We start from the raw sequence: 60,948 nt of genomic DNA, 5'->3' as shown, positions 1-60,948 counted from the left end.
TACATCAGACGCCTTCATCCTTCAATTATAATCATCTGCTATTCATAAATATCAGTTAATTCAGTTGCAAAAAGAAAGTATACGCTTGAATTATAACATGTCATTCAAAAAGTAGATGAAGAACAAGGCCATGTGCATAACCTTGCTAACCTCCAACACTTTCTTGATTACTATGGTTTGGACATTGTTAAAGGTGGACCATCTAAGCAGGCGAGACATGACAGTATTGCCGATCCTACTAGCTGCCTTTTTTTCCAATGCTGGTATAGTTTCATATGCCCACACTTGTGAGCACATGTATAAATGAAAGATATATTATTACAAGAACAAACTCGAACTTGGGACTACATCACACACTTTGTTTGAAATATTACCTGGAGAACAATGGGAAATCCTGTCAAGTTATACTTCAACCTGTACTTTAGATTCTTCCTTCCCTTAGCATTACACGTACCGACCTCGTTCTTCAGAGTTGTTTGAAGGCCCTTAATCGTGTGTTCCCAAATTCGTGTTCCTCAGTCGATGTTGTTGAAGTAATCCAAGTGCTCCACCTCACCAAATAGTTCCTTTTCAATGTTACAGTTCTTCTTCGCTTTGCCCATCATGGCCAGCTCTGCATACAGTACCAACGACACCTTCACTCAATCATCATCATTCGCAAACACAGGCTTCTTATAAATCTCCTCTAGAGTGGAAATCTTCATTCGATCGAACGTCCCAGCAAAGTACTTCTCTACTAGATAGCCCGTCGACTCCTTCTGTGCAACCGTAACATGGGTCCGCCACAGTCCGATGATTAGCATAAACTCATTCTTCGAGAATGTAACGTTGGACCCCTTTATGTTAAAGGTGATTACATCTAGCCTCACATCCACTACATCCTTCAACAGGAAATAGTGCACCAACCCACTATAGAAGACAAAGTCCACATCCACAAACAGACCAAACACCGTGCGCCTGAACTTCTCCAACTGAGCATGGGTCAGATTATTCTTTACAATCAAATTAGCATTGTTTCATTGAGCTAGGCTGGTTTCCTATCCAGTAAAACACTCATCCTCATTTATCTTCAAAACTGGTTCCACAGTAAATTCTACAAAAAAAAAAAAAAATCATTTCATTACGTGTGAGCTTGACAACAATGCAATGACAAAGGAATCCAAATTACAATTCAATTACCATTTCTATGTGAATGTCGGAATCGACCCACTATCTACTAATTATCGATGTTGTTATGTATAGAGTGAGTCAATATCGATAAGGTATCAACACTTCCACAATGTCGGCGACGACATTTCTCCTATTAGCGGTTCTCTCTACAAACTAGATATCGATAACTTTAAAACGATAGTAAAGTTATCGTTATTGTTATCATCTATTTGAAGACAAATATAGACGTCAAACCGATCGATATACACAATCGACGACCCTACCATAAATCAATTGTAGAATCACAACTACATGGAAGACAAATCCATGCTATAACAACAAGATTACTACTGTCTACGAGAATGAACTTGGTGTGACATGCAGTGAGGGTACCATTACATATTACAACATTAGAACAAACAAAAGGCATAATCCCTAAACTAAAATCATATCGCGGAGAAGGGTAAACAAGCGGTGAAGGCAGCATTACATATTACAACATAACACAAGTTCAGACATTGTTAGACATTGCAAAATCGAAGAACTACAACTTGTGGTACAGTGCATGTGTAAGTAGAAGTATAGAGTATCTCGAGGATTCCAAATAATTACAGCAAAATTGAAAATAGGTTGACAAACAAATGAAACGCGGTTCCTTTACCTACGATGACGACTGATTAGTTGTGGGATTGGATACCAGTGAATTGAAGAATCAGATGAATGTTGGAAATTGGATGCTGGTGAAATAAAGAGTCGGATGTCGAGACGTTACGAGTTCGAAAATAGAGTGAATTCGAGTTCGATGGTATAAAATGGTGGAATACAAATTAGGGGAGGGATACTATAGTAATTTAACACAATAAAAGCAGTGGACGTAATTTGGGCAACCATGTGACTTAAGCAAGGGTTAGAATAACATGTTTTGTATTGTCGTGTCATATTTCATTGACGTCGATTAATTAAGGTCGTCTACCGCAATTTCCTCTTTAAATATCTATTTGGTAGCGATTTTAGGCTTGTTTGGTGAAGTTCTCGTTTCTTTTTGCTCGTTTCAAAATTTAGTAAGAAATTTAAGCATTTTGCAATTATTTATATTTGTTGTTTCTCATTTTCTAGAAACATTCTCAATATTGTTTAGAAATTTTGAAAATAACAAAAATAAATTATTTGTTTGTTGTTTCGGTTTCCAATTTGCTCCGAAATATAAATAAAAATATTGTTTTATCATATGTGAATCCATAGGTATTGGTGATAGGATGTTCATCCCGCAACGGAGAAGGAAATCTTGTTCTTGAATTTTTTTGAAAAACAAAATCATACAATTGAAAAGAAAAAATACGGGGGAAGAAATTAACTTACATTTGAGGACCTTTGTTCAAGATTATCCCTTAATCAATCTATTTCACTACATTTTAGAGGAGAAATGCAGGGAAAACTCGGTTGTTTAAATTGCACAACCTTTATGCAAAACCAACCATGATGTGGAGGTTACTCCATGTAAAAAAAAAAAAAAGAAACTGTCCATTGAATTTTTTTAAATTAAATTAATATTATATTATATTATATATATATATATATATATATATATATATATATATATATATAAATTACTAAAATAAATAAGGGGCAACTTGAGATATGGCAAAAAAAGTTAGGAAAATAAGCAAAATAGCAACAAGGTTTGAGTTTTTCAACTATAGCATTTTTTTGCAAAAAAATGGAGGCCCACGTTCTAAATTACAAGTATACCCTGCATGCCCGAACAACAGTAAATTACTTCTGATTGACTTCTGATATACTAATGATTGACAGATATACTCCTGATATATATGTGATATATATTTGATATACATATAGTATGAAATTGATTTACTTCTGATATTACTATGATATCTACTACTATAGGTGACATATAATTGATTGACTTCTGATATACTATTGATTTACTTATGATATAACTATGATTGACAAATATACTCCTGATATATATATGATATATGTTTGATATACATATGATATGAAATTGATTTACTTCTGATATAACTATGATATCTACTACTATAGGTGATATAGAACTGATTAACTTCTGATATACTATTGATTTACTTCTGATATAACTATGATTAACAGATATACTCTTGATATATATGTGATATACGTTTGATATACATATGATATAAAATTTATTTACTTCTGATATAACTGTGATATCTACCAATTATTTCAAACATATTACCTCTAATATGTTTTCTGATATACTACTAATATATGAAATAAAATTTTTTCAGATAAATGTCCCAAGCTTTTACCTAAAGATTATACAAGAATGAAACTTACGCTTTTTTAGACTGTTGGAACTTATGCTTTTGGAACTTATGCTTCTTCTTTTATAGAATTTTAAGAATGACATTGTTAGTCTACTTTTGGTTTATGCTACTAGTTCGTTTTGATATTTAAACCTTTAAGTTTTTGGTTGAAGGACTTTGCTGCTGATTTGATGTTGATGTTGATATCCAAGAATGATGTTTAAACCTAATAAGAATGACATTGTTGCTGATTTCGTTTTGATATTTAAAACTTTAAATAAAATTTAATTGTACTACTGATATATGTATGGTGTATACTTGATATATCACTAGTATATTATTGATATACAAAAAACCCTAAGTTTCTATTTACCTCTGATTTCTAATTGATTGCTCATTCATCTCCTTCCCTTTGATTTCTCATTCACAGTAAGTCACGTTCCTTTCAAGTTTTCTTTCTCATTTTCAATAAGTATCAAAAAATTTTCTCATTTTCCATGCATGCCAATACCTACTGATTTCTAATTGATAAAGAAAAATACAAGACAAAGGGTTAAAGTAGGTAAAATAATGATTTACTATTATACAACTGATATAGAACTGATTGACTTCTGATATACTATTGATTTCCTTATGATATACTAATGTTGTCAGTTATACTCCTGATATATGTGTGATATATGTTTGATATATAATAACGAAAAGAAATTGGGAAAGTTTACGCGCGATAACTGAAAAGGGTAATTTGGGAATACTGAAAATTTTAAAATCAGGATTTTCAAAAAAATGCAATATCTGAAAATATAAAAAAACGTGCTATTTTGTTAAATATAGAAAACTTATATGTTACCTATTACAAATCCCCAATAAATAATTAACATTTAATTATTTATTACCAAAATAGAATCATATTCTAAAGCATTTCTGTCGTATAACCTATAGTTGTAATGTAAATCTTATGCACATTATTTTTAACCTATAGTTTTAATATGAATAATATTCATATTAATTTTTATTTGAATCTCATTCAAATAATTTCTCTCATAATATATAGTTTTAATAAACTATATATGATAATGTATCAATATACATAATCGCTTGAGTAATTTGAACATTTCAAATGCTTCCGAAGAAACTTGATTCTCATTTTACCCATTGTGAGTTAGCAAGGGGACCATGGACCTACAGATCATAAGCTTCAACGATATGAGATTAATTGGTCAAACTCATTAACTGAGTTAATTAACATTCATTAACTACGGGTCACTCCACTAAAGACCCGCAGTTTCACTCTTCTCACTGCATAATGTTTTCGTATCCACAGATATACGACCATTAATGGCAAGTTAATCCTTCACGAGTGCTCGTAACTCAAGCTAGGTCAAATTATTGTTTTACCCCTGAGTTTCATCTTAGTCCTTAAATACCACTGATCGTCTAATGAACAACCCGATTATGGTCTGACCAATAACTGGGTGTCCCTCTCGGACCAATGAGAGAGTGGGCCCCTTGTTCAAGTTTCGGAGTCAGCATTTAAGATAACACTCATTTACTCCCTAAAGTCAGGGAGAAGTGAATTTCATCTTGTGATGTTATGTTCCTAGTTGCCCACTCGATCTCATCCCCAAAATGGTAGGAATCTTGAGTTAGCGACTCGGGCCACTCTCACCCATACAGATAAAAGAACGATCCCCCACAGGCAGGACTTCATAACTCACTCAGGATTGAGAATGAGTTGCCTGACCATCCTATGAAATAGCAATCTATTAGTCAACAACGTTACATCTAAAGATTGACTATTTAGCAGTTTAGTCTTATACAAACTCATTGTATAGGATACCCCCACTCGCATGTCTCCACAGGAACGACACGGATCGGGTCATCTGTAACATTTACAAAGTGGGCTTTATCCATAGTGTTGTCAGGATAAGGTACCCAACCTTATCCATATACTATAAACCTTTTAGGTTATTCCCATTACATTATCCACTTGTATATCGAGGGTATATCAAATATATACCTAATATATATACTGTCCCGATTACATGATAATAACCTTTGGATGTTTAGTTTATTGGATTTAGACAATGCTATGTTATTAAACTCAAAAACAAATTGATTGCATATGAAACCACAACTTTATTGAATATAATTTGTTTTTACATAATTACAAACTAAGAGTTAGGGCAACACACCCAACACTTGGGGCCACACAATTCTATTTTTCTTTATTAAACAGAGGAAACAAAAACAAGAAACATGAACGTTACCAAATGAACATAAATATTTCTTATTTCTTGTTTCTTGTTTTCTTAAATAAACATATATGCATTTGGTAACCATTTTATTATTATTATTATTGAAAGAAAAATAAAAACATGTTTGGTAACCATTTATTGTTTGCGGTTCTCTAATTTTTTAAGGAAATTTTGTAGATGTAAATTATTTTTTAGTTAAATATTAAAAATTTTATGTTATAATTATTTTTAATATATTTATTATGCATTTTATAAGTCAAAAATGATCAAATAATGCGCTTATTTGTGTTTTGGAAAGAAATAGAAATTAAACGATAAGAAGAAACAACAAACATGTAACAGATTTGATACATACTGATAGTTATTGAATGAAGTATTATAACAGAAAAAATCCACTAATTAATTTGATTCAAATACCACGACTATCTAACGGTGAAACTTGATTTCGTTGTTTCTAAATTTTCTATACAATTTGAAAATATTTATTAAAAATAATAAACGAGAAACAATAATAGTTACTAAATGCTTTTGTTTTTAAAAAGCTTAAAATAAGGTCAAATGTTGTTACTTAGATTGATTTTTTTCTTGTATCTTGTTATCTACTTTTTAAAAATTTTTCGAAATTTAAATCAAATTTTGAAAGCTAAAAAAAAAAGGAACATTTTTAAACTCTTTTTTGTTTTGTTAAATATGACATACTTTAGACGTGTTTTTAAAAAAGGTGGAAAACACATCCAAGAACTTAAAACAAAATAAAAATGATTTTCTAAAAATTAAATGTGTTGGGGAAGAAAACAACCTTGCCACGTGGAGAACGGAGGAAAGTAGATCGAAAGATTAGGTCTTTTGTGATGAGTACCTTTAGTGGAACCAACCTTCCACACTTAGCCGCAAATGCCTCAAAGACACTCTTCTGCAACGAAGGGATGACTCAAGTTCGACCATAGGCACCTAATAGCCGGACCTTCGAGACGACATGAATGGTTCCTGTCAAACCCCCAATTTATAAATATAGGGTCTCACTTCTGCATCAGATATCAATGATGGGATCGAATCTCGCAGTGGAAGCGTATGAACGCGTGTACTTAGATCTTGTGTTAGAACTGGAACGAAGAAAAGACATAAGCATGAAAAAAATAAGTTAGTGAAACATACCTTTGAAAACACCTCTTCAAATTAGACCAAAAAGTCTTCTTCGCTATCCTCTGGACGTTAAAAACTCGGCTTGTGGGAACTGTCTTATAATTGAGAGGAAAATTGAGAGATCAAGAGTGAGATTTTCACGTTAGAGTTTTAGAAACTCAATAAACCGAGGACCGGAGACTAAAAGAAAAGGGGAATAACCTCCCTTTTATAGGGAAGGAGAAGTGCGGGGGAAGTGACCACTTCTCCACTTCATGGTTGGAACTGGGAAAACCTGCGGTGGAAAGTGGGAGGTTTTTTCTCCCATTTTTTCGTTTTCTTTTATTTTAATTTAATTAATTTTTTAATTAAATTAATAATTAATTAGATTTAATTTAATTAATTACAAAGATAATTATTAATTTAATTTAATTAAATCTAATTTAATTTAACCAAATTAACATATCCCATTAATTTAATTAAATCACATTTAATCAATTAAACTTAAATTAATCAACCATCATCATAATCAAATACTAATATCCATCTCTCTCATATTTTTTAATCCAATTCAAAATTAACTTTATATTATAATATATCCACATACATTATGTTAATTGCATCTCATACAATTAACTTTAATTAACGTTAACAAATTTGAACAATTCAAATTATTTTCAACACTAAATGTTCTTAACTATCCCTTATGAGCTAGCAAGAGGACGTAATTGACCTACAGATCGGAAGCTCCAACGATACGAGATAATTGATTAAACTATTAACCATATTAATCAACATTCGTTAACTGTCGATCACTCCACTAAAGACCCACAGTTGCACTATTCTCACTGTAGAATATTTTGCGTCCATGAATTTTGACCATTACAGCAAGTCAATCCTTCACGAGTGTTCGTAACCACAACTGGGTCAAATAACCGTTACCCCTATGTTACATCTTGGACCTTAAGTACCGCTAATGCTCAAATGAACAACTCGGTTATGGTCCGACCATTAACCGGAAGTCCTTCTCGGTCCAGTTAGAGAGTGAGGCCCCTTGTTCAAGTCCCGAAGTTAGCACTTAAGCAACACTCATCTACTTACCCTAAAGTCGGGAATGAGTGTCATCTTATATAGTTATGTTCCCAGCTCCCCACTTGGTCTCGTCACCAAAATGATAGGAATGTTGAGTTGGCGACTGGGGCTACTCTCACCCATACAAATCAAAGGACAAGCCCTAACAGACAGAAGTCCATAACTCACTCGGGATTGAGATCGAGTTACCTGGTCATCCTATTCAAATATTAATCTATTAGCTAATGGTGTTACAACTAAAGATCAATTATTTCGCGGTCCGATCTTATAAAAACTCATTGTATAGAATGTCCCCACTCGCATGTCTCCACATGAACGACCTGGATCAAGTCATTTGTAACTATTACAAAGTGGGCCGTATCCATAGTGTTACTAGAATAAGGTACGCAACCTTATCCATATACTAGGTTATTACTGGAATATTATTCACCTGTATATTGAATATATACTGTATATATATATACAATGTATATCAAATATATACGTTGTATATTAAATATATACTGTATATCTGTTATATACTGTTCCAGTTACATGACATAACCTCTGATGTTAGTTTATTGGATTTGGGTTAATGCAATTCAAAGAGAAACATAAATAACTTTATTGAATGAAAATTTGTTTTATGTTTACAAACCACGAGTTTAGGGCATAAAACCCAACAATCACATTTCAGCTCAAAGTCCATACTAATGTCGAACTTCAACTGACTTGAGCTTTAGAGTATTCATCTCATTCGTGCTGATTTTTCCTAGCCAAGTGCTCAAGCTCTTCCAGTTGGCATACCTTGACCAAGTTTGACCTTGACCGATTTTGTAGCATAAACATCTGCTCCATCTGTGCAGAATGACATCTTAAGTCATTCATACCGTCAAAGCTATGACACACACAAACTCTATTGCTTCAAGTTATCCTAGCTATCAGAATGGCAAGAGGGCCAAAACTTGTACTCAAGAATAGCAAGAAGTGGGAACTCCTGAGCTGCAGTGAATCTAGTAGCACAAAATGGAGATCCACCCCGCAAGTCTATAAGGACTAACTTGCCACCAATTCCTACTTGTCAACCCAGTAGCTCGAATCGAGGCTGATAGGGTTACGAAGAAGACTGGGCGAAAACCTGGTTGCATAGTAAATTTAATGTGCTTGCTGTTGTGCTAGCGGAAATATACGAGATGCATGCACACGCAGATGATGACAATGGAGTAGACATACTTAAACCTTGCTTAAGTAGAGAGGTCAGTCCCTACTGGCTCTCAAGCCTGGGAGCAAAGGAATAACGATCAACTCCTCGTTGTGAGGAAGTAAACAATGGAGAAAACCGTACCTGCCTAGTTAAAGATATTGTTGGTAACTCTCACCTCAAGCGTAGCCAAGGTTTCTATGGCTGAATAGGCCATGATGACAATGTAAGTCGACCCAACGAAGACTTACGTAACTTAATATTAAAAAAAGACTAGATGCACGATCTCTAATGTGCAAGGTTTTTTAAGATAGTCAAGGGTAGACCTTAGAGACAAACTCAATAACAAGACGCAATCTAAGTTATCTGAGGTCGAACACAAGGTCACGTGACAAGGGCGAATTTTGACCTTTTAAAAAGTAAGATTGATACTGAGGTTGCAGCTCTAAAGAAGAAGTACGAGAGCAAGTCTGATCAAGCTCTCGAAGATGGAGAACCTAAAGAATCTCCATTTGTCAAGGAAGTCTTTGATGCCCTAATTCTACGAAGGTTAAGACTTCGACCCTCAAACCTTCTGTAACGCCCCGCGTTCTCTGACTCGTTTATTTTAAGAGATAAATAGTGTCTTTGGATTTTTCCTTAAGCTGATAACTTTAATTCTTGGATTTTATAATTTTGAAATTCTAATTTTTGGCTAAATTAGAATTAAGTTTAATTTCATTGGATTAAGATAATTTAAGTTCTCGACCTGTATAGGAGATTTTTTTAGTTAAATATTAAAGTCACGGGTTTTAGGATTTTTTTTCCTAAATTCTACTTTTTCTGTGGATTATTATTCTTGGGTTTTAGAGTTTCAGATAACTATTTTATTTCGGGTTGTTGTGGGTTTTATTTGATTTCTAAAGTATAATTATTGGGCTTATTGTTTTGGGCCATTGTGTTATTTAGTTGGGCCTTCTTTAAGAATAAGGGATTGGGCTTTTAGTATTTAAAACAAAAGGAATGTAAATTAAAACAAAAAATAAAGGAAAGGAAACCCTAAGCTACCCCACATCTCTTTCTTCTCCATTTGTTTCAGCCGCCCCCCCCCCTTTGTTTTCTCCGGCGATGTAGCGGCAGCGATCGGCGTCACTGGCAATGGCAGCGGACGGCGTCACCGACAACAGTGTTTTTGGTAGTGTTTTTCTTCATTCCGGCGATATTCGACCCTTACACACACCTATCCAAACTAGATCTAAGCTACCCACATATAAGTGAAATCGTTTTGTGGTAGCGGACAGCAAAACAAAGTCGTTGGAAGTCGTTTCGACGAGTTCCTCTGCTGCAAAACGTGGACAGCAGCAGTTTTGTGGTGTTTGGTGCTTAACCACACCCGTTCGAAGCCCGATTTACGTTACCCATCCTTGCTCGAGTTAGATAAGAGTTACCCACACCTAAACGAAGTCGTTTTGTAGTAACGGATAGCAAAACGAAGTCGTTGGAAGTTGTTTTGATGCGTTCCTCTGCTGCAAAACGTGGACAGCAGTAGCTTCATGGTGTTTGGTCCTTATCCACACCCGTTAGAAGCCCGATTTACGTTACCCACCCTTGCTCGAGTTAGATAAGAGTTACCCACACCTAAGCGAAGTCGTTTTGTAGTAACGGATAGCAAAACGAAGTCGTTGGAAGTTGTTTCGACGCATTCCTCTGCTACAAAACGTGGACAGCAGCAGTTTCGTGGTGTTTGGCACTTACCCACACGCGTTTGAAACCCGATCTACGTTACCCACCCTTGCTCGAGTTAGATATGAGTTACTCACACTCAGACGAAATCGTTTTTGTGGTAATGGACCTTTCGAACCCTCCTTATAACTGATTTTTATGACTGGAACTGTCTTCTTGACATGCTGTTTTTTTATTTGAATGCCTAGGTGCCGAATCAACCGAAGAATTAGGAACATTGAGAGTGTGTAAGTAGTTCTTACTTGGGGGATGTTTGTTGTATGAATATGTATGAATTGTTTGGTGCTTTCGGTGTGTTTATTATTTATTAATATGTAAGTTGATTGTGTCTTAGTGAATATTGGCTAATGATTATAACTAGTTGAATGAAATAATGTTGGTTCTGGTTGTTTATAATTGATTTGCTTTGCGTTGTTGGATTTGATGCTTAGTGGGATTTCTGAAAGCAACATGGATTATGAATGGTTTTATCGTTGTATGGTTGTGTTCATAAAAGCATACTGAAATAATATGGGAGAAATCTGTTGTGTTGCGCATGCATGTAGACCTGTCATCTCATTTTTAGCTTACTGTTTTTGGTTCTGGAAGCATGCTGGTTTTATTGTGAGTTGAGTGCTGCATGGGTCATGGCCTAGAAAGTATGTAGTAGGACTCTGGTGAGAGTTTCAGGATGTAATACAGTAAATGGAGAACTAACAGGGCCAAAAAGGCTGGCACGTCACTAGTTGGGTATCGAGGCTCCAGGTGCAAAGGTCGGGGATCAATACCCCAACTTGGTAGAGATGTGTGTCGAGGCTCCGGGTACAAAGGGTCGGGGGTCGGCACGGTGATTCTATTTTGTTGAATTAGTATTGGGTCTTGATGTGGTGGCGGTCAAGGAACAATACGTTGAGTAGTCGTCAATACCTTGGGGATAAATGTCAAGGGTCGATGCACAGTTTGAAGCCTTGGGGATAAATGGCAAGGTCGAACGCCAAACCTCTCTAGATGAGTGTCGGGCCTTGAGGATAAATGGCAAGGGCCGATACGATTCGAGGAGTTAGACTTGGAGGACTAATATAATGTGATGCACAGTTTGAAACCTTGGGGATAAATGGCAAGGTCGAACGCCAAGCCTCTGTAGATGAGTGTCGGGCCTTGGGGATAAATGGCAAGGGCCGAACCGATTCGAGGAGTTAGACTTGGAGGACTAATATAATGTGATGCACAGTTTGAAGCCTTGGGGATAAATGGCAAGGTCGAACTCCAAGCCTCTGTAGATGAGTGTGAGGCCTTGGGGATAAATGGCAAGGGCCAATACGATTCGAGGAGTTATACTTGGAGGACTAACATAGTGTGATAGGTTAGGAGTTGCTTGGAGGCTAAGGACCATTACTTTTGGTAGTAGTTGAGGCCTTGGGGATAAATGTCAATGTCCAACGTCGAGCACCGTGGAGAAGTGTGGATGCCTTGGCTATGCGAGGTCAGAGGTCGATTCGACTTGAAGGAGTAAGTCTTGGAGGAACTAGGAAAGAGAACTAGTGAGTTTAGATGTAAGAATGAGTTTGACATGCATGGTGCATGTTAAGTTAAATTTATGCATAAACTGCTTCTTTTACTATGTTTCTTTTTACTTAAAGCTTGAAGTTATTGATAAGCATGATGTGTGGATTCTTTGCATAGCATGCTGTTTGTGCGTGACCCTTCAAGTATGTAATGCTTACTGGGTACCGTGGGTGTACTCACCCCTTATTTTTCTCACTAGACTTTGTAGGTAACAGGGTTACTCTTTGGAATGGTGGTGGCGAGGAGGAGGCTTAATCGGAAAGACCATTAGCTGTGTTGCGTGTATTTAATTCTTTTAGTTAGGATAGTTGCAGTTATTTCATCTTCTAGTTGAGTTGTTAGTGGTTGGTTTTGTTTAGTTTTATGGTTTAAAGGATGTTTATGGTGGTCAATTCATTATTCTTTTTAGAACATTAATTCTGTTAGCTTCTTGAACTCTAGGACTGTAATCTTCTTAGGATACTTATGAATACATTTGTTTAAGTTGATCGAACTTGAGTTAGCTTTTGCTTCGTTGCCATTCGAGATGTTAATTTTCATTTAGTGGATGGTTTATGATTAGTAAAAGTTTCCTTGAGGAGTTTGGATAATGTGAAGTTGGTAATTAAATGGATTATCTGTAAAGGATTTGAGTTTCTCTTAAATCTTTAGTGTTGTTGTTTTGATTGTTCAAGCTCTCGTGAGTATTGAATCAGAGTAGCGCAGAAGAAGCATGATAGTTTTATTGTTTAGTCTTGTTGTGAAGATAATTCTCTTGTTTAAGTGAAAATTTTAGGTAGTCTTAGTAACGGTCCCCGTTTGGAAATGTTGAGAATTCTGGGGCGTTACAGTTGGTATCAGAGCGGAGATGGTCCTGTAGACTGGCCTAGAACCTAGGTCGTTTAGGGTTGTGGTCTTTCTTGGTCTCATCTCCATCACCAGGTATGTTGACTTGTTACCTCATTGTTGTTTAACTTATAGACTCAGTTCCCTTTTATGTTCAATTTATTTGCTCATGTTTGAAATATTTGTTTTATGTTATAATACTTAGGTTGTTACCCTTGCTTAAAGGTTAGTACTTTTATTTGTAATTGGTTAGTAGCTTAGTTAAATAATCTTAGTATACTTCTTCCAGTCAATGGCATCTCACAAAGTTAAGAGTCAAACAACCACGCATGTGATTCCTGAAGATGATGCAGAGCACCATGTTGAGCTTTCTATTCGCTCGAGCATACCTCGAGGGTTGATCTCATTAGAAGGTTTGCTAGTATCGATTGGTATGACTCGTCAAGGCGACACCCAAGTTCGAGTCGATAGTCTAGCTTTCGTTCTCTACATCGATGAACGTTTTAACGAGGAGACAGAGTTCATACATCTTACACAAGGAAACACGACAGTGGCTCAGTACGAAAGGAAGTTTGCAGAATTGTCAAACTTTGTTCCAAAATTGGTTGGTACTAAAGCTAAAAGGATAAAGCGTTTTATCAACAGTCTCTGTGGGGAAATTAGAGGACTAGTTGCAATTATGGAACCAACCACTTACACCGCAGCTCTCGAGAGTGCCCTATTTCTTGATGAGAATATTCCAAGAGATAGCCAAGTTGACCAAGAGATGGGCACCTCACATAAAGTTAAAAGGAAGTTTTCATCGTCCTCTTTAAGCCAAACTTTTAGGGCCCCTCAACAACAAATATGGACACGAGACACTCCCTCATTGTGTTCCTTCTGTCTGAATCATCATACTGGGCCGTGTTGGGAGAAAAAGAGGATATGCTTTAAGTGCAAGAAGGTTGGCCATTACGTTAGAGAATGTTCGATGAATAGTTTGAACACCCGGACCACAATACGTAAGACGCTTCCAGTGGCACTAGTGCAAAGTAATGGACAAAAGGAAGACGTCCTTGCACTCACTCAGGAAGAAGTAAAAGATGTGGATGTTATGGTAGCAGATACTCTTTCACTAAGTTTTATCTCTTTTAAGTGCTTGTTGGGACTCTACCATTTCCCTTGGATTTGTCGTTGCATGAGTTATTTTAGTCTGCTGAGTTTTGCTTGTGTATTTTGGTGGCTCAAGGTGAGTCATTTCCTTGTTCCCTACTTGTTGTTGGCGAGTGAACATAGAGTTTGAAGTTGTTGGTTTAGTTGTTGTTTCTTACTCAAGTAATGGAAGTGGAAAAAGTTCTCCAATGTTATTTGAACCTATAAGAGCTTAAGAATTTCATCCAAGGTCTAAGGAAGACTTGATGACCCACGAAAGGAACTAGATGTTGAGTCATCCCTTGTTCCCCATGCCTGTGTTGGTAAGCTAGTTAAAGTTGGAATCATTAGGTTGTTCGCTATAGATCCTCACATCGTTCGGCTCGATGATAGTTGTCATATAATTGTGATGGTAGGAAAAGCTCTTTAGATGCTGAAGAAAAAAAAAAGAGAAATGACGACCGTCACTTGATTGGACAGCAAGTTAGCTTAGGTAGGTGAAGCTTCTGCTTTGACTGAGACCTATTAAGATCTAGGTTAGAGAAACCAAAACCTTAAGCAGCAAAAGGTCGTCTTAGTAAAGTTGTTGCAAGGAAGCAACTAAGGAGTAAGAAGATATTGGTAAAGCGACAAGGATCGCTTGACTAGTCAACTTTCAAAGACGAAAGTTCTTAAGGTGGGTAGTCTATAATGCCCTAGAGTTTAGAGTTGTGCTATCGGTCAACTTTCGAGGGCGAAAGTTTTTTTAAGGTGGGTTGTATGTAACGCCCCGCGTTCTCTGACTCGTATATTTTAAGAAATAAATAGTATCTTTGGATTTTTCCCTAAGCTGATAACTGTAATTCTTGGATTTTATAATTTTGAAATTCTAATTTTTGGCTCAATTAGAATTAAGTTTAATTTCATTGGATTAAGATAATTTAAGTTCTCGACCTGTATAGGAGATTTTTTTAGTTAAATCTTAAATTCACGGGTTTTAGGATTTTTTTTCCTAAATTCTACTTGTTCTGTGGATTATTATTCTTGGGTTTTACAGTTTCAGTTAACTATTTTATTTCAGGTTGTTGTGGGTTTTATTTGATTTCTAAAGTATAATTATTGGGCTTATTGTTTTGGGCCATTATGTTATTTAGTTGGGTCTCCTTTAAGAATAAGGGATTGGGCTTGTAGTTTTTAAAACAAAAAGAACGTAAATTAAAACAAAAAATAAAGGAAATGAAACCTTAAGCTACCCCACATCTCTTTCTTCTCCATTTGTTTCAGCCGCCCCCCCCCCCCCCTCCTCTCTTTGTTTTCTCCGGTGAGGTAGCGGCGGCGATCGGCGTCACTGGCAATGGCAGCGGACGGCGTCACCGACAGCAGTGTTTTTGGTAGTGTTTTTCTTCATTCCGGCGATATTCAACCCTTACCCACACCTATCCGAACTAGATCTAAGCTACCCACATATAAGTGAAGTCGTTTTGTGGTAGCGGACAGCAAAACAAAGTCGTTGGAAGTCGTTTCGGCGCGTTCCTCTGCTGCAAAACGTGGACAGCAGTAGTATTGTGGTGTTTGGTGCTTAACCACACCCGTTCGAAGCCCGATTTACGTTACCCATCCTTGCTCGAGTTAGATAAGAGTTACCCACACCTAAACGAAGTTGTTTTGTATTAACGGATAGCAAAACGAAGTCGTTGGAAGTTGTTTCGATGCGTTCCTCTGCTGCAAAACGTGGACAGCAGCAGTTTCATGGTGTTTGGTCCTTATCCACACCCGTTAGAAGCCCGATTTATGTTACCCACCCTTGCTCGAGTTAGATAAGAGTTACCCACACCTAAGCGAAGTCGTTTTGTAGTAACGGATAGCAAAACGAAGTCGTTGGAAGTTGTTTCGACGCGTTCCTCTGCTGCAAAACGTGGACAGCAGCAGTTACGTGGTGTTTGACACTTACCCACACGCGTTTGAAACCCGATCTACGTTATCCACCCTTGCTCGAGTTAGATATGAGTTACCCACACTCAAACGAAATCGTTTTTGTGGTAACGGACCTTTCGAACCCTCCATATAACTGATTTTTATGACTGAAACTGTCTTCTTGACATGCTGTTTTTTTATTTGAATGCCTAGGTGCCGAATCAACCGAAGAATTAGGAACGTTGAGAGTGTGTAAGTAGTTCTTACTTGGGGGATGTTTGTTGTATGAATATGTATGAATTGTTTGGTGCTTTCGGTGTGTTTATTATTTATTAATATGTAAGTTGATTGTGTCTTAGTGAATATTGGCTAATGATTATAACTAGTTGAATGAAATAGTGTTGGTTCTGGTTGTTTATAATTGATTTGCTTTGCGTTGTTGGATTTGATGCTTAGTGGGATTTCTGAAAGCATTATTGATTATGGATGATTTTATCGTTGTATGGTTGTGTTCATAAAAGCATACTGAAATAATATGGGAGAAATCTGTTGTGTTGCGCATGCATGTAGACCTGTCATCTCATTTTTAGCTTACTGTTTTTGGTTCTGGAAGCATGCTGGTTTTATTGTGAGTTGAGTGCTGCATGAGTCATGGCCTAGAAAGTATGTAGTAGGACTTTGGTGAGAGTTTCGGGATGTAATACAGTAAATGGAGAACTAACAGGGCCAAAAAGGTTGGCACGTCACGAGTTGGGTATCGAGGCTCCAGGTGCAAAGGTCGGGGATCGATACCCCAACTTGGTAGAGATGAGTGTCGAGGCTCCGGGTACAAAGGGTCGGGGGTCGGCACGGTGATTCTATTTTGTTGAATTAGTATTGGGTCTTGATGTGGTGGCGGTCAAGGACCAATACGTTGAGTAGTCGTCGATACCTTGGGGATAAATGTCAAGGGTCGATGCACAGCTTGAAGCCTTGGGGATAAATGGCAAGGTCGAACGCCAAGCTTCTGTAGATGAGTGTCGGGCCTTGAGGATAAATGGCAAGGGCCGATACGATTCGAGGAGTTAGACTTGGAGGATTAATATAATGTGATGCACAGTTTGAAACCTTGGGGATAAATGACAAGGTCGAACGCCAAGCCTCTGTAGATGAGTGTCGGGCCTTGGGGATAAATGGCAAGGGCCGAACCGATTCGAGGAGTTAGACTTGGAGGACTAATATAATGTGATGCACAATTTGACGCCTTGGGGATAAATGGCAAGGTCGAACGCCAAGCCTTTGTAGATGAGTGTCGGGCCTTGGGGATAAATGGCAAGGGCCGATACGATCGAGGAGTTAGACTTGGAGGACTAACATAGTGTGATAGGTTAGGAGTTGCTTGGAGGCTATGGACCATTACGTTTGGTAGTAGTTGAGGCCTTGGGGATAAATGTCAACGTCCAACGTCGAGCACCGTGGAGAAGTGTGGATGCCTTGGCTATGCGAGGTCAGAGGTCGATTCGACTTGAAGGAGTAAGTCTTGGAGGAACTAGGAAAGAGAACTAGTGAGTTTAGATGTAAGAATGAGTTTGACATGCATGGTGCATGTTTAGTTAAACTTATGCATAAACTGCTTCTTTTAATATGTTTCTTTTTACTTAAAGCTTGAAGTTATTGATAAGCATGATGTGTGGATTCTTTGCATAGCATGCTGTTTGTACGTGACCCTTCAAGTATGTAATGCTTGAAGAAAGTATTTTTCATTGAATTTAAATGAATAAATAAGTCGTACAAGGAGTTCTAGCTTGACCCTCTTCTCTCTCGAGCGTGAGGGGAGTTGAAACTCACTAAAGAACTTTTAAAAGAACAGAATGAACAAAGAACGGAAGTAAGAACTTTAATTAAAAGCACTACGAAAGGTAAAATTATGAAAAACAAAAAAATGAACAACTAGAACGTTAACATAAACCCTAAAAACGTGTTCTACAACTAGAGAGCATCTAACAGAAGATGAAATAAAGCTTGGAAAGGATGATTTGCTGAGGGATGGATGACTTCCTTTTATAGCACCATGGGTTTGTTGAAACTCCCCTCCATTTTAGGTGGAAAAGGGTTGAGATTCACCTAACCACCTCACTTGGACTCACGGTTTTAAACATGTGGGAAATGTCCTCATTGCCCTTCATTAATCAAAACGTGCGTTTTGACAAAATGCCCTCCAAAAATGCGTCAGGTGCAATTCTGCAAAAAACAGACTTCTGTTATTTTCTTCCAACTTTGACCGCATTTATCTCATATTTTTCCTAAAGTACCATAGTTTGGTTTTTATTCAGAAATAATCTATGTATGTTCTACTTTAAGAATATGGGGTCGTTTTTGGCAAATAATAATGGGAAATGGGTAAAAAACGTGGTCAAACAGGGTTACCGACACATGTTTCTGCAGTAAAAAGTCAACCCTAACAGCCACACTTACGGGAAATTATTAAGCTAGTTAGCAATTCCTTAACCAAATAAACGGTGACTAATGATTATAGGAATAATAGTTATTCTGGTGTAAGATTTAGTTAAGAACGTCTCAATTCAGTGAAGGAGTACCTATCTAAATCACTGAAGCGTCGTTGTAAAATAATTATGTTAGGGTGCTTGTTACTTTTGTTAAAATACGTTTGGACTAAAGGATAATGCATGAAACTGATATAGCTTTGTTTTTAGTTTCAGCATGTTGACTTCTATTATTGCCCTTTTAGCTGCTGAAAAACTTAACAGCGAGAATTATAAACAGTGGAAATCTAACCTAAACACTATACTCGTAATAGATGATCTTAGGTTCGTCTTGCAAGAGGAATGTCCTCAAGCTCCTATGCCTAATGCCACTTTAGCGGTGCACAACGTCTATAACCGGTGGATCAAGGCCAACAAGGCTAAGGTCTACATTTTGGCGAGCATATCTGATGTGCTTGCTAAGAAGCACGATAACATGGTCACTGCCAAGGAGATCATGGACTCGCTATAGAGCATGTTTGGACAACCGTTCTCACAAGCTCAACATGAAGTCCTTAAGTTCATTTATATCTCCCGCATGAAGGAGGACTCATCAATGCGATAACACATTCTCAACCTGATGGTCCACTTCAATGTGGTGGAGATGAACGAGGTCGTCATAGATGAGCAGAGTCGGTCAGCTTCATTCTAGAATCTCTTCCTAATGTTTTCCTGCAATTCCACAGCAACGCGGTTATGAATACACTAGAGTAGACTCTTACCACGCTCTTTAATGAGCTGCAGACCTACCAGTCACTTATGAAAAATAAGGGACAGAAGGGGGAGGCAAATGTTGCAACCACCAAAAGGTTCCACCGAGGTTCGACCTATGGAACCAAATCTACATGCTGTTCTCTGGAAGTAAGACTTTCAAGAAAAAGAAGGGTAGTGGTAAGGGGCCCAAGCCTAACTCTGCTGCTGGTGCTGCTAAGAAAGGTAAGACTGAGGTTGCAGACAAGGGGAAATGTTTCCACTGCAACGTGGAGGGCATTGGAAGTACAACTGCCCGAAATACCTGGCCGAAAAGAAGAAAGCCAAAGAAGGTAAATACGATTTACTGGTTTTGGAAACATGTTTGTTAGAGAATGATGATTCTGCCTAGGTATTGGATTCAGGAGACACAAACAATGTTTGTTCTTTGTTTAGGGAATTAGTTCCTAGGGGCAGCTTGAAGTCGAAGAGATGACTCTCAAGGTCGGAACCGGAGAAGTCGTCTCAACTGTGGCAGTAGGGGAGCTCAAGCTATTTACAAATAATAATATGTATATATTATTAGATAATGTGTACGTAGTTCCAAAAATCAAAAGGAACTTAATTTCAATTTCTTGTTTGTTAGAACATTTGTACTCTGTTTCATTTAATACAAATGAAATGTTCATTTTCAGAAATTGTGTGAATATTTCTTCTGCTAAACTTGAAAACAATTTGTATGTGCTAAGACCAATCATTACTAAAGAAGTTTTAAATACAAAGTTGTTTAAAAGTGCTAAAACTCAAACTAAAAGGCAAAAAGTTTCTCCAAAATAAAATATCATCTTTGACACTTAAGATTGGGCCACATTAATCTTAATAGGATTGAGAGATTGGTTAAGAGTGGCCTTCTAAGCGAGTTAGAAAACGACTCTTTAGCACCATGTGAATCTTGTCTTGAAGCCAAGATGACTAAAAGACCTTTTACTAGAAACGGTTACAGAGCCAAAGAGCCTTTAGAACTTATACATTCGGACCTTTGTGGTCCGATGAATATTAAAGCTCGAGGAGGGTATGAACACTTCATATCTTTTATAGATGATTTTTCAAGGTATTTTTATCTATACCTAATGCAACACAAGTTTAAAGCCCTTTAAAAGTTCAAGGAGTACAAGACCGAAGTTGAAAATCAATTAGGTAAAACCATTAAAACACATTAATCCAATTGGGATGGAGAGTATATAGACTTGAGATTCCAGGACTATATGATAAAACATGGAATCACGTTCCAACTCTCAACTTCTGATACACCTCAAAACAACGGTGTATCAGAAAGGAGAAACAAAACCTTGTTAAACATGGTTCGATCAATGATGAGCTACGCTCAGTTGCATAGCTCGTTTTGGGGTTATGTAGTAAAGACTGCCATGTACATTTTGAACATAGTTCCATCGAACAATGTTTTTTAAACACCCTTTGAACTATAGAAGGATTGTAAAGCTAGTTTACGTCACCTCCGCATTTGGGAATGTTCGATACACGTGCTCGTGACTAACTGATAACTCTCCAAAAGAGAGTTATTCTAGTGTTTATTTGGGTAATTTTATACAAAGATGACTAAGTGTGTCGGTTTTAGCTCTTAATGTAACGCCCCGCGTTACTCAGGTTAGGTTACTCTCGAGTCTCGGGGCCTCTTTTCTTAGAAATCTTTTTAATTTAATTTAAATGTTTCATTTAATTTAATTTTGAGCTGTTGCGGAAATTGTTGTGATTTATTGACGTGTACGTACTTATTTAATTGTGGTTTAGCGAGGAGTCCGCTTCTTTGGCTTTTGTCCTGGGTCAATGGACCAATTACTTAATTATATTATGGGATATAATTAGGCTTAAGGAGGTTAGAAATAGGATTCTAATTTCTCGTTTGTGGGCTTTGTTTTGTTTTAACAAAAAGTAATTGGGTAAGTGGACCTTCCTTATTTAAAAAAAAAAAAACAAAAGAGAGGTAAAAGGGAAAACCCTAGCCCAAGTGGGTTTTTGTTTTAAAACAAAAGAAAAGGGAAGAGAAAACCCTAGCCCCCTAAACCCACTTTCTTCGTTATACACACCCCCCCCCCCCCCGTTTTCCTTCTTCCGTTTTTCCTTCCACCGCCGACCCATTCTTCAGCGGTGCCCATCTCCGGTGGACGATAGCAGGCGGCGGGACGCGGGCAGCAGCAGGCACGTGGCTCTGGACAGCAACGGCGTGTGGCATCGAACGGCGTCGGACGCGCAGCTTTGCTGCAGCAACGACGTGCGCGCGGTGTTGGGCAGCAGCAGCAGCGGCGGAGGTGCGGCGTGGGTGCAGTTCTGGGGCATTTTCCAGCGACGCATCCCCCTCTCGCGAGCGGGTTCGGTCTCCCTTGGTGGTCGGAGATCGCGGCGCGGGTCCTTGCAGCACACGGCGTAGTGGGTATCGTTTTGGTGAGTTCTTTTGTTGATAAAATAGCTTGGACAGCAGCAGTTTTTGCTTTCGGTGCTTACCCATAACCATTAGAAGCTCGTTTTACTCAACCCACATTTATTCGAGTTAGGCCGGAGTTACCTGCACCTAGACGAAGGCGATTTTTACGGTAACGGACGTTGCAAGATCCCTTATATTGAATTTCGTTGGCTGGAAATTTTGTGTTAATTATTTCTATTTGTCTATTGTTGATTAGGTGTTGAATTGACATATGACCTAGGAGCATAATAGTGTGTAAGTAGCACTAGGGGGCGAGTGCGTGCGTTATTGAATGTTAATGGAATGGTTTTGTGCTGATTTTGTTAGAATAGTTTACTTCGTGTGTATAGAAATTGTTAGTTTTGGTTTTTGTGAACGCCTAGTTATTGTTGTTGAGTTACATGTCACTAATTCTATTGTTAGACATTATGAGCATGCATGGTTACTTGTCATTGAATGTGACTGGTCAGTTCTGATTATTATGGTTGGGAGAATTTGATCTATGACATTTGGAAACATGTTGGGTTGTGTTTTCTTTCGTACGTCTAAAAGTATGCTGAACAATTGTGTTGTGACTTGGAATGTGGTGACTTTCGAAATACATATGCTCATTGTATGTTATTTAGTTTTATGTTGTTTAGTTGGAAGCTGTTGGGTAGTGTTTCCTTTCGTACATCTAAAAGTATGCTGAACAATTGTGTTGTGACTTGGAATGTGGGTGACTTTCAAGTTGTCTTGGAAGGGTTAGTGGGAGTTGACTAGAGTGATGGGGGCTAGTTAACTGTTGTTATCATGTGGGTTGTCGGAAGTGAAAACGCATGCTAGTCTTTGGAATACACAAGGCCTTGTAGAGGATGATTTGAGGGTTATGTGGTAAAGTTTTAGCGAATGACGATGTTGCGAATGCATGGTTTACCTTGTAATGAAAGTGGATGTATCGGTGTTGTGGCCTCGTGGGCAATAGTCCCTACCGGATGTTAAGGCTCCGGGGGTAGAAGACCTTGGGGATAAATGACAAGGCCGGACACCAAGTTTTCTATAAAGGAGTATTGGGGCCTTGGGGATAAATGTCAAGGACCAATACGCTGGTAGCCATCGGTACCTTGGGGATAAACGACAAGGCCGAATATCAAGTTCTGTAGAGGAGTATTGGGGTCTTGGGGATAAATTTCAAGAACCAATACGCCGAGTAGTCATCGGTACCTTGGGGATAAATGTCAAGGACTGGTGCGCAGTTCAAGGCCTTGGGGATAAATGGCAAGGTCGAAAGCCAAGCTTTTTAGAGGGAGGTCGGTATCTTGGGGGATAAATGTCAAGGGCCGATACACCCGAAGAGTTAGACTTGGAGTACTAAGGTAAAAGGTAGAACAAATTTTAGCTCGAGTGGGTCACAGGTTAGTGGGTCGTGTAGTCGAAGTCCTGGAAGTTTGGGTGTTTGGATGCTTATATGGTAATGTTAATCTACTGTTATCATCTCTTGTTGCCTGGTGGTTTGTTTTGCTATTGTGTTTGATGTTGTTCTGATTACGAGCATTCTGTTGTGATTAGTTAGGGAGGGCTACTTACGAAGTATTTTATATACTCACCCCTCCTACCTTAATTGTTTCAGGTGCGAACAGGGCCCCTAACCGTGGTGATGACGTGGAAGAGGCTTGACCGAGGAGGGATCACTAGTTGTGTTGGCTAGGATGGTGGAAACTGTCGTTCATTGCGAGTAGCGTGAAAAACTTATAGTTAGAGGTGTACTAGACATTGGGTTGACTCACGGAACATTTTCTTTCTCTTTATTCATTCTTATTAGGCGAACTAATGTCTTCCGATTATTGTTAGTATTTGAGCCACTGATGCACTCTGGATTACTGGACTAAATGATTGTTTTTCTTTTATTTTTTGTGGGATTGCTAGCCACTAAGGCGGACACGAACTTGTAGGAATTGATTGTGTTGTCAGTAACTGATTATCTTTAAGGTAACTGTTTCACGTCTTTGTATTGAAGGGTGAAGGAACAGGGGAATGATCGTATTATTTCGATATTTCAGGATGTATTTTCGAGGGCATTACACTTTATGTTGCCTTAATGGAAGGGGGGGGGGAGTGAATAGGTAATATAGTTACGTCATCTTGTTAAGTAGTGAAATTTTGGGGGCGTCACACTTAAGCAGCACGAAAAAATCTTATAAACCGAACTTCGAGCTAAAGTCCCAGGTCTTGAATGCTTTGGCTAAAAATTGTACTAAACTCTCTTATTTTTGGCTTAAATGCGCAGGCTTGGAAAAAAAAGATAAGCATGAATAGGGTGCTAAGCCTAGAGAAGAGTAGAAAAAGCATGTTCAAGACAGAGTAGACGAAAGCTGTAGCGAAGCAACGCTGGAGCATGGATTTACAACACAATTAACAGCCCAGACACAGGAATTTACCATGCCCATACAGTTTTCAGCTGGTTGCCCTAAAAACGGGACACGATAAGAAAGGGACATTTTGCCCTAGCAGTCACACACAGATCCCAATAGAGACACACGTTTGAGAGCTGAAACGACAAGGAGGAGGAATCTATCCATTTTCGGGGAGAGAGCTGACGACAGGAAAAGGTGCTAAATCCTAACCTCTACTCTAGCATGAAGTTACTCGCTATTGCTTAACTCGACATGGTTCCCTTTCGAGATACCCAAACATGAATACCCACAACTCCTGTTGCTAGATAACCAAGCAATAAACACAAGTTTTAAGCATGACTAGGGGATCCCATTCCTGAGTATCCACGAACCTACTAAAAAAAGTAGCTAATCACAAATAAAGTAAGTCAACTAACTATAAGCCCTTCCGGGTCATTCAGAAGCTAGCATACTAAACAAGGTGGCCAACAATGTTTAGTAACATGAAGGAAAATACTCGCAGCTGTATAAAATAGCAAGAAGAAAATAGCTAGAGTGTTAGTTGTTCAATAGTTACAATGTTTAAATCTCCCCCAAGATGAGGTTTAGCTCATGGGAGAAAAAGAAAACGAAATGGGCAAAGAAAAGTTACAACCCAATTTAGAGAAAGAGATAAGAAACACAGATGGAGACACTAGCGCGCGATAGCCGTAGAAGCTCCTCTCTGTTATCAGCTCTTCTCCTGAAAATGGGTGAGATTTCTCTCCCTTTTTATTCTCCAGGACAAGTTTTCGTCGAAGACGATTGGCAATGGTAGTCTTTGGAAAGGCTTATATGTTCTTGTTGGTTCTTTTGATTCAGTTTGTACTGTTTTTAGTATGTCTACCATTCATACTTGGTATGCTAGGCTCGGACACCCATCAAATAAGCATCTGTTAGCTTTATAATCAGACTTACAATTTTCAAACAAGTCTGTAACTGCTGATCCTTGTTTAGTTAGTCCTCTAGCTAAACAAAAGAAGTTGTCATTTGTTTCTCACAATAACATTGCAAATAGTTCATTTGATTTAGTACATTGTGATATTTGGGGACCTTATCAAGCCCCTACACATGCTAAATTTCGATATTTTCTCACAATTGTAGATGATTTTTCGCATTATACTTGGATATATCTGATGCACCATACATGTGATACTTTACCTATTGTTACTCGTTTATTCCAACTGGTTAAAATTCAATTTGGTAAAGACATTAAACAATTTCGTTCGAATAATGTCCCAGAATTAGCTTTTACTAATTTTTTTCATGCCAAAGGGGTAATTCATCAATATTCTTGTGTGGATCGATCGGAATAGAATTCTGTAGTGGAAAGAAAACATCAGTATTTATTGAATGTGGCTAGGTCCTTATATTTTTAGTTTCGGATACCTATTAAATTTTAGGGAGATGTGTCATTACTGCCTCTTTTCTGATTAATCGTTGTCCTTCTCCTGTTTTGGAATGGTATACCTCTTTTGAACGCTTACATGGACATCTTGCTGATTATTCTTATCTACGTATATTTGGCTGTCTCTGTTTTGCATCCACATTAACTGCCACAACGTTCTTAGTTTCATCCACGAGAAATTGCTTTTATTTTTCTTGGTTATCCACCTGGCATGAAAGGGTATCACCTTTATGATATTGAGAAGGGGCAGATTTTCATTTCACGTGATATTTTTCATGAGCATATTTTCCCATTTCACAATATTTCTCTGGAAAATGTTGTTGTTGATCCTTTTCCAGACATTGTCTTGCCAAATCTTTTTATTATTTTCGATTGCCCATGACCACTGCTTGTTCTTCTTATGCGGTTAATGATGGTTTGTCCTCTGCATTGTCTTCGGATGCTTTACATACTGATTTATGTGATGATATATCTACTAGTTCTCCTAATGCCTTGGTTTCTGATGGTATTTTTGCTGATTCTTATCATTCTACTGAGCCAAATAATAGTAATGTTGATTCTTTTGCTGCTAATGACCATTTGATTTTGCCTGTCGTTAACACTGGAAATTTGGCATTAACTGCTCTCCGACAGTCTTCTCGTTCTATTTAGAAACCATCTTGCTTTCAAGATTATCACTGCAACCTTCTCCAGTCTTCTTCATTACCTTATACTTCCTTGAGATATCCATTGTGAAATTATTTGTCATATGCTTCCTTGTCATTTGGGTATCGTCATTTTGTATGAATGTTTCAGCCCATTATGAACCAACATATTACCATTAGGCGGTTCCTCACTCTCATTGGCGGGATGCAATGCGTGCTGAATTGGATGCCATGGAAGCTAATAATACTTGATTCATAGTGCCTTTGCCTTTCAATCACCATTCAATTGGATGCGAATGGGTTTACAAGATCAAGAAGCTAAGGGTTATACTCAGCAAGAAGGCCTTGATTATATTAAAACTTTCTCACCTATTGCTAAATTAGTTACTGTCAAGGTCTTACTTCATCTTGTCATTTCATATAATTGGCCTTTAGTACAACTGGATGTAAATAATGCTTTTTTGCATGAGGATTTGTTTGAGGAGGTGTATATGAATTTGCCTTTGGGATATGATCATGACAAGGTTGCTTTTAATGGGGAGCGTTTGGTTTGTCGACTTCATAAGTCCATTTATGGACTCAAACAAGCATCTCGTTAGTGATTTGACAAGTTTTCACATGCTTTATTACTCCTTTGTTTTAAGCAAACTAAGTCTGATTATTCTCTATTTATAAGAAGTTCTGGTGATAGCTTTCTTGCCCTTCTTGTCTACGTCGATGATATTATCATTACTGGTGCATCTTCCTCTTTGATTGATGCCTTGAAAGTTCATCTCCATGGTCTTTTTAAACTCAAAGATTTGGGACAGCTACGTTATTTTTTAGACTTGAGCTAGCTCGTACTTCTACGAGTATTTTTCTCTCTCGGTGCAATTATGCTCTTCAGATTCTTGAAGACACTAGATTTCTTACATGTAAGCCTTCTATGTTCCCAAGTTTTGTGCTTCTGTTGGTACTCTTTTGGAAGATCCCACTATGTATCGACACCTTATTGGTCGCTTATTGTATCTTACGATCTCACGGCCTGGTATTGCTTTTATTGTTCATAAACTCAGTCAATTTGTGGCTTAGCCTCGACGACCTCATATTCAGGTTGTTCATCATCTTATTCGTTACTTAAAGGGATCTATTGGACAGGGCATTTGATTATCTAAATCTTTTCTTCAACTTATTGCATTTTCTAATGTAGATTGGGCTTTGTGTCTTGACACTCGGAAGTCTACTATTGGATTTTGTATTTTTTCTAGGACAATCTCTTATTTCCTCGAGGGCTAAGAAACAAACTACTGTTTCTCGCTCCTCGGGCGAAGCTGAATATCGTGCTCTTGCTGTTACTACCAGTGAGATTATTTGGCTTACTCACCTTTTACAAGATTTACATGTTTCTTTTCAATCGCTTGCACTTATTTTTTTGTGAGAATCACGCTGCTATACACATTACTTGCAATCCATCATTTCATGAGCGTACGAAATACATTGAGCTGAATTGTCATTTCATTCGTGACAAGCTTACTTTATTCGGCTTTTTCCTATACGTTCCCGTCTTCAGTTAGCTGACATTTTTACTAAGGTTTTGCCCTCTGATTCGTTTCCCTATTGTTATCCAAGATGGGAGTTTCTAACATTCAATCTCCATGTGGAGGGGGAGTATTAGGAGTATTAGCTTTTAGTTAGTCAGTTTAGATTACTTTTGTAACCATATTAGTTTGTTTAGATTACTCTTGTAACCATAGTCTTGTAACTTCTTGGTTAAGTGGTCTATTTAATTTAATGAAAGCGTTCTAGATTAATGAAAGTGTGCAAGATTAAACTTACTCTCAAAGTGGAATAGTATTTTTCCATAAAATAATTATTATCAATGTTTTAATAAATTAAAATATTGACAATGATTATTTAAGTGATAGTTCAGAGAGTATTATTGATTTTTGTATTTTTTTCCTAAAAATAAGTATTATCAATATTTTATTAAAATTAAAATGCAGTTAATGTGAGCAAAATTCAATGGGTTAAGGTACATATCTCCGACCAAAAGTTAATAAGTTTGAATCTCCACCCCACATGTTTGTATTAAAAAAATAGAATTAAAATATAAAAAAAATGGAGTATACCGCATATATTTTCCTATAAAATATCTGGCAGACTACTTTCATATTGGTCTATTGGTTTTATTTCATTATTATTATTATTATTTGAAATTAATTGAAATATGGACAATGATTTTGTACAATATTATTAGTGACTAAGAACAGGAAATTTCCAAAAAGAAACCTTTAAAAATGGATGTAATTTAAAAAAGTCAAATATTTGAATTTTTCTGGTAATATGTTTCTCTAACGTTTTAATATTTCAAAGTCAATATTAAACAAAAGAATATGTCCGAAAAATATTAAACTAACAGACCGTCAAAAAATATTAAACAGAGGAAGAGAAAAATATAGGACACTCTAGATTTGTATTTATTTACAATTTAAAAATTAAACAGATCTTACACACAAAAACTAATTAAGTGGAGGTACTATATCCTTTTTAAATTGATTTTTTTTCAGTGAATTGAATTTTAAATTAATTACTTATATTCCTAAAAAATCTTCAACTAAAAGAAATTATATTAAGTAATAAATAATTTAAAAATTTGTCAAAAGAAATTATTTAAGAAACTTATACCCTTTGTTCCTAAAATTTGGTTTCGATTTTTCTTTGGCTTATAAATACTAAGGGATCATTTTAGGTGGAGTGGTTAAACATGGAGTTGTTAAATTTGTGTAATAAATCTAGAGAGTTAATTAGTTTGTAGTTATTTAATCTGTGTTCAAGTTATAGAGTTTCTTAGCTTGGAGTTATGAAGTCTATGTTGTGTTTAATTGCAGAGTTATTAAGTCTAGAGTTGTGTCGGTTGGATTCTTTTTTATTATTATTTTTAGTTATGGTTAAAGTTAACAACAAAATTAGATTCTATTAAATTTTGAATTAATTTTTTTTATGTCAATTCTAAAATTTAAATATTAAATTATATTATTATATGAATATTTTTTTAAAAATTAAATGAGTTATAGTTTATTTCATTTATTTCTATTGCATGATCTTAAAATTTATTTATGTAATAATAAAATTACTTTATTCTTTTTATATTTTTTTGTTATTTTAATTTGATTATCTTGAAAATAAAATACATTTTGTAGTTGTTTTAAATTCACTCTATTAAAAATAAAACAATACATATTTAGATTATTTTAATTAACCAAATTCAAAGGAAATATCATGTCTCTATATTTGTAATTTTGATTGGGTCTGATTTAACCTTTTTTAATATAGATTTTATTTTAGTAGGTTGAAAAATACAATACAATTTATTTAATTATTTTGAATATGACTAATTCAAAGAACAAGTATATTCTTTTATTTTTAATATTTGTTCGCTGAAATTAAGTATCTTACCTATATAAATTGAAAATAAACTATTGTTGAGGATAAAGCCGAGCAAGATGCATGTCTAGTCTCAAGGAGGCACGAGACCACATATGGTTATATATCGTACATGGAGGTGGCAGGAGACGCACGGTTCGGTACGGATAGCATGCCTTCCAGTGGCAGGTGACAAACCTCAAAGCTACAGGCGGTGGCACCGCCAGACAATTGTCGGGAGCGTACAACCATGACAGGCACCGTACCACGCGACGCATTCCTGCCATCTCCAACCGTCGTCCTTCCTGGTCGGCCATCCGAGCCTATATAAGGAAGGAGCCTCACCTTCACCAAGTAACAGAAAAACTAAGGAAGGACCCTTACCTTCACCAAGTAAGTGAAAAACGTGTGGCTAACACTTAAGGCATCTATTTCCTATCTCTTACTTAAATTACTGACTTGAGTGTCGAAGTGTTTAGGCGGGACACTGCACCGGCGTTGAGTTTTTGGTTGTATGCACTTTTGTTTCACAGCAAAGCTACTTGTTTGAGGGACACATGGACTTCTCCAAGATTCACCAACAATAATTGGCACTGTCTGTGGGGACGACGTTTTCAAGCAAAAACAAAAACTAATTCTCCGCACTAAGACGGTACCAAAATGACTTCCGATAAGGAGTCGTCCTATGAGAATTCCGTTGACGAAGAGCATCGATGCGATAGACTAGTTGCCAAGACGAGGGACGGGACGCTGTCAACCCCCTTCACCCTATTGGCCACCTCGGCTAGCGAAAGGTAAGGCACCGTCATAGCAAAAGCTTTTGGTTTCGAAGTGGAATACGGGCCGCCAATACCCATATAAATTCCCAGATGGAGAGATTAATCAAGGTCATCTTGGCCAACCAGACCTTGGGGAACCTTCCCTCCTCCAAATGGAAGCCCGATCGAAAAGGAGGTAGCTGAAGGAGAGCTCCAAGCCTTACCAAGGGAGGGACATGTTAACGAGGACCCCTTAGTGACACTCGGACTCCCCGAGGGCTCGAAGGACCTTCGAGAAAAGCTTAACAGAATTCGAGCTAGACGCGGAGCGACCTGCTCCAACGTAGAATCTCAAACCAGCACCGAGACATTTAATCGACTAAGCGGGTCCTAAGCTGGAGTCGGCCAGGAAGACTTAGACCAGGTGAAGAAGGAGATCTTTAACCAGGTAAAAATTGAACTCGCAGCTGGGAGTCGTCGACCTACAGCTCAATACGAACCCTCGAAGATCGCTCAAGAACTGTTCACAGCCAGCATCATGGCTGTCGAACTCCTCAAGGGATTCAAGGGCCAGCGTATCGACAAATATAATGGGTCAGTTGATCCCATGGATCATCTACATCGTACCACAATGCTATGCAGCATTCCGAGTACAATGACGTCGAGCAGTGTTGGGGTTTCTTAGGAACTATCATAGGCCCCGCCCGGCAACGGTTCCAAAACCTCCCTCAGCATTCCGTCGAGACCTACCAAGACTTGGCTCGAAAGTTCGTCGACTAGTTCCATTACTCCTACATCAATCGACAGACGGAGGCCCATCTCATATCTGTCAAACAGAAGCCTAGCGAAGACCTGAAGGCGTTCGTGGCTCACTTTACCACTAAGCGACTCTGAGTACCTAATTGCAAAAAGAAAGCATAACCCTCTAGGAAATCTCTCAGGGGATCAAAGAGAGAAAGCTTTTCCGTTCGTTAAGCGAATACCTGGCTGAGTCCAGGGTCGAACTCACGTCCCGAATTAACCAGCATATAGCTGGAGAGAAGTTACTCAAGGCCTAGTCTTTGAGTAAGAAATCGAGTGAATCATCCCGATGGGACTGAGGCAAGTCATCGGATCGCTTTGCCTCAGTGAAGAAGGAGCCCGGTGGAACCCACTCTGACTCCAAGACGGATCGACCATCGAGATATGGGAAGTACACTCCAACACGCATTTCGATGCACCAGATACTGGCACGGATCGACGGAATGCCTATCGACAGCTTCCTTTAGTGGTTGGAGCGATTAAGGGGCGACTCAACCAAGAAGGATAGAGTAAGTACTACAAATTCCACTGAGACTGTGGGCACGACATGACCGACTGTCGCGATCTCAAAGATCGAGTCGAGTCCCTAGTCCAGAGAGGATACCTGAAGGCATTCTTGGGTGAAAGCTCTACCATTGTGCTCGGAAGTACAACAGCAACTGAGGCCAAAAGAAGCCAAAGTCCCCTAAAAAGGACAAGCGGCTCCAAGCCATCCTTACCATCTGTCGAGGGCCAGTAATCGGCATATAGCTAGAGAGAAGTTACTCGAGGCCCAATCTTTGAGTAAGAAGCCGAGTGAATCATCCTGACGGAACTCAGACAGGTAATCAAATCGCTCTGCCTCCACGAAGAAGGAGTCCGACAGAACCCGCTCTGACTCTAAGATGACCGGCAACCGAGATATGGGAAGTACACTCTTACACGTATTCTAGTGCACCAAATACTGGCGACACGACTAACTGTCCCGATCTCAAGGATCAAGCCGAGTCCCTGGTCTAGAAACGATACCTGAAGGCGTTCGTGGGCGAAAGCTCTACCACCGTGCTTGGAAGTACAATAGCAACCGAGGCCAATAGAAGCCAAAGTCCCCTAAAAAGGACGAGCGGCCCCAATCCATCTTTACCATCTGCGAAGGCCCAGTAATCAGCATATAGCTGGAGAGAAGTTACTCAAGGCCCAATCTTTGAGTAAGAAGTTGAGTGAATCCCAACGGGACTAAGGTAAGTCATCAAATCGCTCTACCTCCGCGAAGGAGCCAGGTGAAACCCGCCCTGACTCCAAGACAAACTAGCCACCGAGATATGGGAAGTACACTCCTGCATTATGGTGCACGAAATACTGGCGTGGATCGACGGAACCCCCATCGATAACTTGCTTTAGTGGCCGGAACGATCAAGGGGCAACTCAACCAAGAAGGACAAGAGCAGGTACTACAAATTCTACCGGACTACGGGCACGACACGACCGACTGTCACAATCTTAGGGATCAAGTCGAGTCCCTGGTCTAGAGAGGATACCTGAAGGAGTTCATGAGGGAAAGCTCTCTACCGCCTTGCTTGGAAGTACAACAGCAACCGAGGCCAACATAAGCCAAAGTTCCCCAAACAGGATGAGCAGCCCCAAGCCATCCTTATCATTTGCAGAGGGCTAGTAGAGGATTATTTCGGAAACAAACAGAAAGTCCCAGCCCGGTAAGCCTGGAATGGTCCAAGAGCACAAGAGGTTCTAACCGTAAGGGCAGCCGAGTCTTGACCATCCATAACATTCGTAGATGGAGAAGCCAACGCCCAGCTCTAACCGTATAATGATGCACTCGTAATTGTTGTGCACATTGACCATGTGCCCACACACCAAGTACTGGTGGATTGGGCAAGCTCGACTAATGTCCTCGCCCTAGGGCGTTGCGAACGCTCGGGTGGGACTCTATCAAGCTAAAGAGGTGTCCTTCTCCACTGCTTGGCTTCTGGGGTGAGAAAGTCTACCTAGAAGAACATCTTGTCGGCAGAAGACTTGGAGACGATCCCCGTCTTAGGACCTGGAAAGGCCACCAACGTAGAAGCCGGGTTACCAAGTATCGAGAAGTAGGGACTGGCCGAGTTCCTCATAAGGAACGCATACGTCTTTGCTTGGTCCCACAAGGATATACTGGGGATCGACTCCTCTACCGCCATGAATAGGTTGGACGTTGATCCCAAGGCCAAACCGGTAAGACAAAAGAAGCGGACCATGGACGTTGCTCGAAACACGGTCAAGGTGGAGGAAGTCAGCTAAAGGTCGGCTTCATCTGAGAGGTTCAATACCCTGACTGATTGTCCAATGTGGTCCTAGTCAAGAAAACCAATGAAAAATGGCGAATCCACCTAAACAAGGCCTATCCCAAGGACAACTTCTCGTTATCGCGAATCGATCAACTAGTCAACGCAACTGTTGGACATGAGTTGTTGACGTTCATGGACGCCTACTTAGGGTACAACCAGATTAAGATGTACCCGACAGACCAAGAACACATCTCGTTCATTACCAAACATGGTCTCTTTTGCTACAAGGTCATGTTATTCGGGCTAAGGAATGTCAGGGTGACCTGCCAGCAAATGATAGCTGAAATGTTCGCCTCGCAAGTCTGGCAAAATCTGGAAGTCTATGTTGACGACATGCCCGTGAAAAGCCACACTACCAAGCAGCACGAGGAGGACCTGTCTAAGACCTTCTATGTAACGCCCCGCATTACTTGGCTAGTTTATTTTAAGATATAAACGATGCCTTTGGATTGTTCCCAAAGCTAATAATTTTAATTATTGGATTTACTAATTTTGGAGTTTTAATTTTGGTAAATTAGAATTAAGTTCGTCGGATTGAGAAATTAAGCTTTCAAATTTTGGAGAGAGATTTTATTTCGATCTTAATTCAAGGTTTTGGAAATTTAATTTTTCCCTTTTTGGGATTTTATTCTTAGGTTTAGAGTTTAAGTTAATTTTTCACTTTATTTTAATTACTAAAGTGTGTTTCCATGGGATTTTGTTTTGGGCCTCCTATTAAAATTCGGAATTTGGACTTTCGTTTTAAAACAATTTAAGAGGGGCCTTCTTATAAGATTGGTTATTTTGGCTTTTTGCTTTTAAATCAAATTAGGGAAAAATGAAATAAAACAAAAGAAATAGAAAAAGAAAAGAAAGAAAACCAAAAATGAAAACAAACCCTAGGTCTCCCTTATCTTCTTCTTCTTCTACCCCCCCCCCCCCATTTTAGTCTTCACTTCTCCAGCGATCGGTACACTTTCTCTGGCAAAGAGCAGCGGCCGACGAACCACAGCAGCATTGATGACGACATCTTACCCATTGACGGTCGATGACTCCTTCGCTAGCACAGCCATCGCGAACCCCATCGGCGTCGTCGGATTTGTGCAGCAGTCCGACGTTCCTCGACAGCAGCCCGATGGTTACTGCATTTCCTTAGAAGGCGGCGGCTTAACTCGAGCAGATTCGGCGGCCAATTTTCGAACACTCAGCAGCAACGACGTTGAGTACCAGATCCCGACGCGACGGGCGCTCCCAGCAACAAGAAACTGCGACCCACGCTCCTTCTCGACGAGTCTCCGACGTCTTTGTCCCCTACGCGTCAATCTTCAATGGCGCGAAAATACAAGTCTAACCATGCTCCTCCCTCTGCGGCAGTTTTGCTGTGATTCGCGGTAGATACTGTAACGCCCCGAGTCCCTCAGGTTAGTTAGTCTCGAATCGGGAGATTTTTCTTTTAATTTTCAAAGTGAACGTTAATTGAATTTATTTATTTTTATCGGGCTCTAAAATCCAATTAAATTAATAATTACTGGATTCCGTGTGATGGGTCTCGTTTAGGAGAAGGGTAGATTTCTTATCTTTGGGCTTGGACTTATTGGGCCCCTTTGGGTTATTTTGTTTTTAAAACAAAGGGAAAAAGGAAGGAAACAAAGACAAAACCCTAGCCCATTCCTTCATTTCTTCTTCTTTTTCTTCCCTCTTTTCTTCTTCCCCATTCCTAGCCCTAGCCGACAACCCCCCCCCCCCAAAACGTCTTCTTCTTCTTGGAGCAGCCCACGCCGGCGACCCCTTTCTTCTCCGGCGAAGCGGCACAACAGCTCCACGCCGGCGGCCCGACTCCGCGAATAGCAGTGCACGAACCGGCTCTCCACGGCGGTGCGACGTCTTCGCACGAACCACGGCGCGGCGACGACTCCACGATCGGCCGGCGCTCCACGAACCACGAACGGCGGCAGCAGAACAACCACCGGAATCCGATGCCCAGCAGCACTCCCTTCGACGTGAACAGTAGCCTTCTGGTGAAGTTTGACGCTGCCTCACACGCAACCGAAGCTCAATCTAATTACCCACTCTTTTCGGCATGGGTTCGGCGTTGACCCACCTCTAATCGAACCCAATTCAGCATTACTCATCACTTTTAGACGTCGGGGACAGCAAGCTTAAGGCCTTTTGAACTCAGATTGGGAGCCCGAACCCCTTCGACGTCAACCCACTCCTAACCCAAGTTGTTTTAGTGTGGGTTAGTAGGTAACGACTCTACCTAAACTCGGTTCCGTTTATAACTAAATGTTTCTAATTGGTTACTAACCTCGAGATCATGCTCTTTTGTAGTAGGAAGTGCTCAACGAGCTTAGGAGCTTTAGGACAAGTGTTTGTAAGTAGCACGGGGGCGGGTGCGTGCGTTGATGTTTGTTATTTGGTTGCCGATGTACTGTTTATGATGTGTAATATTGGTTCTGATGCGTGGTTGTGCAGCGTAACTCTTGTTTATGTAGTTTTGTATGTCTGGTTAGTGTTGATTGTCCGTCGGTGATAATAGTGTGAATTTTGTGTTGTTGAGCTACTGAGATCTGTTATAGAATGATGTATGATTGTAGGGAATGTTCGTTAAAGTAAATCTGTTTTGGAAATGTTCGTTGTCTGAATTTGTATGGAGTGTTTGGCGTGTCTCATGAATATTTATTATATCTAGCAGTGCTTATTGAATTTGGACGTTGGGTATTAAGAGTTTGGATGAATTGGGTCGGGCTCTAATCGTTCGAAATTTGTTGACTATGCTCTGTTATGACTAAACTCACTGTGGCGTTGTTGTTAAGATTTGGTATGTTGTGAAAGCATGCTTGATTTATTGTTTTGCTATTAGAATGATGTTTATGTTGTGGAAGCATGCTGAAATGTGTTGGTGAATGTGAGATGCATTGAAATCATACTAGTGGTGGTGCTGTTGATGGGCGTTGTGGTGGTTGGTGTTATTAAGGGGTTAGTACTGGAATCTCGGTTGGAGGCTAGAAACGATATGTGGCGTCTTGCAATTTATGAAGTGAATGGGTGAGTGTTAGGGCCTCGGGTATAAATGGTCGGGGGCTGATACGTCACAAATTGGGTATCGAGGCCTCGGGTATAAATGGTCGGGGGTCGGTACGCCAATATTGGATAAAGATGAGTGTCGAGGCCTCGGGTATAAATGGTCGGGGGTCGATGCGAGGAGTCTTTCGGAAGGAGAACTATTGGGGCCTTCGGTATAAATGGTCAAGGGCCAATAGATTGTAAGACATCGAGGCCTCGGGTATAAATGGTCGAGGGTCGATGCACTAGTGTCGGGGCTCTAGGTATAAATGTTCAGGGGCTGACACTACCGAAAGAATGGTTTCGAAAAGCTCGAACAACTGAGGTGATCATAGTTGTTTTTGAAGTGTTAGGAAGCCAGGTGGACGGTAATTGTTTTTGTAAAGTTGTGGTTAGTATGGGGTATTATAGAGCATGTTTATGGATGAATATATATGTATCAGTAAAGCATGTCTATGGTTGTTCGCATACTGTAATGATAGAGCATGACGATGCATGTTTTTCCTTTATGGTTATGAGCATGATGTTTGTGAGTGCTTGGTGAGGGCTACTTACGGAGTATATTGTATATACTCACCCCCCCTTCTACAATGATTGTTTCAGGTGAAGGACTCGAGGGTGACCATGCTGATGGGACGGGGGAGACCTAACAAACGAGGACTATAGGATGCTTAGTTTTTCTTATTTAGTCTAATTCTTTTGTTAGGGCCTTATGTTGTGGCCAATAAACGGATTATGTACCTTTGAATAATTGGGAGAATTTTTCCTTGTTGTTAGTTATGCCTCGAGTTAGGTGCCTATTTGAGCTTTATCCCATTTGCTTAGATTCATTTAGATTGAACAATAAACTTGCCTTGTGAAGTAGTTCACGAACGTTGTTGCATGTTTTTTTTAGATTGGTTTATCGTTAACTTGATAAGTTTTGGGGCTCGATTTTATAAGTTTATGTTCATAGGAAGTTGGCAGGTTGTAATCGGGGCTAAAACTGATTAGTTGGGTAGTTCATGTGACCTAGAGGTGCGCGAAATTTCTGGGTCGTTACAGATACAGCTTTCTCTGGTGAGCGACAGCCACGTTCATGACTTCCCATGGTGGCAGCAACATCCCCGACACCTAGACCGCGTACAGTAGCATCGATAGTGCGTCTCGACTGCTGGATTTCGTGGACAGCGGCATTCCGATGGTTTTTGGTGGTGACCCACTCAAACGTAGCCCGGTTCGTGATACCCACCCTTGTACAAAGCTGTTTTATGATACCCAACCCTTTTGGCGTTGACCCACTCTTAACCGAAGTGCGTTCGGGGTGAGTTAGTAAGTAATTACTCGCTTAAACCCGCTTTTGGATTTGATTTGAGTGTTTATGTTTGGATTATAACCCAAGCTTGTCTCTTTGTTTTAGGAACTTTCCGACGAAGCTTAGGAGTGTTAAGATCTTTGTTGTAAGTAGTTTCTTACTGAGGGGATTGTGTTGTTCTGTGTTGCTATGAAATGCTTGTTGATTGTGAGCCTATGAGTGTCTTTTGAATGATTGTTTGAGATTTATGATACCTTATAAATGTTGTTTACGTTACAATTATTAAGTAGCATTTGGAAATACATGTAGATGTGGGATATACTGTATTATGAGCTATATACATGTTGGATGTAATATTGGTTGGCTAAGTTGAATTGATGTTATGTCTTGGTTGGGCTGAATGTGAAAGTTGTGTTAACTGTTTTAGCTCTATGATTTGTTGTGTTTGGAGCATGCTGACTTTGTCGTGCAACTTGTATTTGAATATGAACTATTGTGAACTTATTTGATAGGATATATGTTGGTTTTCTCTTTTTGAATCTAGAGCATGCTGAATGTTGAGAGAAAGGTATCCTTGTGATTCTGGATGACCATGTCTGAATAATAGTTGCATATGTTTGTGCACATGCTAGATTGTCGTGAGATAATTTCTGCATGGGTCATGGCTTAGAAGCATGGTAGGACTCTGGTGAGAGTTTCGGGATGTAATGAAGCGAACGGAGGACTAACAGGGTTAGAGGGCTGACACGTCACTGGTTGGGAATTGAGGCTTTAGCTACAAAGGTCGGGGATCAATACACCAGCTTTGGTAGAGATGAGTGTTGAGGATTCGGGTACAAAAGGTCGGGGGTCGGCACGATGAGTCTAATTGTTGAATTATTGATGTGGTGGCGGTCAAGGATCAATATGCTGAGTAGACGTTGAGGCCTTAGGGATAAATGTCAAGGGTCGATGCACAGTTCAAGGCCTTGGGGAGAAATGGCAAGGTTGAACGCCAAGCTTCTGTAGATGAGTGTCAGGGCCTTGGGAATAAATGGCAAGGGCCAATACGATTCGAGGAGTTAGACTTGAAGGACTAACATAGTGTGGTTGGTTAGAAGTTGCTTGGAGGCCAAGGACCGATACGTTGAGTAGTAATGAGGCCTTGGGGATAAATGTCAAGGTCCAACGCCGAGCACCGTAGAGAAGTGTCCATACCTTGGCTATGCGAGGTCAGGGGTCGGTACGACTCGAAGGAGTAAGTTTTGGAGGAATTAGGAAAGAGAACTAGTGAGTTGAGATGTGAGGATGAGTTTGACATGTATGGTGCACGTTTAGTTAAACTTATGCATAAACTGCTTCTTTTAATATGCTTCTTTTCTTTTAAGGTTCGAATTTAATGATAAGCATGATGTGTTGTTTCTTTGATAAACATGATGTGTTGATTCTTTGATAAGCATGCTGTTTATGCGTGACCCTTCATATAAGGGCTGCTTACTGGGTACCGTGGTCGTACTCATCCCTCTTTTCCCTCTCCAGTTTTGCAGGTAACGAGTTGACTCTTGGAATGGTGATGGCGAGGAGAAGACTTGACTAGAGAGACCATTTAACACTGCATTGTTAAGTTTCAAATTGAATAGGATAGTTATAGTTGTTTACTTGTAGCTTGAGTCTGTTATTAGATTAATAAATTGGTTTGTTAAGTTCCATATTTAAAGGATGTTTTAGGATTGTCAGTTCGTTATTCTTTTGAGAACATTAATTTTGTTTAGCTGCTTGAATTGTGGTGATATAATTTATTGAGTACATTTATCATTATAATACATTTGTTTAAGTTGAACTTGAGTTAGCTTTTTGCTTCGCTGCTATTTGAGAAAGTTAGATTCGTGTAGAAGAGGATTTATGATTAGTGAAGATTTCTTTGAGAAGTTGTATAAGGTTGGATTGTTATTAAAATATTAACTGCGAAGACTTGGTGTTTCGTTAGAACTCTAGTGTTGTTTTGATATGAACCAAGGAGCTACCTTTGTTATGCCTCATGGACCGATTACAAGATCGAGAGCTAGGAAACTTCAACAAGCTTTGCTACTTCGTGTCCAAGCGTTCTTGAACTCGACAAGAGAGAAAAAAAAGGAAGATGTGCAAGAAGTTGGAACTATGCACTTCAATTTGGTGCAAGTTATGCATTTTTAAGTGTTTTTAAGGCAAGTCAAAGTCCACTTGGTCAAGGTCAAAGTCAACTCGAAGTCAAAGTCAACTGATTCAATTCAAAAACCAAGTCAAACACTCACATCCCTCATTATGGACGAGATTGCACTTATTTTGGTTGGCTTTCCATGTTCTTAACCTTTTCATTTGCTTGTCTTTTCATTTCTTGTAAGTTACAAGTCTTTTCATTTGCTTAACACTTTTCATATGGCTTGCTAGGATGGCTATATATGGCTTTGAGATGTCTTGTTGTAAACACAATTTGAAGTTTAATGAAAAGTGAGTTTTCTCATTAGCTTGGTTGAGAGCTTTATCTCCCATTTCTTGTGCAATTTCTTGTGTCTTTAGAATTTGCATGTTAGGATCATTCAAGCGGTGTTGATCATACCTCTCGTGGAGTGATTCGAATCACGAGTTTTCTCTACTCTTGATATTGATCATCAAGGTAATCCGTTCTTAAACTTTTCCTTGGGTTGATTCCATACTTGTTTTTGGGGTTTTTGGGATTGAGTTCTATGGGTCTTGTTCGTTAGCAAGGTTCTTAGATCCAACTCTCAAGGGTTTCTTAACATTTTGGTATCAGAGCATTAGGCTCTTTGATCAGATATATGTTTCTTTGCGTTTATCTCTTTGAATTCCTTATTCATTTGCTAAGCATATTAGCATTCTGTCTAAAATTACAAAAAAAGAAAAAAAAAGTATCAATTCCGTTCATCTTTTCCAATTTTCGTCTTCTACATTCTTATAGTTCTATGGGTCTTGTTCGTTAGCAAGGTTCTTAGATCCAACTCTCAACGGTTTCTTAACATTTTGGGATCTGGGTCTTATCTACAAATTTGTCTTCTTTGAAGTCTTCTAATTCGACTTGTTTGATAGTGAAATTCTTGCAATTTGTTGTTTGATAAAAAAAAAACTGAACGTGAAAGCATTTATTGTTAACATTATTGTGCTTTTGCTGATCCATATCTGATAAAAAAAAGAAGAAGAAGAAGAAGAAAAGCATAGAATATCCCATTTGTCATTACTTCTTTGTGGTCACACTTCCTATCCATTTACTAGCCTTGCATTAAATTCTCATGCTGCTTTCATTTCTTTCTGGCTTCATTTCTAATTCTGTCCATTCTTTTTCTTGACTTGTTTCTTTGTTGCTATTCGGGTTACTCCTAAAATCACGCCCTTGTATGAGTTCTTATGTGCTATCTAAACCACTTGAAATGCACATTGCTCTTTGACTTTGCTACTCACTTACCAATTTGTTTGATGTGTGTAAGAGTGTACAAAGTCGAGGGGGAGAGATTGAAAGGGAGTGATACGTTATTTTGAGTGTTGAGTGTTAAACACGAGTGAACTTCATTAACGAGTGGAATAGTAAGGGAGTGCTTGTGAGGTCCATTTTTCTTTGTTACTTTAACTTTGTTTTGTAGCCATGTTTCACACTAGACGTTCACAGAAATCGAAGTTCCAGCATAGTCGAAGACAATATGATAACGACCATGGCGACGATCCATATACGAAGGAATTGGCCGGAATTCGCAAAAATATAAATGACCTCAATAAATTGTGCCAAGAGTTCAAAATGCTATACGAAGACATGAAGAGGCATGCTACAAAATCGGTTAGAAGAAAGAACGATTGTCCTATGCCTCAAGAGGAAAATCATCAACACATTCCAAATGAGGGAGAGAATCAAGATGCCGTTGACGATACGAATGTTGAGACTGTTATGCATGCCCTACAAGAAGATTTTAATATTGATGTTGTTATTTATGATGCTGAAGAAGATGTGCATGTTGAGGTTTTGACGCCTGATGAGTACACAACCACAGAGGAGGTACTTATTGAGAAAGCGCTCGAGATTACAAATATTGTGCAACTTGGGGAGAGTAAGAAAAGCACGCAACTGCAAAATGCTGACCTCGGCAACACTCAGAAGCAACATTCACTCTTTGCTTCGTTGCCCTTGGAAAATTAAATACCATGGCCTCATGCTCCAGTGTATTGGGGATTTAAACCAGGAATTTGGAAAAAGATTGCAAGGTTTTTCTTTACTACAAGCAATTACATGTTTATCATACAAATTTATTATCTTATCAACCTATTTGAACGAGCTCAAGATGTTGAGTACAAGGTTGCATTGCAAGGAGATCCTATAGATTCGGGGACGAATCCTTCTGAAGATGGGGAGGATGATATGAACCAAGGAGCTACCTTTGTTATGCCTCATGGACCGATTACAAGATCAAGAGCTAGGAAACTTCAACAAGCTTTGCTATTTCGTGTCTAAGCGTTCTTGAACTCGACAAGATAAAAAAAAAGGCAGATGTGCAAGAAGTTGGAACTATGCACTTCAATTTAGTGCAAGTTATGCATTTTTAAGTGTTTTTAAGGCAAGTCGGTTGGTTTAGTGCAAGTGTTTTTGTAAGTGTTATTAACCAGAGTAGCGCAGTGGGAGCGTGGAGAGGATTTGTCATAGTTTGTATTTCTAGGTGGTCTTAGTAACGTGTCCCACTTTGAGTTGTTTGAAATTTGGGGGCGTTACATTCTAAGTCAACAGAGCCACGACATGAAACTAAACTAGGTGAAGCATGCCTTCGGGGCCAAGTTGAATAAATTCCTCGGTTTCATAGTTCACCAACGAAAAATCGAGGGGAACCCTGAGAAGATTCGAGCCATCATAGATATTAAGTCACTAGCCAACCTGAAGCAACTCCAAAGCTTGAACGAAAAAATCGCCGCCTTGAACAGGTTCATTGTTAGGACTTTCTCTACCTAAAAAGAGAAGAGACACATGCAAGCGTGGTCACAAATAATACTTGGAAGTAATCCAAGGTCGAATCCTCAGGGACTTTTGCTGTCAAAATCAAGTAATGAAGTGAAATGATTCAAAAATCCAATTGTGGGTTATGAAGAAAATTGTGACAAATGTTGTTGTTTGAGGTTTCAAATATCAAACAATTTTATTAAAACACAACCTTTATGCTTCTTACCTTAGTTTTGATGGAAAATATAGAAGATACATACTTTGGGGAAATTGCGCCAACCACAATCTAGCTAAACTTGGGAATATGAGTTTTACTCTTTCACGAACTGCTTTTGGTTGCTGCAGAGGCTAGGGTAACCTACAATCATATTTCTACATGTGATTACACAATCCTAGGAAGTATTTATCAAACTTATTTTCATTCATGGGTCAGAGGGCCTATGTCCAAGACCGTGTTTTATGTGCTTATGTCTGAGTCACATCCCATATTGATTTCCTATTATTTTACCTAACTTAATCTTCTCATAGTTGGCTTTGGCGCATAAATAAATTTCCCAGCGGCCAAATAGAAAAAAGATGTAAAGATGTTTTTTTAGAAACCAACCACGGATTACGCCATACGCAGTCTAAGCAAAATCCCAAGCATATTGAAATCAACTCATTTTGTTAAGGCATTCCACAGAGAGGTTGATAAATAAATTAATGCATAATTAAAGGAAAGAAAACGCATGAAAATATAAGAGAATTAATTTCAATTAAATTAAAATGAATAATAAAGCCATACAAGGAGTTCTAGCTTCACCTTCTTTTCTTTCGAGCATGAAGGGAGTGTAAACTCGTTTAAGAACTTTAAAAGAACAGATAAGATGAAGAATGAAAGAAATAACTTGAATTAAAAGTGAAACAAGTAGAACTTCAAAATACTAAGAAATAACAACTAGAACATAACTCCAACGAACTCTAAAGCTAATGAACAAAAAACAACAGCTAAAAATGAAGCAAATGATGATGAAAACGGGATGGAAAGGGATGATGAATTGCTGGGGGAAAGGCTCCCTTATATAGGCGTTCAAAGAGGTTGAATTTCCCACCATTTTATGAGGAAATGTGTTAAGATTCTCTCAACTACATCTCCTTGACTTGGACTCACGAGTTTGCTTCATTTAAACACATTAGAAATTACTCCCTTTCCCCTCGTTAAGTGAATACAGGTTTTGCAGGGTTGACTGTGCCAAATTGCACCAAATTGGAAGAAAATCACAGTTTTCTCACATTTTTACGAAAGTACCATATATTGCAAATTATCCAGAAATGTTATGCATGTTATAATGTAAGAATATGTAATCATTTTTAGTTAATAATGACGGGAAAGGGTTCATTTTTATGATCAAACAGGCCTACCGGGTCTCATTTATGTAGTAAAAAGTTAATCCTAACATTTGTCTCTAAGTCCACTGACAAGTGCTTACCATTATTCAAGACGTCGACCCCACTTCTCGCAAAGCCGAACCCAGGAGATGATCTGTACCTCTACCTAGTTGCCTCAAAAAGTGCAGTTAGCTCGAATCTCGTCAAGGAAGAAATCAGAAAACAATCCCTGGTTTACAATACCAGCAAGGCCATGATAGGAGCAAAGACTCGCTACACGTAAATCAAAAAGATGGTTGTGGCGCTGGTCGTCTCGGCACGAAATCTGCGACCCTGTTTTCAAGCCTACTGAATCGTTGTCCTGACCAACCACCCCCTTTGACAAGTGCTCCAAAAGTCGGAGGCCTGAAGAAGAATCGTGACATTGGCAGTCGAGAGGAAGTATCACCTGATACGAGAAATAGTGCCACGAGGGGACGTGATCGTCACCAAGATCGCTTCGGAGCATAACATTGCCGATCCGTTTACAAAGGCTCTTATGCTAAAGTGTTCGAGCGCCATCTAGATAGTCTAAGCCTACAAGATATGTGCAATATAGTATAGGGCAAGTGGGAGACTTGTAAAGGGTATAGTGTATGCCCTAGTTTATTGTATTTGTACTTTATTGTACAACCCACTGTTGCTTTTAGCTTTTGTACACCCCACTAGAGTTCAGTTCAAGTGAGAGTTTGTTGGGTTTTATACTCTAAACTCGTGGTTTGTAAACATAAAACAAATATTCATTCAATAAAGTTGTTATTGATAGAATTGCATTAACCCAAATCCAATAAACTAACATTGTTAAGAAACCCTTGAGAGTTGGATCCAAGAACCTTGCTAACGAACAAGACCGATAGAACTCAACCCCAAAAACACCGAAAACAAGTATGGAATCAACCCAAGGAAAAGTTTTAGAACGGATTACCTTGATGATCAATATCAAGAGTAGAGAAAACTTGTTTCTAAACTCGTGATTCGAATCACTCCACAAGAGGTATGATCAACACCGCTTGAATGATCCTAACATGCAAATTCTAAAGACACAAGAAATTGCACAAGAAATGGGAGATAAATCTCTCAACCAAGCTAATGAGAAAACTCACTTTTCATTCAACTTCAAATTGTGTTACAACAAGACATCTCAAGGCTATATATAGCCATCCTAAGAAGCCATATGAAAAGTCTTAAGCAAATGAAAAGACTTGTAACTTACAAGAAATGAAAAGACTTGTAAATGAAAAGACATAACTTACGAGAAATGAAAAGACAAGCAAATGAAAAGGTTAAGAACATGGAAAGCCAACCAAAATAATTGCAATCCCGTCCATAATGAGGGATGTGAGTGTTTGACTTGGTTTTTGAATTGAATGAGTTGACTTTGACTTGTCTTGATGGAGTTGACTTTGACCTTGACCAAGTGGACTTTAACTTGCCATAAAAACACTTAAAAATGCATAACTTGCACCAAATTGAAGTGCATAGTTCTAACTTCTTGCACATCTTCCTTTATTTCTCTTGTCGAGTTCAAGAACGCTTGGACATGAAGTAGAAAAGCTTGTTGAAGTTTCCTAGCTCTCGATCTTGTAATCGGTCCATGAGGCATAACAACGGTAGCTCCTTGGTTCATATCATCCTCCCCATCTTCAGAAGGATTCGTTCTCGAATCGAAGTCATCAACTACATCAAAAGGAGACAAATCAGAAACATTAAAGGTAGCACTCACTCCATACTTACCTGGCAAATCAATCTTATAAGCATTATCATTGATCCGTTCAAGGACTTGAAAAGGACCATCGCCTCGTGGTAGCAACTTAGACCTTCGTTGAGTTGGAAACCGTTCCTTTCGAAAATGTACCCAAACCCAATCCCCTGGCTGGAAAACAAGGAGCTTGCGTCCTTTATTGATGCGGGAAGCAACCTTAGTGTTTTGCTTCTCAATCCTTTCCTTAACTTCTTTATGTAGCCTATGGACAAGATCAACCTTTGTGCTAGCATCATAACTCACAAATTCATTAGGAGGCATAGGCAACAAATCAAGTGGGGAGATAGGATTGAAACCATATACAATTTCAAACGGTGTGCATTTAGTAGTACTATGGACAGCCCTATTATATGCAAATTCAATTAATGGCAAACAATCCTCCCAAGTTTTAAGATTTTTATCTATGATTGCTCGAAGCATGGTAACCATTGTCCTATTTACTACCTCAGTTTGTCCATCAGTTTGGGGATGACAAGTAGTAGAATAAACAAGTTTGGTTCCCAACTTTCCCCATAACACACGCCAAAAATGACTTAAAAATTTTACATCGCGATCACTAACAATAGTTCTAGGAATGCCATGCAAACGAACAACTTCCCTAAAAAACAAATCAGCAATCAATTTAGCATCATCAGTTTTATGGCATGGTATGAAATGCGCCATCTTGCTAAACCTATCAACCACTACAAATATACTATCCCTACCCTTCCGAGTTCTTGGTAAACCAAGGACAAAATCCATAGAAATATCAACCCAAGGAGTAGTAGGAACAGGCAAAGGTGAATATAAACCATGTGGTTGTAACCTAGACTTAGCTTGTTTGCATGCAATACAATGCTTACACACTTTATGCACATCATGCTTCATCTTAGGCCAATAAAAATGTTCAGCAAGCATATCATAAGTTTTAGAAACACCAAAATGAGCCATTAAACCACCCCCATGAGCTTCCTTTACAAGAAATTCACGAATTGAACAAGATGGAATGCAAAGTTTTCCTTTTCGAAACAAAAATCCTTCAAACAACATGTAATCATCAACAACAAGTCCTTTTTCACACGATTCAACAAAAGGAGCAAAGAACACATCATCTAGATACAAGGACTTGAGATGTTCAAATCCTAAAATCTTAGCATTCAAAGTATTAAAGAGAGCATACCTTCGTGATAAAGCATCTGCAACAATGTTCTCCTTACCTTGTTTATACTTAATCACATATGGAAATGTCTCTATAAACTCCAACCACTTGGCATGTCTGCGATTCAGCTTGCTTTGCCCTCTCAAGTGCTTTAGGCTCTCATGATCCGTATGAATGACGAACTCCTTTGGCCAAAGATAATGCTGCCAAGTGTGCAAAGCTCGTACCAAAGCATAAAGTTCTTTGTCATAAGTTGGGTACCGCAAAGAAGCACCACTAAACTTTTCACTAAAGAACATTAGTGGCTTATGGTTTTGCATTAGTACAGCCCCAATTCCAATCCCACTTGCATCACATTCAATTTCAAAAGTCAAATCAAAGTTCGGTAAAGCAAGTAGAGGAGCATTGCACAACTTATCCTTTAAAACATTAAAAGCATGCTCTTGGGATGTACCCCAAACAAAAGGAACATTTTTCTTTACCAATTCATTTAGAGGTGAAGCTAGGGTGCTAAAGTCCTTAATAAAACGCCGATAAAAGCTAGCTAGCCCATGAAAACTTCGAACCTCCCCAACATTCGTGGGAGTTGGCCATTCGCTAATAGCCTTAACTTTCTCACTATCCACCTCAACTCCTCGACTAGACACAATGAAACCAAGAAAATTAACCCTTTCCATGCAAAAATTACATTTCTTTAGGTTAGCATACAATTTCTCGTTTCTAAGTGTAGTCAAAACAGCACGCACATGCATTACATGATCTTCCAAAGACTTCGAATACACAAGTATATCATCAAAATAAACAACCACAAATTTTCCCAAATATTCACGCAATACATGGTTCATCAACCTCATGAAAGTACTAGGAGCATTAGTTAAACCAAAAGGCATAACAAGCCACTCATACAATCCATATTTGGTCTTAAATGCAGTTTTCCATTTATCTCCAACATTCATACGAATTTGATGATACCCAGATTTCAAATCAATCTTAGTAAAGAGACTACAGCCATGCAATTCATCTAACATATCATCTAACCTAGGAATAGGATGACGATATTTAACAGTGATCTTATTAATGGCCCTACAGTCTACACACATTCTCCAAGTTCCATCTTTTTTAGGCACTAAAATAACAGGCACACTACAAGGACTAAGGCTTTCGCGTACATACCCATGAGCTAACAATTCATCCACTTGCCTTTGAATTTCTTTGGCTTCAGTAGGATTAGTCCTATAAGCTGGTCGGTTAGGTATGGTAGCACCTGGAATGAAGTCAATCTTATGCTCGATGCCACGAAGTGGTGGCAATTCCTTGGGCATCTCCTCGGGAAACAAGTCCTCAAATTCCTGTAAAAGAGAAACAAAAATACTAGGCAAGGAGGTGTTAAGCTCGTTAGTAAGAAAACAAGACCCTTTGTACAAAAGTACAAGAACAGTCCGTTTCGCCATTAAAACATTCCTAACCTCACTTGAACTAGCATACAAGCTCACCGTTTTGGCTTTTCTCTCATTTTTCCCACTAGGCTGATTGCTACTCCGTTGCTTTTCACTCAAACTTTTTTTTTCTCTCAACTCATTTTCTTTTGTTTCTTTTTCACTTTTTGCTTTTGCATCAGCCTCTTGCCTCTTCTTTTCAAGTTTGCATTGATCAACATGCACATCTTTTGGTGACAAAGGTACAAGAGTAGTTTTTCTTCCATGATGAGTAAAAGAATAGCGATTGGCATACCCATCATACATTACCCGACGGTCAAATTGCCAAGGTCTACCCAACAATATATCCCCGGCATGCATAGGTACAACATCACACAAAACATCATCAACATATTTTCCAATAGCAAAAGAAACAAGAGCTTGTCTACTCACCTTTACCTCCCCACAATCACTCAACCATTGAAGTTTATAGGGTCTAGGATGTGGTTTTGTCTCTAAGTTAAGCCTCTTGACCAGAATAGAACTTACAACGTTGGTACAACTACCACTATCAATAATCACACTACAAGGCACAGTTTGGACAAGACACCTAGTGTGAAATAAGTTCTCTCGTTGGTCTAGGCTATCCTCCTTAATTTGAGTACTGGGAGCTCTCCTAGTGACTAAGGACATATGTGTAGGGTCCTCTTCACTATACTCCTCACTCTCACATTCACCATTGTCGTCCTCTTCTACCTCATCTTCCTTCTCATCTTCTGTTACAAACTCTCCTTCTCTAATTATCATAGTTCTTCTATTAGGGCAGTCTCGACTGTAATGTCCTACTCCTTGACATTTCCAGCATTTAATATCCCGATTCCTCACATTAGGTTCATCAACTTTCTCTTTCCCCTTCTTGGAACTCTCTCCTTTCTCAAACTTTTCTTTTGGTTTCTCATATGCCTCTCGATTTCTAAGTTTAGAATCAGCACTCTTACTATCCGTTTTCCATGTAGAAGATGAATGGGAAAAAGGCTTAGTAGAATACCTTTGAGATCGCCTTTGGAGCTGCTTCTCAATTTTGATGGCAAGGTGCAACATCTCTTCGATGTTAAAGTAAGGTTGTAGATCAACCTTATCTGCAATCTCCTTGTTTAAGCCATTAAGAAACCGTGCCATGAGATTCTCCATGTCCTCTTCAAGATCCAGCCGATTCATCAACGTATCCATCTCCTTGTAATAGTCCTCCACAGACTTACTACCTTGTCTCAACACTTGGAGCTTTTGCGCTGTGTCCCTGTGGAAATGTCTAGGAATAAATCGCCTCCTCCACAACTCCTTGAACTCATACCATGAATCGATTGGCGCCTCGAGGTTTCGTCTCCTAATTGACATTAATTTGTCCCACCATGTTACTGCATAATCTTTGAATTGAGCAAGACATAGTCGTACCTTCTTTTCTTCACTGAAATTATGGCAATCAAACACGAACTCCACTTCTTTCTCCCATTGAATGTACGCTTCCGGATCAGTCTTACCATAGAACTTCGGAAGTTTTAATTTGATGTTTCCCAAGTTTCGATCAACTTGAGCATTCGCTCGTGGGGCTCTTTGGAAATTATGATAGCCTCTTCCCCGGCCTCTCCCTCGATCTAAGCCACGACCACCGTGTCTATCACCCCCTCTTGGAGCCGCTAAAACTGTAGCCTGATCGTCCTCCCAATGATCGGATCCATCACCTTCATACTCATCCTCATCCATAACACGTGGTGGTGGAGGTGGTGGAACTCTCTCCTGAGCTTGGTTTTGAGTCTCCAACCTTCCTATCCGTTCTGTCAATGCCTTCATGCTACGAATCATTCGTTCAACAGTTCCTTCTAGCGCCTCTCTCCTCCGGGCATCAGAAATATTGCCTTCATCTCCAAGATTAGCCATGCTGTAAAAACAAAATAGAGTAACAAGAAATGGACCTCACAAGCACTCCCTCACTAATTCACTCGTTAGTGAAGTTCACTCGTGTTTAACCCTCAACACTCAAAATAATGTATCGCTCCCTTACAATCTCTCCCTCACAACTTAGTACACTCTTATGCACTTCAAACAAATCGGTAAGTGAGTCTAGCAAAGTTAAAAGCTATGTGCATTTCAAGTGGTTTAGACAGCACATAAGAACTCAAACAAGAGTGTGATTTTGGGAGTAACCCGAATAACAACAAAGAAACAAGTTAAGAAAAAAAAATAATGGACAGAGTTATAATGGAAGCTAGAAAGAAACGAAAGTAGAGTTAAAGATAAAGATGGTTGGGAATTAAGCAACAAGGAAGTAGCATGAGATTTCAATGCAAGGCTACACAAAGAAGTAATGACAAATGGGGTCTTCTATGTTTTTTTTTCTTCTTTCTTTCGTTTTTTTTTTCAGTTATGGATCAGCAAAAGCACAATAATGCTAACAATAAATGCTTTCACGTTCAGTTTTTTTTTTTTTTATAAATCAATCAGCAAAGTGCACGAATTTCACCACTAAGAAAGTCGAATCAGAAGACTTCAAAGAAGACAGATTTGTAGATAAGATCCAGATCTATAATAATGCAGAAGACGGAAATTGGAAAAGATGAATGGAATTGATACTTTTTTTTTTTTTTTTTGTAATTTTTTGACAGAATGCATATGCTTAGATATAATAAAACATAAGCAAGGAACACAGAATTCAAAGAGATAAATGCAAGGAAAAATATATCCGATCAAAGAGCCTAATGCTCTGATACCAAAATGTTAAGAAACCCTTGAGAGTTGGATCTAAGAACCTTGCTAACGAACAAGACCGATAGAACTCAACCCCAAAAACCCCGAAAACAAGTATGGAATCAACCCAAGGAAAAGTTTTAGAACGGATTACCTTGATGATCAATATCAAGAGTAGAGAAAACTTGTTTCTAAACTCGTGATTCGAATCACTCCACAAGAGGTATGATCAACACCGCTTGAATGATCCTAACATGCAAATTCTAAAGACACAAGAAATTGCACAAGAAATGGGAGATAAATCTCTCAACCAAGCTAATGAGAAAACTCACTTTTCATTCAACTTCAAATTGTGTTACAACAAGACATCTCAAGGCTATATATAGCCATCCTAAGAAGCCATATGAAAAGTCTTAAGCAAATGAAAAGACTTGTAACTTACAAGAAATGAAAAGACTTGTAAATGAAAAGACATAACTTACGAGAAATGAAAAGACAAGCAAATGAAAAGGTTAAGAACATGGAAAGCCAACCAAAATAATTGCAATCCCGTCCATAATGAGGGATGTGAGTGTTTGACTTGGTTTTTGAATTGAATGAGTTGACTTTGACTTGTCTTGATGGAGTTGACTTTGACCTTGACCAAGTGGACTTTAACTTGCCATAAAAACACTTAAAAATGCATAACTTGCACCAAATTGAAGTGCATAGTTCTAACTTCTTGCACATCTTCCTTTATTTCTCTTGTCGAGTTCAAGAACGCTTGGACATGAAGTAGCAAAGCTTGTTGAAGTTTCCTAGCTCTCGATCTTGTAATCGGTCCATGAGGCATAACAACGGTAGCTCCTTGGTTCATATCAAACATCCAAGGTTATGTGATGTAACTAGAACAGTATATAACAGATATACAGTATATATTTAATATACAGCTTATATATTTGATATAAAGTATATATATATACAGTATATATACGATATACAGGTGGATAATGTTCCAGTAGTAACCTAAAGGGTTTATAGTATATGGGTAAGATTGGGTACCTTATCGTGGTAACACAATGGATATGGCCCACTTTGTAATAGTTACAAATGATTTGATCTAGGTCATTGTGGAAACATGCGAGTGGGGGTATCCTATATAATGAATTTGTATAAGACCAGACCACGAAATAATTAATCTTTAGTAGTAACACCGTTAGCTAATAGATTAATATTTCAATAGGATGACCAGGTAACTCAATCTCAATCTTGAGTGAGTTATGGACTCCTGCCTGTTAGGGCTCGTCCTTTGATTTATATGGGTGAGAGTGGCTCGAGTCTCCGACTCAATATGCCTACCATTTTGGGGACGAGACCGAGTGGGGAGTTGGCAACATAACTACACAAGATGAAATTCACTCATTCCCGACTCTAAGGTAAGTAGATGAGTGTTCTCTTAAATGCTGACTCCGGGACTTGAACAAGGGGCTCCACCCTCTCATTGGCCCGAGAGGGACTTTCGATTATCGGTTGGACCATAATTGGGTTGTTCATTAGAGGACCAACGGTACTTAAGGCATAAGATGTAACACAGGGGTAAAATGGTAATTTGACCCAACTGTGGTTACAAACACTCGTGGAGGATTCACTTACCGATAATGGTAAAAAATCCATGGACGCAAAATATTCTATAGTGAGAAGAGTGCAACTGTAGGTCTTTAGTGGAGTGTCGATAGTTAACGAATGTTGATTAATATGATTAATGAGTTTAATCAATTAATCTCGTATCGTTGGAGCTTCCGATCTATAGGTCCATTAGGTCTCCTTGTTAGCTCGTAAAGGATAGTTAAGAACGGTTAGTTTTGAAAAGAATTTGAATTGTTCAAATTAGTTAAAGGGAATGAAAGTTAATTGTATGAGATGCAATTAATATAATGTATGATGATACACTATAATATAAAGTTAATTTTGAATTGGATTCAAAATTATGAGAGAGATGTATATTGGAATTTGATTCTAATATGGTTAATTAATTTGCTTAAATATGATTTAATTAAATTAATGAGATATGTTGATTAATTTGATTAAATATGATTTAATTAAATTAATGACTTATGTTAATTTGGTTAAGTTAAATTTGATTTAATTTAATTTAATTAATAATTCTTTTTTTGGTAATTAATTAAATATGATTTAATTAATTATTGATTTAATTAAAATAGTTTTAATTAAATTAAAATAAAAAGAAAAAGGAAAAAAATGGAAATGGGAGGAAAATATAAACTACGAGTTTAGGGCAACACACCCAACAAACTTCCACTAGAAGTAAACTCTAGTGGGGTGTACATTATCATAAGGCAAAGGGAAAATACAATAAACTAGGCCATACACTATACCCAATTACATTTCTTCCACTTGCCCTAGACTAATCGTACGAAGCTCGTAGACCTAGACTTTCTAGATGACCCTCAAACACTTTAGTCGTGAGTAGTGGGGGCAGCGCCTTGGTGCTGGGCTCGGGCACCTAGGCGCCAGGTTTTATAAATGAAAAAAAAAGTTTTTTTTGTTTCACTTCTTATAGGAAGCCAAAAACTGGTCTATTTTGCTATTTAATTATTATGCATTTTGAATGTATACTTAATTAGTTGTATATGTTGCATAAAGTATGCCATTATAGTTTAAAATCTCACCATAGGTTAAGCATTTTCATGCATCATATGTATATAATAGTTATAATGTATGGTAGCATGATTTATTTTAATGGTTAATTAATATAAGTGTTGTATTAATTAGATGAAAATAAAGTTGTAATGAGCATGACACTACTTTAGTAAATATAAATGTTATATTTATGTATGTCATTGATGCATGATTATAGTTTCAATTTCTTTAAATTTATAAGTGTTATAAGTTTGGTGAATAGAAATTAAAATCTATAATCAAGAATTGCATGCAAACCCTAGGTCTTCAATAATTAATTTTAAAGGGGTTTGAAATTGATTATATCCTAGGTTATATACCTTTTATTTTGGTTTTAAATAGGTTTAAAATGACGGGAAGGTTAATATAAAATATTGCCTATAAGGGAACCCTATCTAAGGAAGGTTCAGTCTAGGTTGAGATACTTAAGCTGACCGTAAGGGAACACTTCTACCTGGGAACCGACTTGGGGGTTGAATTAGTCAATATTTTATGGCACACAATAATGTGGTTAGTTCGTTAAAGTGTTTAATGAACTAAAACATTAAGTGTTAAACAAATCCAATATAAAAGTTATATTGGGCAAACTAATAAACTTAGATAATTTCATTTAGCCGGATTTTACCTAAGTAATAATCCTATTTGTAAAATAGTAAGTGAGAGGATGAGGTGTATATATAAAATATACCAAGTATATGAGATATATGTGGTATATATATACATTCTTTCACTCACGTTCTCCGTATAGGTTCACACCGTGAGTTCCATGCTCGACCTCGTGTCGCCCTGGGCACGACCTCCCTACAGAAGGTGTTTGCATGGTTCAATACTAAAGTGACTGGAGAAAGTATTTATAGTAAGTGGGAGAAGGATGTGTTAACACATCCTTCGGTCTCTTCCATTGGTTTGCAACGTAAGGTTTCATACACGGTCTGCGTGTCGTCCTAGAGCGACCACCCCTACATAGAGTCTGTTGTATGGGATCAAAATCAGGGCGAACTCCAGAAATGGATAAGGTCTCTTAGGTTTTGCACCAATCTTTGTCCTTCCCTACGGCGGGTCACACTTATGAGAAGTTATTAAGTTTGTTAGTAACTCTAGTGACTAACTGTTTTAGGAATAAGAGTTATTTTGGTGTAGTATTTAGTTCAGAATGTCTCAATTCAGTGAAGGAGTAGCTGACTTCCCTAAGGTAGCTGTTGCTCTAAATCACTGAAGCATCGTCGCAAAAATAATCTTAATTGATAGACAACATTAATTTTTTTTGCTAACACTGATTAGGTTTTAATGGGTAGTGCAAGTGTCTAATATAGATTTTTTTATATTTCAGCATGTCTAAATCTACTGCCTTGCTTGCTGACGAAAAACTCAATGGCGAAAATTACACACAATGGAAAACGAATATTAACACGATACTCGTGGTAGATGATCTTAGGTTCGTCTTAACTGAGGAGTGTCCTCAGGCTCCCACGTTTAATGCAGCCCGAGCAAGTCGTGATGGCTATGACAGATGGATCAAGGCCAATGACAAGGCCAAAGTCTACATCTTGGCAAGCATATCTGATGTGCTGGCTAAGAAGCATGAGAGCATGGTCACCGCAAGGGAGATCATGGATTCGTTGCAGGACATGTTTGGACAGCCGTCCATTCCAGCCCGACATGATGCCCTCAACTTCATTTACAATTCCCACATGAAAAAGGAAACATCAGTGTGAGAACATCTTCTCAATCTAATGGTTCACTTTAATGTGGCTGAAGTGAACGGGGCTGTCATAGACGAGGGAAGTCAGGTCAGCTTTATCTTGGAATCTCTTCCGAAAAGTTTCTTACAGTTTCGCAGCAATGTTGTGATGAACAAGATAAAGTACAACATAACCACGGTCTTGAATGAGCTACAATTTTTTCAGTCTTTGATGAAAAATAAGGGACAAGAAGGGGAGGCAAACGTTGCTACCTCAAATCGGTTCCATCGAGGTTCGACCTTAGGAACAAAATCTGTGACTTCTTCTAGAAGTATGACTTTCGAGAAGAAGAAAAATGGTAAGGGTACCAAAGTTGGCCCTACTGTTATTGCTGCAAGGAAGGGCAAGGCCGAAGTTGCAAACAAAGGAAAATGTTTCCATTGCGACGCTGATGGGCACTAGAAGAGAAACTGCCCATACTTGGTCGAAAAGAAGAAAGCCAAAGAAGGTATATATGATTTGCTTATTCTTGAAACTTGCTTAGTGGAGAATGATGATTCTGCCTAGATACTGGATTCAGGGGCCACTAACCATGTTTGCTCTTCTTTTCAGGGAATTAGTTTCTAAAGGCACCTTGATGCTGGGGAGATGACTCTCAAAGTTGAAACAGGAGATGTCGTCTCAACAGTCGCAGTGGGAGACCTAAAGTTGTTTTTAGATATGAGTACATATATATTATTAGATGATGTATATGTAGTTCAAAAATAAAGAGGAACTTGATTTCAATTTCTTGTCTACTAGAACAATGTTATGCTATTTCTTTTTCATTAAATGAAGTATTCATTTCACAAAATGGTATTACCATTTGTTCTACAAAACTTGAAAACAACTTATATGTGTTAAGACCAACTATAACTATAGCAATTTTAAATACAGAGTTGTTTAAAAATGCTAAAACTCAACATAAAAGGCAACGCTATAGAAAATACCTATCTTTGGCACGTAAGATTAGGTCATATAAATTTCAATAGAATTGAGAGATTGGTTAAGACCGGACTTCTAAGCGAGTTAGAAGATGACTCCTTACCTCCATGTGAATCTTGTCTTGAAGGCAAGATGGATAAAAGACCTGATACGAATCCATTTGTGACCAATTACATATATCAAAGGAGCAATTATTACAAGAAAGGCAAGGAAGATTCAAGAGGCTTTCACACTGCACCTTCAAAAGCTTGTTAATGCACAAGAACCAACAAAGAGTTTTGAGCCCGAATTTATTCATAACGTTACTTCAATGAGTCAAGAAGAGAATGGAGCAAAGATGACACGGGAAAAGTTGTCTATTTTGAGAGATGGCACGGAGGACAAAAAAAGTTTGCAGATTCGTGAACAGGTGCCTTTGTAGATTGCACCTCTTTGGAGTTTGTGAAGTCAAAAGTTGTCAAACCATATCCAAATGTGAAGCGCCTCCTACAGCACATAGATAAGACCATTTGAAGCATGACTACGTTTTCTGATCCGCATTTAAGTGTCTAGAATGATGTGCAATCAAGTTTTAATTTGCATGTCTTATTTTCTACAATTTGCATTAAGTAGTATTTTGAAAAACTTTTGGTGTTCTTATGTTGAACGACCATTTGGCCTATTTAAAGGCTTGTAATGCTCTTGTTATGGATAACTTAAGATTAAAACATATTGATATTCAAGAACTTTTGTTCCTTAACACTTTTAGTGTTGCTTCTTTCAAATCTTGCTTTAGGTTTGATGTTGAACCGATTCATTGGATTAGTCTCGATCAAGCTAATTCTGGAGTGAGTCGTCTTCGGATCTAGAAGTGACCATCGTAGATTCTAAGTCCGATCTAAGAGTGATTCATCTTCTAACCTTACTCTTGGTTGGAATCATTCGGTAAGTTAGTCGTTTTTGTGAATGTTTGCAAGGATCCTAGAAGGACCTCTAGCTTTGTAAACACGAGCAACCTTGGCGCTTATCAAGACCTTTTACTAGAAAAGGTTACAGAGCCAAAGAATCCCTAGAGCTTGTACATTCAGACCTTTGTGGTCCAATGAAAGTTAAAGCTAGAGGACGATATCAATATTTCATCTCTTTCATAGATGATTATTCAAGGTATGGATATCTCAACCTAATGCAACATAAGTCTAAAGCCCGTGAAAAGTGTAAGGAGTACAAGACTGAAGTTGAGAACCAATTAGGTAAGACGATAAAGACACTTCGATCTAATCGGGGTGGAGAGTATATGGACTTAAGATTCCAGGACTATATGATAGAACATGGAATTACATCCCAACTCTCATCACTTGGTACACCTCAACAGAACAGTGTATCGGAAAGGAGAAATAGAACTCTTTTAGACATGGTTCGATCTATGATGAGCTATGCTCAATTGCCTACCTCGTTTTGGGGTTTGCAGTAGAGACTGCAATATACATTTTGAACACAGTTCCATCAAAATGTGTTTCTGAAACACCTTTTGAACTATGGAGGGGTGTAAATCTAGTTTACGTCACTTCAGAATTTGGGGATTGTTGAGTGTGTTGCCTTAAACTCGTAGTTGTATTTTTGTAAAAACAAATGTATATTCAATCAATTTGTTGTTGAATTCATACCATTGCTTTGTCCAAAATCCAATAAACTAAACATCCAAGGTTATTATCATGTAACCGGGACAGTGTATCTATTGGGTATATATTTGATATAACTCTAATATATTGGGTATACATTTGATATACCCCTGATATACAAGTAGATAATGTCCCGGGAGTAACCTAAAGGGCTATAGTATATGGATAAGGTTGGGTACCTTATCCTGGCAACACTATGGATACGACCCACTTTGTAAATGTTACAGACGACCCGATCCAGGTTGTTTGTGTGGAGACATGCGATTGAGGGTATCCTATACAATGAGTTTGTATAAGATTGGATCGCGAAATAGCCAATCTTTAGATGTAACGTCGTTGACTAACAGAGTGCTATTTCATAGGATGACCAGACAACTCATTCTCAATCCTGAGTGGGTTATGGACTCCTGCCCGTGAGGGCTCGTTCTTTGATATGTATCGGTGAGAGTGGCCCGAGTCGCCGACTCAACAATCCTACCATTTTGGGGACGAGACCAAGTGGGGAGCTGGGAACATAACTTCACAAGAAGGAATTCACTCCTCCCCAACTTTAGGGGAGTAGATGAGTGTTCTCTTAAATTGATATGAACCAAAGTGTCTTAGTCTTCAAAGAGTTAAAGGAAGTTGTTGGAGAATCCTATGTCCAAGTTGACAACAAATTGGAGTTGCATTAAATGCACTCTAGTGTCATTTATGGCAACCTCAAGTGGCATTGAATGAAGTCAAGAACAAGTCCAACTTCACTTACTACAAACTCAAGTTGCATTAATGGAAGTCTAAATTGAACTCAAGATGCATTAAATGAACAAGACTTCAAAGTACTTGAAAGTAGTTCAAACTCCAGTTCATTCACTCTTGAAGGGTTACAAACTCTTGGTTTTATGGTGGAGGAGTTTCATTCTCGGATTTAAAGCATGTTTAATTGTATTTTCAGTTTTAAACATTTCATTTATGTGTTTTAAGTTTTATTTGTGTTAGTGGTGGTTATGGTATTAATGTAGTAGGGAGTTACAACCTTTACAATTCTTTTAGGTTACTTGAAGGGTTGTTTTGGAGGCTATAAATAGCCTAGCTTGTTCCGTTGGAAAAACAGATTTTGATGATTGAATGAAGTTGCTATTTTGCTTCAAAAAGCCTAGAGCTTGTTTTTCTTTGCAATTCTTGAGTGTTAGATTTGCATGCTAGAATCATTCAAGTAGTCTTGATCAAGCTATTTGTGGAGTGGTTCGAATCTTGAGTTTAGAAACAAGTTTTCTCTACTCTTGATATTGATCATCAAGGTAAATCCGTTCTAATTTCTTCCTTGGGTTGACATCATCTCGATTTGGGGGTTTTAGCATTTGTGATCTAGGGGTTTGCATAACCATAAGGGTTCTTAGATCCAATTGGCTATTGTTTTCTTATCATTTAATGCTGACTCCGGGACTTGAACAAGGGGCCCCACCCACTTACTGGCCTGAGAGGGACTTCCGGTTATTGGTTGGACCATAACCGGTTTGTTCACTAGAGGAGCAGTTGTATTTAAGAAGTAAGATACAACTCAGGGGTAAAACGGTAATTTGATCCAGTTTGAGTTACGAGCACTCGTGAAGGATTGACTTGCCATTAATGGTCGATATCCGTGGACACAAAAAGAATCTATAGTGAGAAGAGTTCAGCTGCGAGTTTTTAGTAGAATAACCCGTAGTTAACGTATGTTGATTAAGGTGGTTAATGAGTTTAACCAATTAATCTCGTAACGTTGGAGCTTCTGATCTATAGGTATATTAGGCCCCCTTGCTAGCTCGTAGAAGGTAATTAAGAACATTAAATCTTGGAAAGAATTTGAATTGTTCAAATTTAATTAAAGAGAATTTGAGTTAATTGTGTATGACAAAATTTATTATAATGTATGATGATACATTATAAAACTATATATTATGTGAGAGAATAATATGAATTGGATTCATATTAAATACTATAGGTTAAAAGTTTAATATGAATATGATTCGTATTAAATACTATAGGTTGAAGTTTAATGTGAATTAGATTCATATTAAAAACTAAATGTATATTTGAATATGATTCAAATATTTATTGGTTTAATTAAATATGATATAATGAAATTATATTTAATTAATTAATTAATTAAATTAAAATAGTTTTAATTTAATTAATTATTTAATTTATTTATTAAATTAAATTAAAATTAAATATTTTTTTTTGTTTTGCTTTTTTTTTTTGCAAAGGTAAAGTAATATATATAAAACAAGAAAAAAAACATAAGGAGGATCTCACAGCCCGAGATCAAGGCACCGAAAGAAAAAAACCACAAAGGCAACCAAAACAATAAAAAATCACTAAAATAAGTCCCACACAGAGATTAGCATAGGCTCGGAGCTCCTACAACAGCTCTCAGGCCAAGTAGTGCAACGGAAATACACCTCAGCCTTAACGGCTCGGAGAAGCATAGACGACGAGCGACCCTGACCACCATGAATCCGCAAATTTCGCTCCCTCCAAATCATAGAAACAGTCGATTTCCAAGCTAACCGCCAC

At 38.3% G+C, this 60,948-nt stretch overlaps 2 long non-coding RNA genes across 3 annotated transcripts; both read left to right on the top strand.

The window, feature by feature from the left end:
• The first annotated feature begins 10,144 nt into the window (after nucleotides 1-10,144).
• Nucleotides 10,145-27,069, top strand: LOC111024508 (uncharacterized). 2 transcript variants are annotated; one of them, XR_015788973.1, is made up of 5 exons: nucleotides 10,145-10,929; nucleotides 11,018-11,056; nucleotides 23,524-23,654; nucleotides 24,181-24,502; nucleotides 26,529-27,069. It is a non-coding gene; the product is annotated as an uncharacterized LOC111024508 (long non-coding RNA). The 2 variants fall into 2 exon arrangements; XR_015788972.1 differs by having other exon boundaries at nucleotides 23,524-23,882.
• An 8,306-nt stretch (nucleotides 27,070-35,375) lies between these two features.
• Nucleotides 35,376-39,755, top strand: LOC148208185 (uncharacterized). The gene is made up of 5 exons (XR_015788996.1): nucleotides 35,376-35,882; nucleotides 35,967-36,009; nucleotides 37,305-38,012; nucleotides 38,101-38,140; nucleotides 39,514-39,755. It is a non-coding gene; the product is annotated as an uncharacterized LOC148208185 (long non-coding RNA).
• The last annotated feature ends 21,193 nt before the right edge of the window (nucleotides 39,756-60,948 follow it).

This window comes from Momordica charantia, assembly GCF_013281855.1.
Source record: "Momordica charantia cultivar OHB3-1 chromosome 11 unlocalized genomic scaffold, Mcharantia_2.0 BLBB01000011.1, whole genome shotgun sequence".
In the NCBI taxonomy this organism is placed as follows: Eukaryota; Viridiplantae; Streptophyta; class Magnoliopsida; order Cucurbitales; family Cucurbitaceae; genus Momordica; species Momordica charantia.
This window is presented reverse-complemented; position numbering and strand designations above follow the sequence as displayed.